Source organism: Haemaphysalis longicornis, unplaced genomic scaffold (assembly GCF_048455015.1).
Source record: "Haemaphysalis longicornis isolate Haplotype H1 unplaced genomic scaffold, Haemaphysalis longicornis Haplotype H1 scaffold_4, whole genome shotgun sequence".
In the NCBI taxonomy this organism is placed as follows: domain Eukaryota; kingdom Metazoa; phylum Arthropoda; class Arachnida; order Ixodida; family Ixodidae; genus Haemaphysalis; species Haemaphysalis longicornis.
Window position 1 is genome coordinate 111,324,341 of NW_027526361.1, and position 72,089 is coordinate 111,396,429.

The following is a 72,089-nucleotide window of genomic DNA, read 5'->3' on the forward strand; positions in this document are numbered from 1 at the left end:
ACTAATACCATGTTTATGTTGATGTTAGAAAGATTGCGACTATTAAAAAAAATTTAACAAATATCGAAGGCAAAAATAAGCAGCTAGGGGTTACAACAAAAAAAACTTGCCTACGAGAGCAACAACCGCATGCCAGAGGAATCAACGAAAGTACAGTTAATTTAACATCCCCCCCTGCCTTTTCGTATCAACTGACGCCACCACACACATGTTCCCCGGTGGGCATTTCGGACAAAAACAAAACTGTTAGCTTTCTCGGGAATAGTTTTTATCGGGCGCCTATTGCGACAGACATAAGAATACCGCCAGTGAAGATTCGGCTGAAGAACTGGGGGCTAAAAAACTGAGGTTGTGTTTTTAATACCATGCTTGTAAACCTAAAACGTCCATGAGCAGCTTTATTTTTGCTTTCGGAGTGTATGTAATAAGTTCGTAAAATTCGAGGCAACACACAAAAACTTTTCGTTTCAAAATAAAACAATCATTTACTTTTGTCCCAATTAAAACTCATAGTGACCATTTCGATTACATTTGTACTACAAGCTTTATTTTGATACGAAAACCTTAGGTGCCCCCTTTTGCGAAAATCGGCATCGTCGTTCGTTTCTGTTGTCCAGTAAGAAATAGCCGCGCTGCCAGGAATAAATTGCAACGCGCGTTGATCTGATAGGATTCGATCCGGAGACCCCATAGTAGCAGACCGATGCCCTGCCACTTTGCTATGTTGTTTTTCTTTTTCTTTCATGGTATTTGTTTCAAATATACAGAACGATGAATAAACAATGGCCGCGTATCTGCTTCTTTGGTAGCAAAGGCCAATGAAAGACGATAGTCGACTAGCACCCCTGCCAAGTGAATGCCTCGCTTCTCTTACACGCTCACCTGTCATGATGTTCCTTTTCCATCGCCCCCCTCCCAAGGTGAACACTCTGGAGGTCTGCTCAAGTCAATTTAAATTTCCCGCGTTCCACTGCTCCAAGTTGTATGTCTCGATGCCAGCGTTACCGCACGGCGGAGACGCGCGTGAATCGCGGCACCCTACTAGAACGTTTATAGAACCACGTTGCTCTACTCCACGAGCGTTCCATGCGGAACGTAGAACCTATCTAGTGGAACCTTTCGTTGCTGTTGCCGTTTGATTTTTTAAAGGCCGCCAGGTAGCACGGGCGACAGCAGGCGACGTTCTTCGGATGTTGTATTTCATTTGCTATCGCAAAAAACAAGCATACGTGAATGTTTTAATAAAGGAACACGGCAAACATCACTCATGTATGAATTTCCTGCCGTATGTCTTGTTCTTGATCAACAATGTTGACAAGTCTCAACATTAACACCGGGCTTAGACGTTTAATTTGGATGTGGTTATATAAGACTATTGCGTAATTTACCTTGGCCCGGTGGCTGAATCGAGTCACAAACAGAAACAGACATACAGACAGGCCAAAAGTTCTGTGTTTAGGTAGCCCAAGAAAGACTATCGTCTTTAAAAGAACTGTTTAGGAATCATGGCTTGTCGTTTTTGTTGTTCGTTCCTGCTGGACACATAACCACTTGGGGGACTAACAAGGAATCGGGAAATGCGACGAGCTAATGGGCCGGTTTCACGAGATTCACAAAATTTAGAGTAGTACGTGCCGCGTGACACCTAAACGTAACGCCATGTGAGTATAGGAAACGAATCTCGTCGAGGTTCTTTGACCCGAAAGACCAAAAAACGAAAGAGAGACGGAAATACGATGTAGCTATCGAGGAGACAAGTACTTTAGCCTTTCAAGCCCGTACGAAGACTTCAATGCCTCGAGGAATTTTTATTGTTTGTTTATGAGGTCCTTGAAGATCGGAAAAAACACAGAAAAAATTTCTTGCTCAAAATAAAAAAACACTCATGGCTGGAGGGATAATGGCAAATACTCACAACTACACCATTCCTCTGAACACACGCGCGTTTCAATGTTATAGATACACACCTGCAGCGTGACCATTAACATGCAGCCATTGTCGCAAAATCGAGTTTAAGTGGTAGTAATTATCGTGTTAGAGACCGTCCTAGGAGGCCGGTGGTAGTTTAAATTGTAATCAGGAATTCTGAAAAAACACATAAAAATACGCCAATGGGTTTGTTTTGGCGCATTAAATTAGATAGAACTTCGAAAAAATATTGCAACCCAGGTATGATTTCAACCATCAACCTTCGGGTTTCCTGTCCCACAGAAAACCCGGAATTTTCCTTCACCTTTCTTGTATTCGCGTGCACGAGCTTTTGCTTGGCTCATGCTTATGTTAGAGGTTGGTATCCAGCACTGCTTTAAAAGCCATGGTGAGGGGAACAGGGATGTTGCCTCACGACAGCACAAGTTTGTTGCTTCTCATTCACTACGAACCATTCTAAAGTGTCCCTAAATGCATTCTGAGATTTTATGTCATGAATCGTTAGAGTACTAACAAAAGTCCCTCCAAAACCAAATCAAAACGTTAAGTATTTGCCTAGTTATCTTCCACTAAAAAGGCCCACCTATGACGCCTGAAGATTCCGCTATTTGTTAGCACCTCAACTCTTTGTGAATACCCGCCGCAGTGGCTCAGTGGCTAAGGCGTTCGTTGCGCTGCTGAGCACGAGGTCACGGGTTCGATTCCCGGCCGCGGCGGCCACTTTTCTGATGGAAGCGAAAAGCAAAAACGCCCTTGTGTACAAGATTTCGGCGCAGGTTAAATATCCTCCGGTGGTCAAAATTAATCCGTAGGCCTCCACTACAGCGCGCCTCATTGCCTGCGTTGCGTGGGCGCGTTAAACCCTACAATGAATCGATGAACTCTTTGTGGATGCTACGGGCTCACCAGTTCGGAGCACGGTCTCCGAGAGGCACGTGTCAATTCCTGTGTTGCTCTTAGATACCCGCAGGCACTGTCTCTACACGGCAGCACGTCCCTTTGTTTACGTGCACACACGCGTAAACCACCTACAGTTGCTTGCATGCGGTCATATTCCTTCCCGCGTCCACAGAGCTCAGGTCAGTACGTTAGTTTAAGAAGGGGGCACCCCAGAGTTTGGGGTTCAAGAAAGGGGAGCTCCAAACAAGACACGGTCGTCCACGGCCATTTTTGAAGATTTCCACCAGGCAAGCGGCACACTTGCGTGTATTGAAGGTGACGTCACTGCGCTGAACTGGCCCCTCCGTGGCCCTTCGAGCTGAGCAGAATTCGCATCGCAGCAGCTATTCCGTCGCCGTTGTCACCAACATTCCGGCCTAGGATCGCGATTGCTACTCTTACTACACCATGATCGCCCTTCGCGCATGTGTAGGTATGTTTTCGTCATTAGTTCAGTTTTGGCGTGCGGCGACACGTTTTTCCTCCTGCGGCGTGTGCTGATGCATGTGCGCACGGAGCACTCCTCGCGGGCACGTGCTTGCGGTCGTCGCACGCGGAGCGCTTCCACACTCAGACAACGCTTCATGCTTTGTTAGCGTCACTCATTTCTTGGGAACGACTCTTTGTGCCTGCAAAATCGGCTAATCTTTTGCGCCCAGGATTCGCGGAGGTGGGAATTAGTTGCCACAAAGACACGCCATGCCCGAAAGTCGCTCGCCGAGATGCGGCGATGCTCGGCTCGTGGCTGCCCGGAACGCCATGACCACCAGTGTCTCCCTCGTGAGTCGGACACCGTGATCGGCGGCAGCATATGATGAAACTCACCAATGCCGACGCGGAATGTGCCAGCGACTCAGGAATTGCAACAGCTGCGTCTAAGCACTTAGGTGTTGAATGGCGGGAGTAGTTAGAGGTAAACAAAAAATGAAGGAAAGATCTTTGTTGCCTGTTCCTGCGGACCTGGCAGTAAGCAGAAGTGTAAGATTCTGTAAATATTGTCGTGGACCCGTACCCTATCAATTCCGCCCGTGAAATTGCAACATCTGAAAAACTCTTTAGGGCCCCTCTAAGATGCCTCCGGCACGAAGATTGCAATCAGAAATACCATCGTTTTACAAATAGTCAATAAAAGTTTGGAATGGCTGGCTGCTAGTTCGTAAAGAAGAGTCGTTGAAGGGTCGCCTAATGTTGATTTCCGAATAACTACACACAAAGAGTGGACATTGGTTCCGGTTATGGCAACTTTTTCGGCCTCCACTTGAAGAAATGACTCGGAAAATACGCACTAATGAAAAGGATGATTTGTGAAAAGTTGAATAACCTTCACTTCAGAAGTTTAGCACAAAATAAATGAAATGTTCCGAAGCCCATGTTACGCACTATGCAGGTACCTGATATGTGCAGAGGATTTATTGCTTCTTCTCGCATCACTGCAACATTATCGCTTGCGATTTTAATAAGTAGTCGAAAGTCGTGACCATAATTTTGATACACCTCCCAGTGGTCTACATCATGCACCTTATGCTTAGATGCATAATTTAACAACACCTTAACCATAATTAATAACATTCAAAATAAAATCACCTTTTTTAGAGAGGAACATGGTGTCCGGCTTTCGAGGAGGCCAAAAGATTCCTAAGTATACGTCAGAATAACTTCTGCATGTAGCAAAAAAAAAAAATGTGAAGCGCGGTTTCAATAATATATGCTGGCTCAAACATATGACTTCGCTATAAAACATTTACGTACGCTGTGCGGGTGGTGTACTTTCGTCGAAAACGAACGACGGAACTATTCACATATATCATGTGGTCGCGTGTACACCGAAATGCTTCCGTCAGGGTTGACACGTTGTAGGTCCAGATGGCTTCCGAAGTGTTCATGAACTGAAATAAAAACGGTGAGAATTTGTTTCGTTTTTTGGTACATGACCGCAACCAGAAAGTAAGCGTTCTGGCGGCTTGTGTTACAGCTATTAGGGGTGGAAGCAATCGAAATGAGAGCGACATGGCAAGAACAATGCCGGAGATATTTTGAATCAGAGTTCTTCGATATATACGAGTTGCGAGACTCCCGGTGACGCTGGATGGCCTGCTACCTTAAAGCTGAGGGCCAAGTTTAATGGCGGGGCACATAGAGGACAGAAAGTGGACTTTGCAAACCTAGTAACACAAATTAATAAATAAAGCTTGCTTTTAAAATTAGAAAACATTAATATCTAAGATTTCAAGACACGGTTCTATCAATAATAACGAACTAACACAAGAAAGAGGACAGGACATGCGTTATCCTGTCCTGTCCTCCTTGCGCTCGTTCATTTTTAGCGCAATAATCATGTCGTAAAGTAAGTACATTTTAGGTAAGTGTTAGTTATGTTTGTATGGTGTTTCGTTTATTGACTTACGCGAACAGCAGCGAGCACACGATTACAATTTCAAGTTTCTGCCGACAGATGACAGGCTAGTCAACGTGTCTCGAGCTTGGCCCTGTTTGCCCAGCGCAGGGGTGCCTAGGCGGAGTTGCGTATGTAGTGGATTTTGAGTAACAGTGTTTTAAATGACATAGTTTGATGTCTTTTCAGTGTTTCACATTGGAACGGGGCTGTCATCAATATAAGGGGATCGTCTAATCCATCTACAATAGCGAATTGTGCCGCGCGAGCTTTCTGCGTCCACTTTTGTATTATATGTGAGGGCATATTTCAAAACAACAATAAGGGCAGCTCACAACACTTCCTTATTTTATAAATTGAGCCATGCTTCATTCCTCGATCTGATTTACGTCGGCGAGAAAAGATGCCGGAATTCGAAAGAGCAGGTTCTATCAAACTTTCAACTGGAAATTAGGTAGCCATGGCAATAGGAAGGGGGATCCGGGTGTAAAACGTGATGTGCAGGATAGACTATGAATTTCCGGTGCGGAAAGGACGGTGGCTGATGGCGGTAAGCAAGCTGCCTAGTGATGCCATCCGAAACCGAAATAAGAACGTGGCGGACTCTGATGATGGATAACGGGAAGCAACGGTATTCAAGTGACAGACATGACCTGCCGCTACAGCAGACGATGCATGACATGCCCAGCTTGCTGGCAAAAGCATTCATGGAAATGTAGGATAGAAGAGACAATGCAGAAAAGCTGACTGCATTTGGCAGCAACTGTATTGTTGGTGCTAACTGTAATTTCAAAGCCATTGCGCCGGCAGTGCGCGTTCGCAACAAAATGCAGTCTTTCTTTAGTACAAAAGGGTAGCAGCTGTCTTCTCATATTTTAGACATACAGCCACGATGAGTGTTTGTTTTTGGCTACAAATCGGAACGTTTATATCGAAGCCTCCATGTTCTTTCTTCCCCGTTTTTTTTTTCCTCTATGGAGGGAATTACTGTGTTCGGGCCAAAAAGTCCTGCTTCACGCTATGAACGAATATCTACTATATATCTCTAGCCAGCCGCCGAGGTAGTGGACCATCTTGACACTGGCCAAGGCCCGCATCGCAACGACTGCTACAGCATTACGCACACTGCCTCTTGTGAAATGACGCCTTCCCACCATCTAGCCAAGAATTCTGGATACCAGACAACATGTAATCTCTTCGTGGACAATACGGTGCTCTACGAAACTTAAGGCGATGGAACCACTCGCAGAGACCTACAAATTTATAAACGGAGGAAGGTTTATTCACCCGTCCTGGTGTTACAGCAACGAAGAAGGAACTCTTTTTAAGGAAACCAAACCGGCATGGTACCTTCTGGCGCACCATAATTCCCTGCAGTTTTTGACTACACCGTAAAAAATCTCAGTTTACGATAAGGCGGCAAGCTGACTGGAAACTTCATGACACCTACCACGTGTCAACGAAACAGTGCGAAAGTAGTAACTCCTCCGAATTGGCGAGGCCAGTAACTCACAAAGGGATGACTGCGGGTCGCCTAAGACTTCAAAGCACCTATTTCTAGACTCCCACTATTATTGGCAAGACAGAAAGCTTAGGTCTTGTGTTTAAAACCACAACGCCTAAATGAACTTTTAGGGGCTAGGCCTTTAAGGAGCTCGGGATGTCGGCGTCTGACATCGTAGTCGTCTCATGTCCCCGTCATCTCATGTCCCCGTAGTATCATGTAGTCATGGTACTATACACCGGGACACTCGTTTTCGAACGCCTCGCACTAGAACGTAACGCGTACTGTAAGAACACACAGGGACACTCCTTTTCTAACGTCTCGCGCTAGAACGTTTCCCCTCCGTGGGAAAAATGCGCACTAAAAAAGCACACCGGGGCACTCGTTTTCCAACGCTTCGCTCTGGAACGCTTCGTGCTTGAAAGACACGAGACCTACAAAAAAGCGGTATACTTCTACCCTTCAGAATTTCATCTCCGTAGGCAAATAGGCCAAGGCGCCAAGAATACACTTATACGCTGCATGATGCGCCTTTCCCCAGTCTTCACGTTACTGGAGATGACCCAAAATTTTTTTGCTTGATGCAAAGCAGTAGTAGTTCTTTTTGAATAAAGAACACATTGGCCTCACTCTAATGAGTTAGAACTGTAATCTTCTATTTGCAAAACAATGAATCGCCTCCTTGATCTCAGGGCGCGAACCAGAAGGAGGTGCCACCCTAAACCCCGGACCCTCAAGTTCTCATCCCCAGTAAGCCAATTCGTCAGGTTGACATACTCAGAAACCTATTCGAACCGAGATAAACCTATTCGCCCCAAGATAACACAGTCGTCGTCTGCTCGTTCTCGTTGCGCGCGGAGGAAGACGCGTGCTGCACACGATAAAACAGCCGATACGCGTACATGTTTGGCAGTGCGCAATGACATGGTTATCTGTGCTTGCGCATTTCCTCTAGAAAGGGGCTGTTGCGGCTTAATGCGCTGGTTTAATTTCACGAAACATTTTCGCTGTGGTCAACGCTTGAGTGTGAAACTTGTTTTGAACATTGCTTTGGCACACTGCACTTTTCTTATTGATGAGTGCAGTCGCCTGCCGTCAAAGGGTGTTTTTTGAAGGTGGCGTGGTGATTATTTAAAGGATGAGAGTTTAGTACACGCAACGGGTAAGAAGCACCAAGGCCTGTGCATACCAGTGCATTTGCCACACCATTGTAAAATTGCGCTGTGTCCTTATAAAAAGAAGAAACAAACAAAAACAATTACACTGCACACGCCCCGTGAGGTATCGTCCATACAATTCCAAACACGCATTTTACACCCGCAAACGCCTGCGTGATCGAACTCTTCCCGTACCTTTTAGAAAATAAATACCATTTTTGGACAGTCCTTGCTTATACTGTGTTGCTAATTCTAAGTATTATTTAAAATACATTTCTGTGGATGCGCAAGAATATTTCGGGGGGTCGTTTCGGTAAAATTCAGCAGCTTTGAGTTTGCGTTTGTCGTGTGGCATTTCGTGTGATACTTCCATATATTTCATTTTCAAATCCCGTCATAAATTACCTTTTCCAGAAATGTATTTCACTCAGCATAACGAAATGCCTAATATGGTCCCGTCTTAACCTCTAAAGGTGGACCTAACTTAAAGAAAGAGGAAAAATCGGGTAATATAATACATGTCATTGCCCACATGTGTAGAGGGTGTGTGCCATGACTCGCTAGATATTTTTATTTTTCCCACAATGCTTGCTTTCAATAGAATTTTCAAAAAGGCGAGGCACAATACCTGGACAATGTCGGACCAAAAGGGGGGCAATCAATTTTGAAAATACTGGTGCCTACTTGTTGAAGTACTGCTTTTTCAGCGCTACGGAGCACGACACCTAGCGTACTTTATTAGCAAGTAATATGATAGCCCTGCGTTTGGCTTTTCGCGTTACATGAGTTCTCTCCTCGCTGCTTTTGGAACGTCTGCAGCCTCCCCCCCCCCCTCAAAAAAAAAAGAACGAAATGCACAGAAAGCTTTTATCCTTGCCTTCTTTAACCAATCCTCAAAAATTAAATGCCAAGACAAAAGCGAGGTTCAGTTTACAATAAAAAGTAGTTACCGGGTACCCGTTGCGCTGTTTCGTAACGAGAAATAAAAAGGAACGTTTTACTTCATCTGCAACCGAGCAACTTCATTTGCCATCTTTAGGGTTCGTAAGCGACGTTACGCAAAATTGCAAACACATCTCGCTGTTCTAGGCACTGGTTAGATTTTAAAAGGAACGTAAATGGTCAACAGTGCCGCCGAATCAGAAAATCTGTGCTCACTGTAAGGTCACAGAATCTTGGTTTACACAGTGTAAACCAGCTTGTCAATTTGCAAGTCTAGCTAAACATGAGATGTTGATTGTACTACGCGCGTTAGCAATTTAATTCGCCCGTTCACTTGCGACGGAATCCGTATAAAAGCGATCCAACAACGTTATTCATCAAACCTGCCTTTAGAGTTGCTAAAATTTCATTTAACTAAAGCTGCGCTCAAAAAACCCTTTAGAACGGTTGCATTTATATCTCTGCGCTGGTTAAAAGTCAGTAATTTTATGTTGCCTCTCGAACACACAAAAAATATCCTACGCTCTTAGAAAGAATGTCGGGGCAGTTAAGTGGTGTTACCTTTTCAGGGCATCCCACAAATGCAAGAATGAGTCATGGTACCAGTGAAAGCGATTGAGAATGCTGTTATAAACGGAATTCCAGAGATCGACGCTTTATGATTTGTTTCTATTTATGTTTTTATTGAAGGCTCAAAGCCATAGTCTGGAAAGATCGAGCTTGCTACGAGCCACGTCGTACAAGATGGTTGTCATTATGGCGGCCGTTCTGAGATTCCTGATGGGTAGCCGCTTTTTTTGCGCAGTAATGTAATCTTCTTGCCGCTTCCATGCTTATACATTGAATGTTGAGGAACCGAACTACAGCATACCAGTCTTGTTTGCGCCTTTGGTACACATACGGCGCGAAAAAGGCACGAAGCGCGCCCACAGTGTGCATTCTTACGGGCCGCTAAGCGGAGCATCCACACTAGCGGCGCGACGCTGTCGCCGCCTGCATGTCAATCTCGCGGCGAGTACCCACCATTTTACCGACGCGGATCAGGATCAGCCTCTTTAGTTTTATGAGTAGATGAGAGTTCAGGGCAGCTCTCCCAACTCATAAGGTGCATACGCGCAGAACAACATGGCCTCGAAGAATATAAAACCTGTCGCGTCGCACAAACCCTCCTAATCAGCAGATGATTTACGGAACACCTTCCGGTGCCCTGAAAGCTCAACAAACCAACAGAACTTGACTCATTCATACGCAAAACCTTTGTTACAATGGCCAAGGAAAGATTAAGTTGGACGTGTACGAACGCTAGCATGCTGCGAACCAAAACTGGGCTCCCAGTTTATTTTTACGCTCGTCCCTGGCCCAACAATAGCGGTTGGTGGCCACCACTCCACCCCGAGCATTATCCTTCTTAGGGATTGTCCGTATCCAGCCGTAGGCGACTGGAAAAGCTGGGGTGCCGCCATATAGCCTCCTCCCTTTGAGACGGAGGCTTGATGAGGAGTGCTTGGCGGCTGGGGCAAGGCAAATCGGGCTGTTTGTGAGTTGCGAGGGTAACGGGTGGTGTTGAGGATTGAATGGTTGATGGAGGTATGGAAGGCAGGCATAGCGGCTTCGATGAAAGCGGGTTTGAGGCGATCCATGGAAACAACAGTGTCAAGGCCGTTAACTCGAATGGTGAACGCCTTGTCGGAGCGTGAAATGACCAGATGTTTACTGTTATACTGCCGTTCGAGTGGCCGGCGGGCACTGTCGACGCTAATGAAACAAACTGGCTGTAAGACAGCCTTGCATGAATAAAAGTAGGTGTAACTGAACACCACCAATGTGTTTTGAGACGTATATGGGTAAATAACCTGGCTAAGTCGTTTACGTCCGATGGATCTGGTCGCGAAAGGTTATCTTGAGGCTTCGGATGGACACGAAATCTGCGGGTAACCGCATTGACTTGCAGTAGACTCAAACTGGAGTCCCCGTTTATTTTTGCGCTCGTGGATGGCCCTGCACTAGCGGCGTGTTGACAGCACCCATCGGTGGTGGCTCAGCACCAGCAGTATCGATTCTTGCGGATTGTCAGTGTGCGGCCATACGCAAATGGACGTGCTGGGGTGCCGCCAGACCTTCAAATAAACTTTTTGGACTTGAAAAAATCTCCTGCAAGTTGGACTGCACAACAATCTATCTGCTTTAATAGAAGCCCAGCAAGCGCCTAAACAACGACCTCTCTTTTATCGTGCAATGGTGTCCCAACTGCCCAAGCCCCCAACACCCTGCGGCAAAACGTACTTCAGGGCACTGGAGAACACCTCCATGTTACCGATAACATGCCGTAACTACTGCCACTGCGCTGTAATACGTGTGGTGACATTACAACACCGGAGGTCCCGTATCTTGTGGATTCCTGTCATGGCCTTACTCGACTAGGCGCAAATCACTGCCCGGTTTGGGTCCACTCTTAGAGGACTAAATACGGCGGCACAGCAGGCATCAGTACACTTCGACCTTAAGTGGGCGTTCGTTGAAGACACGTTAATGTGCGAAGACATCATTTATGCTTCCCGCACCTCCTTTATGTTCTTGAAGCCTTGCGCCATCCTTTTACATAAAGTTCCTTCCTACCACCAAGCATATGCGGGAAATTCGGTGTGACGTCTCTTCCGAAGCACATACATTCATTCTTCAACAAGGGACGACTCGACGCAAGAGCTGGACACCTCACAAAAATACGGTGATGACGAACAGACAAGGTTCATCGACAGCGCAAAGTCATAAAATGCTACGAGCGACTCTTGCGCTGCTCACCCCAAATAAAAACATCACCTCCGCTACCTCATATCTTTACCTACCCGTTTGTGCCGCAAAGGCAATGGTCATTGCTCATGCCACCGCGACTCATTGCGACGAACCATATCTCATAATAATACCAGACTCTCATCACGTATGTCGCCTATATCAAGCAGGACTAGCACCAGTCAAGAATCTTCCCATCCTACAAAGGCTTCCCGATGACACCAAAATAACCGTTCCCTGGTCCCTAGGGAATTCAGGCCTTTGCTGGCACACGCAACCTTCATATCCGGGAATTTCCAGCTTCTAGACAAGACATCGCTTGTGGGACGGAACCCTGATCCAGCAGTACAGCACCTAAAGACCTCATATACAACTCAGCGCTCTCACACTGCACCTACATGAGAAGAACATATCCTCCCCCTACCCTCACCATCAAACTACCAAGCATACATACTGTGAAAACGGCAAACAGAAGCATATTTCAATCAATGAATCCCATCGCGGACTCACTGTCAAACTACCAAGGATACATACTGCGAAAACAGGAAACAGAAACATGTTACAATCCCAGAATCCCATCGCGGACCTCACAGTCTGTCCTCTCACAAGACTTCCCGGACTGCAACTCAGCTCTTACGACGCATCATCTGGAAATTTTGTGACCGCATAACGTCGAACTCTTTAGCTTTGGGAGTCTACGCTGGCCAGCTCACAGCTGAAGCTTGAAGCATGCCTCATGCAACGATTCCTGGATTCGGTGCAGGCCCGCGCCCACTTGGAAATAGGAGACTGACGACATCCCTGTCGTCCCAGTGCTCTCTCGCTCAAGCAAATGCTTAGTCGTCCTTTACTGTTAAAATGAACCTTCTAAGCCTTTTTCTAATTTTTTTCTCCGGTTTAATCGTCCCTGTTCTAGTCTTTTATCTCTACGGTATTTCTTTTATCCCCTTCGCCTACCGAGAATCATGTTGGTGTTGATATTCCGGAAAAATTAATCCGATTGATCGAAAACTGAAGAGCTGTAGCTCCCTATCTCTCGCTGCCTAAAATGAGCGCTTAAAGTGTAATGACTGACATGACTAGTAAAACTTCAAAACCTAAAAGATTTAAATATTCCCACATAATTAATATTTTCATCTAATGAATACACTTTCAGACCTGTGTCTCCCAAACAATTCTTTTGGAAGCAAGTCCTTAGCCGTATTTGGCGGCATCACTTCGTCGTTGAGTTTTTAGTATCTAAGGTTGTTTAGGGAGATTTGTACAAGCAAAGATCGTATACTCTTCTTTTCAAGGCTTCTACCCCAATAAATAGTTATATTACACCTTGCTTCAAGCAGTTCAAGACAGAAGCTCTACGTGGAATTTGTATTGTAGACCAGTATTGAAATAAATTTAGGATGATTAGCTGAAATCGTTTTCTCCACGCCACAACACCTTACATCCCTGACATCGTACGAAGTTTTACATACTGCGGCATTACAAAGTCTGGCTAACGATACGCTTGAAAAAGTTTGGTGTGCCCATTCTGACTTTAAGTATTATTGAGTCAAGATATTTCTCTGCGTTTTCATTCTGTTTCTTGGCCAAAGCAAGTGTGTATTTTACGTTCCCAAGGTAATCCTCCGCACAGGCCAGTTCGAGTTAGGATCGTTATATCAGGATTCTCATTATTCGCCCCAGCATCTGTGCTCACAAAAACAATCAACGAAGTTGTTGCTTTCCTGACTGCACCAGCGGGTTGGGCGATGAAACTAATTGTAAGCTTCCGTTACTGTGACCATGGTGTTTATGAATGCAAAAAAATGAGGGGCACTTAAGGCAACCAATGGGCAAGAATTTGAAATTAGTAAACTAGCTAGAGTCATATTGTCCTTTTGTTGTGTATATGCAGACCTCAAATATGCCGTTCCGCTTTAATGAGACGAACTTAGCAATTGTGTAACAATTTTGTTGCATATCAACATGACTACGCACATATTCCTCGAAGCCCAAATTTTATGTTCCCTAATTTCCGAATTTGACAAGTAACAATCACCACTGCGAGAGCTACACGACCCAGAAATATTTTTCAGAAATACATCTGATAACCCGCAGCGAATTTACTTGAATGACAACTCGCCCTAAAAAATGACACTTTTCTCTAATATTTCAAAAGTACCAAAGAGAAATATACGGGCAGCGAAAATACTATACATGGAACATTTGTTTCTGTACAAGCTGCATGTACAACAATTTTCAAAGAATATTTTCTCGTCAACTCCAAACGCCCAGCAACAGAGAAATGGTTCCTACCTTTTTGATGTTATAAAAATGGTGTCTTCTCGAAGTGCACTGCTGTTTTAGCAAAAAAGCAGAGAAAACTAGAATAGACTTCAAGTGCCAGTACTTCATGTTGGCCATGCCGGAGAGCCGAAACTCCTTAGTTAATCTATTTTACCTCTCTGTTATGCACGAAACCTTCATATTGCAGCGCAAAACATGTTTGTGCAGAAAGCTGATTCCGCTGGCTCTGACGGGCGCGAACAATCCCTTCCAAAGAGGAAGGGCACGCCTGAATGCCTGTGCGCATCCGACGGAAGAACAGCGGTGATTGATCGGGGATGGATTCGCAAAAGAATACAAGCCGATCCTGTCCATATCGTATACTTGTTCTTTAAGGGTAAGAAGCATAAATAAATACCATCTGCATGAAGTTTAATCGGTTTGTTCCATCCCAAGACCCCAGTTAGAGTTATAGCACTTTATATGGCACGTCAGGTTTTGTAAAACGCCGAATCTGCACATTATAGCCTGTTCCTCAATGGCTTGAGAGTATAGGTTGCACAGAAAATTGCCTGGCGGCCATAATTGCACTGCCTGGCGGTGCTTGTATTTCAAAATAACAAAAAAGCGTTCGGATTCCACAAGGTGTCAATACACACCATGTCTGAACAGTCAGAAATGAAAGAACAAAGTTGTTTATTTCATCCAAAAACATCACAAAAACATGTTGATGAGGCATCTAGATCCATAGCCTGTACGGATAGTATTGGATCCATTACAGCAATATTTTCAAAAATCCAATCCTCGGCAAAATGGTTGATTATCGAGCACAAGTAAAAATATTTGGCAGCAAGTTACATTGTTTAGTGTTTTTTACAGTAGTGTTTCTTACATTCAAATTAACGATTCTGGTTTATTGCACTTAACTCGGAAGTAATGTTTTAGGGACGGCAGCATATTTGGTATCGTTTTGATGGAGTTTGGCATCTTATTCCATATTTTTGCTTCCATGAAGGACAATAGGCGCTGACCATATACGTTATGTACTATTGGCAGGTTAAGATTTTTGTGATCGGCGTGCCTTGTATCTCGCTTGGGTGTAATTAGCGTTGACGAGTGGTGCGGATTCTTTGGGGTAAGTATTTTGTCGATAATAACAGCAGTATTAGAGTCCCTGACTCTATCAAATGGCAATATGTTTAATTCGGCGAAAAGCATAGCTGATGCCTGATTGCTCGGCGCTCCGGCCAATATTCTAATGGGCCTTTTTTGTATTACACACAGTGATTTGCAGTAAGACGCGTACCTGAACCCCCATGACCCAATGCAGTAAGTCATATGGCTGTCAAACACGGCTAAGTAAATGAGGCGTAAAATGTGCGGTGAAAAATGCTTGCGTGCCTTTACCAGTGTGAAACAGCGAAATGCTAATTTCTCTGTTAGTTGTTCTATATAAGGGGCCCAGTGGAAAGACGAATCTAAAGTATGCCTAAGTATTTATGGCTTGCAACCTGTTCTATTGTTGTTTCTCCGAGATTTAAGCTGCATAGGCCGGGCTGTACTTTTTGGTTCGATGGGAATACTATAAACTTGGTTTTTTTAGTGTTTAATTCGAGCTTATTAGCTTTAAATCAGCTTAAGGTGTTTCGGAGTCAGCGTACAAAACAGCATTGGAGTGTTTCATTTTAATGAGAGCGCAAGGCCATTAATATAAAGAGAAAAAGAATGGGGCCTAATACAGAGCCTTGAGGCACGCCCATTTTGACCTCTTTGAGTGAAGATTTATTAAAAGCTATTTGGACAATTTATTTCCGGTCGGAGAGATAACTTGGGAAAAAGTTAATAGGTAGACCTCGAAATACGTAGCGTTCTAGTTATTGTAGTAGTATGGTATGGTTCACGGAATTATACGCTTTTCTGACATCCAGAAATATACCAACTACAATGTAATTACCGCTAAGGGCCTGATTTACTTTTTTTGTAACTGCGTTAACAGCGGTACTAGCTGAGTATTTATTCCTGAAACCGTGTTGGTGTTCCGTTAATATACTAAATGTTTCTAGAAAGTTAGACGCTTCGCTATTAGTTTCTCAAATAGATGGTTGATGCAGGACAAAATTGTTGAGACGTTAATTGGCTAGGTAATTAGGATCATCTCCTTTAAAGATGGGCACAACCCTTCCAATTTTGAACTGTGCAGTGTAAGTTCCAGAAAGAAATGCCTGATTAAACATTGCTGCTAACGCTGGCGCAAGGTTTTCAATGTTGTCTTTGATAATTATCATAGGAACTGCTTTGATTTCATCTGCCTTGCCGTGCTTATACCTTCCAATATGGTTATTTCACTAAATTCGAATGAGTTGGGTTGCGGGATAGGTAAGATAGGCTCGTTAACATCACACTTACTGGTAGGGGGTACTTTGGTAGGATAATAAAGAAATCGTTTAGAATTTCCGCGACACCATCCTGACTGCAGTTTAATATCCGGAAATCTGGCAGAGTGTTGTATTTTTGGGACGATTTCGTTACAGAGTTGATTATACCCAGGCTTTCTTTGGAATTACCGTTTGCTTTAAGGACCAGGTTGTAGTACTTTTTTTTTCTTTTGCCCAAGAGGGCAAGTGATAAGTTGCGCACTGATCGATATTGTGCTTGATGGTAAGGGTTGTCTTTCTTTTCTTTCATCTTATTCCGCCAGTGCTCTTTTCGCTTGATAACATTGATAATACTTTCCGTCATCCACGGACCAACGGGAACCGAAAAGTACGTCGCTCGGCGGGAATACGTCTTAAACTTAACGCAGGCTGACAAAAGTAATTTTGAGAATCTATCGTAAGCTATGCTTCCATCTGCTTCACAAACCGACGAGAAGTCTGGCTCTTTTATACTCTGGCTTGTTTTTTTATAATCCCATCGTTTCAATGATTGCGTCTGTTGGTTTTCCATTTTGCGATTGTAAACCGTTGCCAACAAAAATGTGAGATAGGGATCGGTAATATCCTCTGTTATTACTCCTGCCTGCACATAGTTCTCATCATAGTTTGATAGTATGTAGTCAGTTATGGAAGACGTATTTGAAGATACTCTAGTTGGGTTTACTATATGGTTTTGGAAGCCATAGGATGACAGCAACACTTGGTACTCAGTGTTCATGTTATCGGCTGTGTTTAGGTGGAAATCACGGCAAATGATAGCTTTACTGCTATTGTTAGCAAAGTATTGCAAAACGTCCTTCATTTTTGACATAAATGTCTGAACGTGAGAGCCTGATGTCCTGTAGGCTACACCAACAGAAATTTTGTTTTCTAATTCAACCAACAACATTTCATGTTCCCCTAAAAGTGTTTCGGTAAAGCTGAGTTTTTTGTAGCAAATTTGTGTGGATAGTTAGGGAGCAACTCCAGCGTCTCGAGCATCACCTTTTCTGGGAAGTGATACAAACGTGTAGTTTCGGCTGGCATGAAGGTTGCACGTCGGCCAATTGTTTCTTTTCTACACTCTAAGAAAAGGGGTAGAAAAGGGAGACAATCGCGGGTTTTCTCCCTCAGCCCAGAAAGTTTTTCCCTTTGGCATATAAAACGTTGCGCCCTCTGTACGGCCTCTACCAAACACCGAACGCAAGAGAACATATTATCCAGAGCTGTCGTCTGCAACCTGCTGACGGCGCCGACGCCGAGAACGACACCATTCCTTGGTTGCACAGCTCCTTTCTCCAATAGGGCGTAGATAACGGCTTTGTGCACCGCCGCCCCGGCGTTGTTTGCCGTGCCCTTTTAAGGGAGAAGCCGGTTAGAAGCTCAGGCTGTCGGCGTCTCCTGTAGCCGTCGTCTCATGTAATCGTGGTGCCAAAACTCCGCCACACTCATTTTCCGATGCCTCGCGCTAGAACGTAACGCGTAGTAAAGGAAAAGTGAATAATGAATAAAGGCGGTTCAAAATGAACAGCCGTGATTTAAAGATTTCGGGAACGCTCCCTGTCCGCTTCTGCAATCCTCAAGCACAAGCAGAAGCTGTTGTAGACGGACTATCATTTGTGCTGCACTCAAATACACACCGACTCTCGACGCTAAACCTGATCGGGTCGAGTGGTCGGTCGAGGCAAGAAAATGCACACCTACCTGGTGCTGGGGACTCGTTGATCGCGAAGGGCGAGCCCCCAAGGGGGAGGCGCGGGGGTTGCACATCGCTCGCGTTGACCCCTGTCACTACCACAAACTGGGGCACACGGGGCGTGGAAATTGCTTAAATACATTTGAGCGGAAGAGAGTGCACCAGCTCCTCAGCAATCGCGCCATTGCTCTCCCCGCAGCCGCTTTTCCAGCGCCCAATTAGCGCACGCGGTATGTCAAGAGGGAGACTTACGATCTTTGAATACACTTATACACTGCATGCTTCTCCTCTCTGCAGGTTTCACGTTAGGTGAGATGGCGCGGGATTTTTTTACTGTATTTCGGTTACCACGCGCTCACCTGCGCCTGTTACCACTCACCTGCGCCCCGTTTAACGTTACCACCACTTTTATGGACCTGCGCCCAAGGCTAAAAGACGGCGCGATTATTCTAAACTGCCACTTTCTTCATCATTGAGTACACACCGCAGCTGAGTTAGCAACAATACAAGCAGGGTTGCCCGGTTTGGCCATTTGTCGCCAGACTGGCAACTTTCAGAGGCTCGTGGCGACTGACGTTTTAGTGGGGCGACTTGGGTACCTTCTGGCTCCTTTGAGCGCTGGTGTTTATTTATATATTTACGAGCTGTTCTGGCAACTTACAGAAAAGCGGCCGCCGTGGCCGGGAATCGAGCCCGCGACTTCGTGCTCAGCAGCACAACGCCTTAGCCACTGAGCCACCGCGGCGGGTCCCATTGTGTTCATTTAGTCTGAGGGCACCTTCAGTTACTAAAGTTTCCTCCCTATTTCCGAGAAGGGGGCATACCAAAACCATGCTTCGGTAATTTTTATGTTCTATGATAGGCGCCTTGCGGCGAACGTGTATGTTATACTGCGATGCCCCCGTATATTGCTGCCAGTTCAAAATGGTGGACGAATCTTTTTTGGCTAGAAAAAAGTATCACCGGCTTGTTGCGCACACGGTCTCGGTCGCTTGGCGTACAATGTTGATTGATTAGGAGGTTTAACGCTCCGACGCTACACAGGCGATAAGGCGCGCTGTAGTGGAGGGCTCAGGATTAACTTCGACCACCTGGGGACCTTTACCTGCGCCGAAGTCTCCAAAACATGGACGTTTACGTTTTCACCTCCACAAGAAAAGCGGCCGCCAGGGCTGGGAATCGGACCAGCTTCCCTGTGCTCAGCAGCAGAACGCCGTAGCCACTGAGCCCCCGCGGTGGGCTGAGGCACAATGTTGTCAGTATGAGTATGTTTCTGGAAGAAACAAACGCCGGTCGAACACCACGGCATTCGATTTGTTGCGGAACTATGAGCGCTACTTTGTTGGCTTCTTGGACGCTTGTGTTTTTCCACTAGTTGTTGAAGTGAAGTTGCGAGGAGCCCCAATAAACTGTCGTTACTACATTAACCTCCGAACGTTCTTCAGTGCCCAACAGGGTGACTGTAACATGGTTGCTTAGAAAGGTGACAAAAATATAAAGTATTAACGGCCATCGTTTTTATGAAAAATCAAGAGCCAGACTGTTGCCCTGTGGTTATAATTAGTTTGATGGCTGGATGATGTGAAGTTTATGATTTGTGCGGATTTGCTGAAATATTAAAGAAACAAAGGCAGTTTTTTTAAAGAAAAATATTGTGCTTTACGAATAAGATTTGCGATAACATCAGCTGTTCCCTCTCACATTTATTTAGTTTATGGTTTAGTGTTGATTAGCTGAACAAAAACACGGCAAAACGGTGGCCGATTTCGCTAGAGATTTCTTAAATGTGTTTGTGCCTTGTTAGCTCTCACAGAAATCGAAGAACACAAAAAATCGTATCGTAGGATGGCAGATTTCCATATACTTCCTCTTGCAGTTATGACTTGGCCCTTTTCTTATCTCTGAATGTTTCAGACGAAGTTCGCACGAGTATTTATCCCAACCTGTAATGAGGAAAGTTTTCAGAATATATAAATATGGGGATGTACCTGTCCCAGAAACTACTGAACTAAATAAAAGATGCTGGCATTCTTTCCACTCCCAATGTACAGTCATACACAAATGAAATGTGAACACAAAAGTTAGAACCAGAACACTCAAAACTAAAGAATACTATTCGTGCAGCTCGAATAACGTCGCAACATTGGTATACTTGGGAAGGGATAGTTCCCAACTTTGTTACAGTGATTAATTAACGTGTCAATTTGATTTGCATGGAAAGAAATCGCGCTATTAATACTTTCACGCTTGCGTTTCATTTTTCTCTGACTGTTCATGTCATTTGAAGCAAAATTCGCATTTTTAGATTGTTATAGATAAAACAAAATGTTCAAAATCATAACAAGTAGGTGTGTACTGTTTTGGAATAGGTTTATGTGTTCCAGAGAACCAGGTTACCTCACATTACTACAGTTTTTTTCTTATTGATATTTCAAACATTCCTACCACAAAACCTGAACGTCATAAAAAAAACTGAGCGTGTGTTGTGCAAATAAAACACAAAGAGTACTTTTTACGACGAAGCTCTTTATGGCTAAGCCCCCTTTTCTTCGGCTTTCATTCCGTTGAAGCTGTTTTACGTAGTGCCGCTTCAGCGCTCCTCATCGCCACCGCCGACGCCCGTTTCACAAGTTTTGCACCTTCGGCATCATCGATACCACTTTCAGTGCCGTTTTCACCTTTTTAACTCGCCATGGCACGGACGTGTGTCGTTCGGAGGAGGAAAAAAAGCGGGAATTCAAGTAGGGTCTGCGCGAACGAATGATATTGGCGAAGTGCGGAGCCCCCGAAACTGTACCTGGTATGGTATGCCCAAATATATATTCCCACATAAATTCCTATATAAACATTCCCTCTCATCTTTTCTGAGGAGCGCTCAGAGATGGTAATGGCAACTGAAATCCTCAAGTCCAACGAAGACTCGCCGACAGAGCAGCCAAGGTCACCGGCAGCTGCACTAACCATCACTCGCCATTGGCCCAACTCATGGTGAGTAAAGTTTACACTCTCGGTCGCTTGCGGCTTTTTGAACTAAGACGCCACCCACCTTCATTTTAGTTTTTTTTGTCGGCTCAATTAAGTTTACGCCTCCCTCTTGGTTTCTCTTTCACGCGTCGCGTAACCTGTACATTGCTGTTTACCCACTTCTGTTTTTTATTCGTATACCGTGCTCCGTGTGAGGGGGGGGGAGGTTAAAGGGCTTTGTAGTGGCATCAGCATTATTGCCACGGAGGTTGCCATCGCTATAATTGTTTGAAATACCTATTGTCATTACGCATCACGTCGGAGCTCGACCAGAGACTGTTCCACACGATTTGGATGTATCAGGCACCCATTTCGCAGGGCGCCTGTGCCGTCTTTCTCGCTTCCCTTGTGATATGCAAAAGTTTACATACGTTTCTTTCTATTCTATACGTCATCCCCTTTCTGTATTCCTTTCCTTCTCTCTGTCGAACGTTCCCCTGTACACTTCTCTTGCCCCCACCATTCACTCTCCAAAATTTCGGCAAGGGGGATGGTAAGGGGATGGATTAAATAACCCGATTCCCTCTCTTACTACTTACAGAACTGATTGTGCCTTTTTAACGTTGGGTTCGGGTAAAATGGGAGCCGTGCAATCATTTCGCGAAGCAAACGTTCTCTAAACAGTACTTATCTGCGGTAGGCCTCCTAGCGTGTGCGTGTGAGTGTTTCAATTATAAAACACAGTTTTGGGATTAGACAAGCCGCGTCCACTGAACGGCACGTACACCGTTCCCTGCTTGTGGGTGTAATTCGTTTCCTCCCTGACACTCTTAGAATCTGCTGCACGTAAAACCCTCCATTACATTACAATGTTGGAATACTGCCTGGACTCGTCACCAGATAGGTGCGGTCTACCGGAGAAGTTCTCTGAGACCCACAGAACATATTCTCTACCCAGTAATAGATTGGTCCTTCTGGGGCAGTATTCGATTGCATCCTCCCATTTCGGGAGAGGTCATCACTCTGCGGTGAAGATGACGATCATTGTCCTTACTATGATGCGAAGCAACCTAGTATTGGGCAGGCTCACAAGCACCATGTCTCATACATTCGGTTATCTCAGGCACACAAAGCACAACGTTCGCAGCTACATAGATCGAGAAAACCATCTGCTTTACCAGAAGGCAAATAACCAGTTCTCGGTGTTGCGGAGGGCTAAATAATATATCTCCAAGAAAATATCCTCCTGAAATGTTCCGTATATACGGAATTATGGGAAAGCGGAGTACATTCCTAGCATGACACAAAGCCGCCAGAAAAGAAGAAAGATTTTTGAGAAGCACTTGAAAATGAAACAGTGCATGCCTATTGAAAAATTTGACACCGGATTTAATTAAGTCCGTATGATCACTAGAACCGCGAAATCATTGTCCGTATGAATTCCGTATATACGGAGTATACGAAAATCATACGGAGAGTGATTTTGCTTATTATTGAAGATAAAAACACGAAAAGTGTGCCAAACTTTCGTATTGTACGAACTCATATAATTCCCGGGTTTGTGGAAATAATATCTATATCCATTATGCTTGGGGGCGTAACACTCCGTATAAACTCCGTATTCTCATAATTCGGTACATACGTAACTTTTCAGAAGGGTAGGACGATTTCTTTTGGGTAACATATACGCATGGTCACAATAAACATCGCATTTTTAAACGTAGCTACTCGTGCGCGATAAGTGCAAGAAAAGGAGGAATAACTGACGAACAGGATCTCCAATTTTTGCAAAGAATTAAAATATCCCCATATGCATATGCTTAAACGTGTCATATTCCTGGGTTGCAATGTACTTACGTTTTCTTCTATTTTTGTCGAGAAGATAAACTTCGAAGATACCGCAGTCGTAGTTCTTGGTTGCAAAGACCAGCTGCTCCATTTGCCTATACATTAATCCTGAAGAAGAACAAAAAAGCCAAGGGTTTTACAAATATAATCCCAGACAAAATTAAAACCAATTCTTCGAGAGACAGAATTTTGAATCCGGTATTTTTTCGCCCGCTGGTTCAGGGTTAATGGCATGAAAAAAAACGTATCGTGGTTTTGCCTGCCTAGGACTGGGGTACACATCATAAAGCGTTCAACGCTGGATGACGAATAAATTTTTTTCAGATGAAGGCTGAAGCAACGTTCTCTTTGTTTTTCGTCCGTGGCCTCCCTATCGCTCTCTTGTCCACGAGTTTCTTGTCCACGAGCCATGCAGGACGTTCCTGCAGCTACAAATGGCCGGTCTGATTACTAGAAAAACCTGTCAAAAGGGGCGCATATGTGGAGATTTAAGTAAAGAAAATGTTTCAGTGGTGTTTACATCGGCACCATATACTGTCAGTGCTCTTACATGGGTGAAGTATTTGAAGTATACAAATGTAGAAGTGATTGCACAGGTGTCGTGGCATTAATAAATTGAGACGAAAGTCTGTGAGGCGTTTCTATTCCGCTTTTCACTTCTGGGAGCACTGCATGCAATGAATGGCCACAGGGTTGGCGTGAAAGTCACTAATCATTGACCGATATGTGCATAGGTAAACATTTTTTTATGCATAACGGGTGAAAAGAAAGGTCAGGCAGATTGCGTAAACAGGCAATCAAATAGGCCTAATGGTAGAATCGTTAAGAGTGGCAACAAGCAAACTGGGAAATGTTCGCTCTAAAAAAAATTCAAAACCCTTCCACTCAGTGTCAAAGCTGTCGCAAGTGCCTAGCAGTGATTCACCATAATGGGCTGTAGCGCCGTTATCCGCTTACTGCGACCAGACAGTGGAATTCAAGTTTCCCGCCTTTGCAGTGCCCGCGCGCCCCTGCCTGAAACTGCACGAGCGGAAGTTCCATTATTCTTGTGCTTGCTTTTCCTCCCGCACGTACCGGCGTTGCACTGCCTGTTTTTTTCGCTTTTTTCAACCGAACGAGCGTTCCGAACGATAAAAATCAACCGAACGAGCGTTCCCGACTAAATGAACGCTGGCGCTGGTGGTTAATTACGTGTATTTTGCCCCAAATGTACCCACAGTTTTCTTTGCGCGAAACAACGAGGAGATGTATGACAAACGCCAGCGCTTCACGAGTTCAGAACGTTTATGACTATATAAAACTGCTTGGCTTTCGAAGCCTCTGGGTTACACCACGACGACAGCTGCTACGACGGTACGCCGCGTGGCTCTACTTGGGTCCAGCGAGCGAGCTACGACGGCAAGGCGAGCCCCTAAAGTGCTCTTCACTTAAAAAAAAAGATCCTACGAAGTTATGTCCGCAGACACACCGGGTCTCGACGTCTCTACGCCTGAGATATAACGGCGTGGTTTTCCAACTTAGAGCCAAGCACTCGCTCTAAATGTTTTAACATCTCGCTTTTCTCGACAACGGGCTGCGGCTTGCGGACGCGATAAGGTTCAAGACAAATTCGCTGCCCTTTTTTTTGTAAATGACTGCGCCTAGTTTTGTGCTTGAAGTGTCCGTGCAAACTATGAAGTGCTTTTGGAGACCAGAAGGTTGCGAAATTGGTGCGGACGCAAGTATATTTTTCAAAGCTATGAAAGCGTGTTTTTGTTCTTTGTCCCAGCAGAAAATATTGTTTTGCCCCTTCGTAGTACGGTCTCTAAGTGGTTTTGTGAGAGCGGCGTAGGTGATATTGGTGGCCCTTGCTATGGCTAATTTCTCTCCGCCACCAACATCGGTTCCAAACAAACTTCGGGCCCCTGCCTAACATCTCAATATGTTTCTCTGGAACCAAGCAATCACCGAGGATGACAACCTTCCCCACAGCAGCAGTGGATACACCTCCTGCTGGTAGATTGGTGCCCACTGAATGTTAAAGCACGTCGGCCGATTCTTCAGCAGTCTTGCGCCACTCCCTAGAGACACGCCCGCCGCGATGGGTCTACCCTCTCTCTGTCTTCGTCTTTTATGCTCTGTTTTCCCCATAAACATTCACCAACTTGGCCAGTTCGCAGCATGGCGTAGTTAAAGACGATGTTCCGGTAGGACACGATTAATCCCAGGAAAGGCGGTACTCATTTTGTACTTTGTCCCTTGAAGCCTAGGGTCTTGTCCAAGGTCTTGAGGAGGCGCCTTGCTTTAGAATCTCCAATTCGGTGCCCTATAAAGGATATGAGGCGCTCTAATTTCACACTTGGTAGGCTTTGTCGTGAGGTTGCCACTTTTGATACTCTCGAGCATTCTTGATTATCTCGACTGTGTTCAAGTATTCTTGCTAGTTGTCAGTGACAACGATGGCATCATCGAGGTAGTGGTGGATGTCTTTAGCTCCCCTAATACTGCTTTCATTAAGGGCCAGACGCATGTGCGGAGAGAGAAGTGTTTGCGCAAGCCTTTGTTGCGTCTCCAAAACCGGTCCTGTAGACTTTATGCGTTCTCCTGACCGGCCACCACACGACAGGCCAACAGAGGGGAAAAACGCGTGCAGATGCGTGTCGTTCTCCGCGTATATCAGGCCCTTAGATGCGCAAAGATGGTTTGCACTGGCTTTATACCAAAAGGTGTATATCGGAAATTGTACAGCCGGAACAAGCTCGAAAAGGCGGTCTTTCAGCGGCTGTAATCAGTCATGGGAACCTTTTGTGAAGTCTAACTTGGAGAAGAATTAATTTTTCCCAGCGAGGCGTTATACACAGACTGGGACTTCTCAATGATGCCCATCTCCAACTTGTCTTGAACTTCTTTTTAGATCGTATTATGAAGTGTGGGAGGAGCGCCTCCGCAGCCGTCGCCGCAGGCTCTCTCCCCTTACACTCCCCGTCAGCTGAACATTCCACCGGTCTTCAAGACGTTGGGTAGCCGTCACCCGAGAGATGGCACGAGGGGCGCATGTCGCTGGTGCACGGTGGAATGCGGAAGCAGGCACGGAAGCTCTATTGTTTCGGACTCAGCATCAGTAGTGCCGGGGACGGGTTGTTCGATCGAGTGGCCGTTCTAGTGGCATCCGGCAAATTTCGCCTGAGCGATGTAAGTAAAAAGTTGTTTCACAGAACCACAGTGTGTCTCACTTTTTGGCATGCTGTAGAGAGCAAGCCCACAAGTGCGTACGGAAGCGGATACTGCGAAACCTGTGGATGCTTGTCAGACGTTCAGTTTAACAGGTACTCTGCAAGGTCTGGTTTCGCGGGAACGTCCGATAATATCATGCTATATGCCTAAATAATTTCCTGCACGTGAGCCCTTTCTTCCTCATGTAGGCTAGATGCGTACTTGATCTCTCCAAAGAATTCGTCTGATGAAACAGCAGTGTAGAAAGTATGTCGGTCGTTGGTTCGTCGTCGAGATCGTGCGTTGTATCCGTGAGGTCACCAATTGTAGCAGCAACTGATGCTTGCGGCGGTGATGAAGGCTACCGTTTCTCGTACTAATTTAACATGTTACATGTGGACGACCTTATGTCGACAGCAACCCGTTCATACAGTCTCGTTATTAAGGGCGTGCTCCGCAAAAGCGCAACTTCGATTGTCCCCTACGGCGTTCTCTTTGACACAGGTCGCAGGTTATTAACCAAGATTGGTATGTCTCCATGTAGGTCAGGCTACTAAAGTTATCACAGAATGCGGTCGGTCGTCCTTTGTACACCTTGTTGCCTCTCCATGAAGCTCTGATGTGAAAGTCGAAGGATCGGTTCCGAAAGTTTCTTCGGAGCAACAGCTTGTTTCAACTCCCGGCGCGTTGCAAGCTTGTACTTGCGGTAGAAGACGTCATTTGATTTGAGAAAGCAATATTTCTGCCCTTTCCTAACCTGCGGACAAAATCTCGGAGACTTCGGTGTCCTTGTTGCTCCTGGGCCAGCTCTTGTCATGTGATGTTTGCGCAGTTCATTTCAGGTACCTTTCATGGTGAAACCTCCGCCTGACTTGACTTGACAGTGACGAGCAAACACTAACACATCTGCGTCCACCCGTGAGGCGTTTGTAAGTACTCGCTCGGGGAATCGTTGTCTTGGAACTACCACTCGGGATCTGGAATGTTATGTTTCCTCACACATGGAATATGCACGGGCACGAGGTCATAGATCGGATGTGCACGCCACGGCAACCTTGCCGACAATGTACCGGGTTTCAACATAAATGTTGGCCTGTGGTAGCTACTTAACCGTTCCATCAAAGAGCAGTGCCCGGGCATTTTTTTGCTGTTATATAGATTTCAGCAACCAAGTTACATCGGGGCGTAGCGGTATTACTGCCAGTGTACCTCAGAACGGTGACAGTTTGTCCGAGTAGTCGCTGTTCAACTACTGGCATTCCTTTCACTAGGAAAATAGTGTTACTCTGAGTTGCCGCGGGCATACTCTACACTATAACCTTCATGGTTGGCACCACCGAGTTCCGTACGCTACTGTGGTGCTCTCCGAGGCTGTCACAGCACAAGCAGTGACCTGATCTTGGAAATTTGAATGATTCCTTGAGTTTCCGGTTTTATGACCCAGGCGACCACATGTAGTTCATCTTGCTAGATCCTTAGCGGAGTGACGACAGTCTTCATCCAGGTGTCTTGGGCGATTACGCAGAACGCATTTTAGTGGCGGTTTCTCCTGTGTGTCGGGCGCAATTTTCCAAGGTTCGAGAGGTTTCGTGCCTCTAGGAAGCGATCTGTAGCTTCGGCCTTCGCGGTCAGCGTTTCCCATTCTCCCTCTTTTAAAAAACTCACGAGCCAAGGATGGCTGCAGCGGATAAAGCGCTGAATTGTTCTTCGATGGTATGGTCGCGAAGACCGTCAAATGTTTTTTGTACATTTTTCACCTCTATCAGATGGTTAAAGTAACCAGTAAGTCCGGCTGGTCGTTGCTTTCCAAATTAACATAATCAGCCCTCACTTTCCTGAACTTCGTCTGATTCTCAAGGGCTGTAAACCGGAAACACAAAAGCAACGCCCTTTCTAATTTCCCGAAATCTAGGAAGCCTTCTGCAATCATGCGGCCTATGATGGTAAGCGCCTCCCCAGCACATGGTTACAGCAAGGGCCCATTTGTCTTGCGGCTATTGCTGCCCTATTGCTAAGCGTTCAAACCGTTGCATGTGCGCGTGCAAGTTGCCACGCTTCTCGTCAAAAAGATGAAGCGATTTTTGTGGGTTGATCGCTAGCGTTGTAGAAAACAGTTTCATCTTCACGCGCCAATTTTGTTGGTTGGTACGGCCCTCTTGGAGTCGGATCTTGAACAGTAGTGGTTTTCTTCCTTTTCTTCAGAATCTTTAGCTCGTTGCGCGCTTCCGTTTCTCTTTCAGCGGCTTCTCGGCTGTCTACTCTTTCGGCGACCCTAGCGGCGCGTTGCCCCGCAGGTTTGCTCTCGACCCTCGCCCTAAATTCTTCACCTGAGACCCCAGCTATGTTACCATCGCCATTAACTTTGGGATATTCATGATTTTTAGGCTAACGTCACAGGCGCACTCGAGGCTTACTAACTCCTTTCAGCGGATTTTAAGAATCGTGGCAGGCTCGTCACAATTGTAAGGAATGGTCCAAAGATTGGCATGCGAGTCATGATTCGCTGATAAATATTGCACGCGCAAAGATTTCTTTATGCACAAAGGGCGAGAAGAAAGGGCGGAAACAGGTAAGCAAACGAGGCTAAAGCTAGAAGCCTTAAGAGTGTGAAAAGGCTAATAGGGAAATGTTTGCAATAAAGAGAAACGAAACGTCCTATGGAGTTCTGTCCACAGTCCCACAGCGTTTCATCGTCACAACTCGAGCGGGGACGCCTGAGAGATCACCGCGTGGATGGCTCGATGAATGGCTCTACGCCACGCCGGGTCCAGGTAAGGGACATTGGGCAGACATCGGAGAACGTACCTACGGGCAACGGCTCGATGGCGTAGCAGCGTATGTGAGCCGAGGGTCCCACCTAAAGATTAACACAGGCCCACTGTCTCTCACCCAGCGCGTCACCAGCTCCATGCACGAGACAGCCATGAGTTGTCGGCATCAGAGGCGGACGAATCTCAGGAATAGCAGCGGTTGACATCAGGGTTTTTACCGAACACAAATCCAGGCGTCCACTGATCGGCCGCCCGACTCGATTTCCTGCGTGCTCTAGCTGCAACTGTGATGTTGTGGTTGTTGTTGTTGTTGTGCCTTTAGGTATGGCAAATACCCAATCAGGTGATCGGCCAATCAACAGAGGATGGTTAAAATGAATGGAATTCTTATCTAATCACGAGACGTTTAGGAAAGATAATTTAGACCTGTTGGAAAAATGTTTGAGAAAAAAGGGAAAAAAAATTCTGAAAAATTAAAGCGAGGGTGACCAATCGCAATCATAAAGAGAAACGTTTTGAATTTTCAATGTAGCGCAGGAGGGCAGAGCATACATCCCGGAAGCAGAACCCCGTTTCGGATGCCCCGAACGATAGAATAGCCGGCACTGTTAGGGATATCACCAAACTGTACAGCGGCACCTCCAGGGACTGACGTCTCAGTCGGGAAAAATGTCGGCATGTCAAAAGGTAATGTTCTACAGACTCGTCTTCGTTGCAATACCTGCACAGAGCTGTTGGTGCCAGACGAGACCTGTGCAAATACCTAATTAACTTGGGTACTCGACAATGTAAGGCTGTAATAACCACCTCTAAGTTGCGTGAAGGGCACCATTCAGGTTTCCATGAGAATTTAAGATGATTAAAATCCCTTAATGATAATAAAACCGATTCTTGCTGTACTTGGAGTTTCAGCATCCTATATTACCTAGCTGCTGTTATTAAAGGTGTCGGCTCTACGACGTCTACTACAGAAAGTGCTATCCTTGCTAGAGAGTCGGCAGTCTCGTTGAATGTGATACCTGCATGACCAGAAACCCAAAGAAGGTGAATTTCAGTGAAGTGAGGTGGCAGGAGTGACCGAAACGTCCGCAGAAGGGAAGTGTCTTTAGGGGAAGAAAGGGCTAGGCATACAAAAAAAGAATCGGAAATTATCATTGGAGATGTAATTAATACATCCAGCTTTCGTAGCGCCAGGACAACTGCCAGGAATTCCGCAAAGAATATGGGGATAAAATCACGCAGACGAACCGAAAAGGTCCAGGTAAGGGAAAAGGAAAATATTCCGATACCGGATTTTTCTTCTCGTTGAGAGGCATCTGTATATATTATAGCATCTGGCTGCATGGAGGCCAAATAATCTTCGAGAAGACGATTGAGCAGCCGGGCTGGTAAAAGTTTAGCATTTTTGGGGAAAATGTTCCGGAAATTGATAGAAAGAGGTGAACTCCTGTCAGTATGTGGAATAATCTGATTTATTGCTACACCCAATGGAGAAAGGAAGCTCTGTTCCAAAGTGCTTTGTGGACATAAGGACCTGGGCCATTGGTGCACCATAAACGCACTTGGTTCTGCAATAAAGATAAACTGCTCCCTGTTCACCTCAGAGCTATAAGCTCTCAGAAAAGTTTCAACAGTCAGAATACGGAACCTATTAAGCAGAGGAGGAACGCGCGCTTCCAAGTAAACTACTGCATTTGCTGCATTCTTAGGCAACCCTTAACAGCAGCGAAGAGCCTGGTGCTCCAGAATAACCAGACGATGAAGCTTATACGCGGCGCACCCAGAGAATAACACGCACCCAAAGTCTAAAATGGGGCTAACGTACATTCTGTATATCATAAGAAGGGTCTCTCTGCGCATGCCCTTCTTTCTATGACTGACACTTCTCAACATCCCAACAGCACGTGCACCTTTGGCCTCAATGAGGGCTATATGGGGGGTCCAGTCAAGTTCACTGGTGTAAATAATCCCGAGGTACTTTAAAGAAGGAACCTGAGGAATTATGCACTGTCGGTAACTGAGAGTAATGTTAACAGGACCTGAGGTTGGAAAAACTAATAAGGAACATTTGTTCACATTCATAGAGAGACAAATACTGTCCAACCAGGAGGCAATAATGTTCAGATAAGACTGCAATAATTTGTAAAGAGATTGAATGTCAGGTGCTGATGCAAAAAAACGCAATATCGTCGGCATATACATATGTAGAAACAACAGAAACCACCGGAATAGCGCTTACAAGGATGTTAAAAAGAACAGGGGAGAGGACCGCCCCTTGCGGTACGCCCCTAGACTGTGGCCTCTGTGAGGAGGTAGCATTAAATTTTACACAACTGAACTCCCTGTCTCTCAGAAATTCACAAATCCAAGTTATGATATACCTTGGGAAGTTTAAGACTTGTAACCGGGACAACAACACAGGGCATTCGACGCTATCAAAAGCTTTTGCTACATCTAGGGTTACTAGGGCTGAAAACTGGTTAGTTCGACGGGCTAGTTTAATCCAGCTTTCAAGGTCCATATACGCACTCCAAATCGAACACCCAGGGCGGAAGCCAATTTGTCTTGGGCTAAAGATCCTAGAACTGGACACCAATTGCATTATGCGCTGCTGAAAAATCTGCTCGATTAATTTAACCACGTTAGATGTCAACGCAATAGGCCTGACGTTTTCAATCAAGAGGCCCTGACCAGCATTCTTAAGTACAGGAAGTATTTTGGCGCTCCGGTAGTCTTCTTCCTCGTTCACCGGCCCCTCATTACAGAGCACAGCACGCTTGTCGTCTGTCTCTGTCGCTAGGAGGCGTTGCCTTGACTCGTGAAGCCAGAGACCCAAGCGGGCCTGGAAGTAAATCAGAGGACGGTAGGCAGATAGGCCCTAGGGGCCCACAGCAAAACTATAAATGAAGCAGGTACAAGGGGATATGGGCTGGTCGTCTTTCGAGGCGAGGGAGGCGCAGAGCAAAATAAAGTTTGAGGAGCGACTTCGCGACATGGAGGATGAAAAATGGGCCGCGAGGGTGTTTAAGTACCTGTATATGTATATGAGTATGGACATGCGGTGGAGACGGAGTACCAGACAGCTGACCAAGCGGTACGGAAAGTCGGTTGGGGAAAGCGGGGTTTACACAACAGTTAAAAAGCAGGTAAAGGCAGCAGAGACGACGAAGTGGGCACAGAGAATGGAAGCGAAAAAAAACCTGGAGACTTATAGGGCAGAGAAACGGGAAATTAAGAAGGAGGGATTCTATGGCAATACGAGAGGCAGTGCGTTGCTCTTCGAGGCACGGGCAGTGTGCCTGAGAACCCGGGCATACACGGGTAGCTACAGGCAGCAGGATGAAACGTGTGCATGCTGCGACAGTGATCGGGAAACTATAAACCATATTGTCAGGAGCTGCACAGAGATACGGCCACCGTGGGGTGAGGGGGAAACGATGCTGGCGAAGGCTTTGGGATTTAGGGCGAGGCGGAACCTCAACGTCAAGGCCATAGAGGTGACGAAGAGGCGACTGGAGTGGTGGTGGAGAAAAAGTAGGGAAGGGATGGGTACGCAGGCGGAGTAATCATACGAATGAGAATTTAGAACAGCGAGGGGAGAAAAAAGGGGGTGGGCGCCCGGCGATGAGTTTAAAACAGAAAAGAGGGGGAGATAGAAGGAAGGAAGCAAATCTATAGGTTAGCTGGGGGTAGGGCAAGTAAGCGTAATAAAACAGGCAAGTCGGTTGCTGACAACCGACGCCCTGATTCAAAGGGAAAGCCACTAATCATCATCATCATCATCATCATCATCATGTCGAGCCACCATACCCTGCAGCATATATGCGTTTCTTAGTGAGTACAGCCAGCCCTCATCTGAGCGAGCGAGAGAGAGAGAGAAAGAATACGTTTATTGAGCGTCTAAAATAGGTCTTGTCGCCGGCTGGGAGTGGTTCCTTATTCACTGGCGCCGATATGACGGTATGGCCACCTGCTCTCGGTCGACCAGCGGTAGCTGGGTCGCCAGTGAGGAGTGGACATAAAAATCTCCCATTGCTCTCTAAAAGTGGGGTGGGGTAATGGGGGAGGGGTGGATTTTCTGAGCTAAAGTCGCACTCCCTAATTATGTGGCAAAGGGTTACTAGTTTATTACAAAATTTGCATTTGGCCGATTATTGTTCCGGGAACATGAGGTGTAGTCTTGCTGGGTGGGGGAAGAATATAGATTGAATGAGCTGAAAGACTGTCCTATCTGAGCTAGCTGGAAGCGTATATCACAGCAGAAACCTACCTAAATCTCACGAAATCACTGCAACTGAAACAAAAAAAAGCGAAACCGAATCCAAAATGAACCACCCAGCTGGATTGAAAAAAATAAATTACACATAGGGTCAAAACTCAGAGTAACGAAACCCGGTTTTAGGAATTTCCCGATGTAATTAACAGATTCGGATGCTCTCGATAGTGCCAATACGGCTCAATGCTTTTATGAACTCGAACTAACAAAAAAAAAGCATCGCCCTTCCCGATTTACGAAGCATTTAAAGTTCCGCGAGCCCTCAACACGACCAAGAAGGAAAAATTCCGTCCAATTTATGAGAGCTTCGTCGGCTCAATGAGGTGGCAGCAGAAATGAGCTTCAACGACTATCTCAGCACCGCCGCAGACGCAGATGCCGACACGAAGGATATTTGAACGATTAAGAAATCGTACAGTTCGTTTCTGGCGACAAAAGGTGCTATAAAATGCTGACAATCCAGAAACTACTGAACCTCACGGGCCCGTTTCAGGCCAGGTGATGAACGCTACTGAATTTCCCAGGCACTTTGATGGGGCTCCCGAAAGAATTGCGGACGCTTTAAACGCACTTGCAGGCTACGAAAATTCTGTCGGCCAAATGCTGACGAAGCGCACGCAGGAGAATATCACAGTCCTTTTAAAGGCGATAGTCTTTCTTGGGCTACGTAAACCCAGACATTTCGGTGACTGTATGTCTGTCTTCTGTCTGTCTGTCTGTGACTCGATTCAGCCACCCGACCAAAGTGAAACGAAGTATGCGCAATATTCTTATATACTCACAGCCAAGCCTAAACGTGTAGGTCCGGTTTATATGTTCATACTTGTACACATTGTTGAACAAGAACAAGACATTACGCAAATATAAGACAGAAAATAATACAAAAGGGACATTTACAGTGTTCCTTTATAAAAAAATTCACGGATGTTTCATTTTTGCGAAATGAAATACTACATCGTCTTATGAAAAAAATTAATCCTGTCGCCTGCAACTATAGTTGTCGCCTGCCCGCGCAACTATAGCTTCTGGCGGAATTTTACGAAATCAAGCGGCCACAGTTACGAAAGGTTCCACTGGATGGGTTCTACGTTCTGCTTGAAACGCACGTGGACTAGGGCCACGTGGTTCTATAAACTTTGAAGTAGGGCGCCTCGATTCACGCGCGTCTCCGCTGTACGGCAGCGCTGGCGTCGAAGCACCCGGTCTGGAGCAAGAGAACGCGGTAAATGTAAACCACGATTAACTTTACTGTGTAAACTGACTTGAGCAAACCTTTAGCGTGTTTTCCTTAGCAGGAGCGCGACGCAAGAGGAACAACACGAGAGGTGAGCGGGGAAGCAAGGGAGGCATTTACTTGGCAAATGTCGACAAAGACTATCGTCTTTTGTCGACATTTGCAACGAAAGGAGCATATACACGGCCAATTTCTTTGCCAGGAAATAAATTCGTTTCCCCCAGCACCACTAGCGTTGTATTGTTATTATTTTCACCGTGATCGTTTATCGCATCGCTAAGTTATCGGCAGGCGTGTGCTGCGGCCGCCGCAATTACAATGTCATCGTAGCTGTTGGGATGAACCTCCATTTTTAGGCATCGAATTTGTGAAATTAACTGCTTGCAAACTGTAAGTCTCAATTTAACGAAATATTTCGCACATCCGGGTGACTTTGATTGATTGGGTTTTAACTCTATGTTTACCGTAGGTAGCTCAGCTATAACTTTGCTAAATTATATGAGAAGCCAAAACCGACCTAAAGCGGCCAAAATAAGCTAAATTGGAAAATGTGAACAAAACCCTCCCAACACGGAAACAACAACGGTGTCAAACGATATTCACCAAAAGTAGCCGAAACCGACACAAAAGACACAAATGCACGATAATGTACAAAAACTGTGGTTGATTCCTCTGCCATAGAAATTGGTAAAACACAAACGCGAAATGTGCAGCGAAATGTGCAACGAAAGTAGCATGATTTGCGGGTAGGCGGCTGTATTACGGGTGGGCATGGCGAGCGACGTCCTGCTGGCGGGTCGCTTCGGCAAAGGTGCGACCACTTCAGTCCTGCTTCGTGGCATGCGCAGCAGACGGTTGCGTTGCGACAAGGTCCGCTTGTCGAACGTGAGAGGCAGAGCTCGTAGCTTGGACCGTGAACGCCCGATCGCATTCCGTTTCCCTCTGGCGTTTCTCTTAGCACAAACACAGTTACGTTCGCGGTATTGATTGGCGGACGTCGTTGCCTCTTTGCGCCGCCATCGCGCTGAGCAGCGACGCAGCTTGCGCTGCCCGACCTGCGCGCCAACTGTCGGCGCTCGTTAGCGTCATGATGCACTACTTCGCTTCACCTCTCCTAGACAATAGCACCATCCGCGTCAATAAAGTTTTCCTGCCGTTTCTCCTGTGTTTGTTGTAGAGGCGTCATTTCCGTGATATATATGACGTCGGTAAAGTCTTGGTGTATACGTGCTTAAAACATTTTCGTATTAGAAGCAAAAACCGATAGAGACCTGAAACACGCCGAATTACCTCAAGTCCCCTTTCCACAATTTCGCAAATCCCACAATCCCCTGAAACTATAGGCCAATCTCGCTAGTGTCTTCCTTTTCCGAAGTCTTCGAAAAAGTCATTTATCGTTACCTTCTAGCAGGAATGCGTCCACTAATCCACTCTAACCAACATCGCATCTTTCTGACACCGACGGGTGTCAGAAAGATAGAAAGCAGTTTGTAGCCGGCGAAAGGTATTCACTTTGCCCCGATCGAGGTGGAGCCATAAAGAAGAAAATTTTCGGCCAAAAGACATAAATGCCCACTTTGCGAAAAGGAGTCGTTTTCTTTTTGCACTCGTCCGGTCAACAAAAGGGTTGCTGCCGCAAAGATTAAGTTAAAGAATCCCACGAGGTAATTACGTAAGCTCATGTGCATTGAAAGTGAAAGATTGGTGATGCTGATTAACATATCGCTTTGTGGTATATCTTATTTACAGGGCTTTTTTTCGCTTTCATTATTTCTCCTTTGGCGCAAATTGCTTCCACCGCCTTTTTTTCTTCTACACCGTGTATGCATATCTTTCTTCGCTTTCTTTTTCTTCGTTTTACGGCGCGAATTACGGCAGCAAGGAGACCGCCACAAGCGTCGGCATTCGTTGAATCTGTGTTCTTCGCGCGTGGTGGGCAACTTCTTCACTCGTGTGCACCACGTCCAAATGTCACGACGCAAAATTTAGTGTATTTTGGGAAGCGAATACATTGTACAACAAAACCTCCAATTTCTGCCCAAACCACAAGTCTGCATGTGCCACGAAGAAAGAAACAACGACAGCTTTTGTCTTACGCTGGCAACGTGCGGGGCTCTAGAGTGAGTATCCGTTAATGCTGAACAGGTTGCACTCCTTCAAATTGATCTGGCTAAAGTGTTTGACAGTGTTAGCCATCCTCTGCTTTTTGCTGTTCCTTAAGCAGCTGTGCTTGCGGAAGCTTTGTATAAAGTTACATATCTCTGTTATAGCAGCTGTACGGTCAGATTGATCATAAATCGCGAACTCCCTAAACCCATTTCCATTAGATCCTCTGTACAGTAAGGTTGCCCATTATCACCTCTGTTATTCGGTTTGTACCTTGAGCCCCTGTGCATTAGCATTCTCCAAAGCAGTATTTTTCTTGGTTTCTGCATGGAAAACTATGTAAACAGAGCTTTACACAATGCAGATGACCTTGCCTTTTTTTTGTACCGATAAGAAAGGTGTTTTTGAGGCTGCTGATCCAGCAGCTTTGCGATGTAAGTGAGGCTGAGGTGAACCTTGAAAAATCCACAGCATTTTTGAAGGGCTGCTGGGGTACGCAACCGCGATAATTTGGAGCTATAACATGGGATCCTGAAACAATACATTACTTTCCGGTTCCTCTACATCAAATTTGAAACAATGGACCTTATTGGTCTGCTGCGCTTACCCTTGTGAAGCGTACAAAAGAGTTATGGAGGGGGCGGGAGCTGTCTATATTTGTGGGAGCAGAACTGTGTAATGTGTTCCTCGTTTCCATACTTGCTTATTTTATGCAAGTCCCTAGCTGAGCACGAAATAAGGTTCAAGCATTTCATGGAGCGTTGGGTACCTTCGTATGGCGGTGCAAGTGGGAGCCCATCTACCGCGAACCCCTTGCTCTACCGTTATGGTCAGGTTGTGTTGGATGGGTGCATTTATTTGTACATGAGCTCATCTCGCGGTTCCTATTTTTTATAATGGCTGATCCTCCGCTTTCAATGGTTTTCATTCATCATAAATTGAGTGCTGGTTTGCCTTTTTGTTGGCCCTTACACACCCCGACAATCCAAAGCCGCCTTGGAGCTTTCGAAAATAGGTTGCTCAAACTTTCCAGTTTCTTACTGCGCATATTTTTCTTGAGTACCTGTACGGTATCTCCGGTAGGAAATCCACTGGTGTTTTATTTCAAAGTTGATTTCCTGTGCCCATTTATCATCAACCATGTTTAATAATTTTAGACAATAGTCTGTCGAAGCGAGTCAATGGAATGTGTATTGAGGCGGCTACAAAAACGCATATAGTTTTCCTGTTAAAACATGGCTCAATAGTTTAGGTGTATATCTGCTCAGGTCTATTAACGGTCCTTTGTGTAAGCAACACGAGGAATTGATTACTGGTTTGTTTTGTTTGGAAATGCTGTGTTTCTTGGGATGTCCTGCAGCGGACTGTTAAAAAGGACATAGACATCACCCCTACAGGATGCGTTTCTTCCTAGTGATCAAAAGCTGCTCCGTTCCCTGCGACATGTTTGTGTTCATCGGACTGTTCATCCTATGGAAATGAGTGATTAACTGCAATGTGGAGGAACCTTGGTGAACTGAGTCAAATGTTCGCGAACAATGTGCGTTTGTGTGTAGTGCCTATGCGGCAAAATCACAGCTGCAGGACTGGCTGCATCTTCTTGAGGCGTGTCTTTGTCTGCCTGAGGTTTAAATATGTGTCAGTAAACGTACTGCCATTGTAAAGTGGGTGTGATTTTAATGCTTTTCGGAGTAGACTTTTATGCAATAAAAAAAGTACTACCGAGGAGTGAGCTGCTTTTGTGCAGACCCGGTTTAAACTCCCTCCTAATTACAAATTTGTTTTTTCCAGTCATTGGTCTAGCGTTTTTACACTACGCAAACTCTTATGTGCTCTATCCCCTGCGTCGTTCGCTTTGCGCATGCGCAATCCGCAAAGTTGGTTTTGCGTTTAGCAGACGTAATAGTTGTTCTCGCGGTGAGCGAAACTGACGTGCCAGTGCAGATCGCCCAAACGAAACTTCTGTATGCCGGCCTACGGAGCTGGGTGTGAGTGTGAGTATGCGGTTGGTGCGTTCGATTCACGGTGGAATGCGACAATTTCCTCCTGTGGATGAACTGTACTTACTATTTCCGGTATTAGTTACCACTAGCGACTCTGAAACCCAGTGTCCTCAGCTATAGGCTTTCTCGGCTTGCATTATAATGAAGTGACTTGCTGTTTGACCTCGCCAATTGCGAGGAGCGTGTGCCATCTGACGAGCATGAGGAAAAGATCGTATGTTTTCTTGCGTTTTGGCCCTACTGCGCAACAATTTACTCCATCACGTTGCGTTTGTTCGAAACGGATTGCTGGATTGTTTTCCAGTCTGAAAAACAATTCAGGGCAAACCAACGAAGCGCTGCAATGAAGCTCTACTCGCTCTGCCGACGTAACGCTCAGCAAAAATATAACGTCCTTTAGCCCACGTAGATGTAGAAAATGCTATACTATAACTCCCCATTATGCGACTTCTGGGTGTAGCTGGGGGGGGGCAGTTAATGCAGTCGAAATGCTTGATCGGTGAAATAGGCCGGGTTAGAAAGTGCCCGGTGCGCAAAAACGTGGGCCGCGGCGTGAGCCACTTTGTTTTCCTGCAAGGAAGCCTGTTCGGTGGTCTGGATGATGTAAATTGCAGGAAGGCAATAGAAGAGATTCTATGGTTGTGCCTACTTCCACCTGTGGCCTTACACCTATTCGGGAGTGTGCATCGAACCTACTGCGCCACTACTTCTGCTAGGGCAAGGATTTATGCTTTTCAGTTTCCCGGTTCTTTTCATGTAACGCCATTTTCATCACCCCCCAGGATAATCATTTTTTAGACTAAGCGCTCTATACACGCACAGACTGATTAATTTTAACGATATCACAAGCACATCATAAACGTTCTAATAAACATCTTTGTTCACTGAATGTCGAAATAATAGTTCTTGGCGCTGTTTACCCATCGGTGCCCTAGCGACAAAAACAATTCAGATACTGCGACTACTACGAATGAAGCCATGGCTTTAAGTGTTGCTGTTAATATTTTGGACTCAGTGGATTATTGATTTCTAATGAGGGCTTGAACTTCAGGAACAAATAAATAATTTTGCATTATAACAATCTAAACACGAAGGCATGGCTTCGTTTCGGGTACGACATCAGTTTTCCATTCCAGTTGACAGAAATCTTTCTAAATCAGCAGCAAGAAATATGCATCGGTATTTTGCATTACCTCTAAGATATATATATATATATATATATATATATATATATATATATATATATATATATATATATATATATATATATATATATATATATATATATATATATATACATATATATATATATATATATATATATATATATATATATATATATATATATATATATATATATATATATATATTGTTACATCTTTAATGCGAAATAAATAAAATTTTGGCCCTTTTCGTACCCTGAACTGGCGTCCGTATATAATTGACTGTTGTTTAGTATAGTAATCTGCTTGTAACTTGAAAAAAAAGAAGTTCGTAGTTTCAACCAGCCGGGTGTCGTATGCTGAAGTTATGGGCTGTCTACGCCCAGCGGCTTATACGTGGGTGTACAATGGACCAGCGTAGAGAAACATTACCTTCCTTGGCAACGAACATCACATCCGGTTTTCGGGCAGGCCAAAAATATCCCACGTAGATTTCAGAAGTACTGCACAATGCGAAAACAACAAAAAATCACCGCGGCACTGATAACATGACTGCTTTACAAAAATGACATCCCGTAAAAATGCTACTTACATGTGGTAGCCTACCGTGTAATTCCGTTGAAATCGGACTTCAGTATTGTTTATAAATAACTTCTGATCAGTTTTACACATCCATGGTGTTTTTAGGGTGGACACGTTGTACGTCCAAATAAGTTCGGATGTGTTCATAAACTGAAAAAAAAGACGTGTGGTTTTTTTCTCTTTCCAGTAGGACGCAGCAAATGTAAAATGACCGCTGAGAGTTCTGATGGGGTTCCTACTAGTGACGAAAGCAATCAGTTTATGTGCATAACTGCAAACGAAAAGAGCGTACGAAATTTTCAGTATTATCGGTTAATATCTTACTTTTTCGCAGTAGTAAAAAGCTTTCAATAAAGCAAAGTTACTATTCACTACTTCTACGCTGATGGTTAATGCCGCACGCCAAGAATGCTACACTATTTCCATGTCCTTTTTTTATAGTATGTTATCGCACAAAGGGGCAACGAAAGCACCATGCATAGGGTTCCCCCCTTAATACCGCACTGCAATTTTCCGTACAAAAAACCTGGATTAAGTAGGAAGAATCTGTAATAATGGGGACGGTTTTCACATTCGGCCCCTCTTCTGTCGCACGTAGCCAAAGCTCTGACGCATGCTGATGGATTCATCGAAACACACTCCGGGAGTACGTTGACTGAATATACACGTTATCATGGAAGAATCGGAAAGTGGGCAATCTGTGTAGGCTCTTGTAAAACCTACTACAGTAGCCTATCATTTTTTTGACTCCGAAAATTCGAAGAAGAGAGAGAGAGAGAAACAGACTCTTTTTTCGGCCCTTTTAAGACGAATGCACCGCGCGGGACTGTCCGGTGTCTTCATCCCATCAGACGGCGGTCAGAAACCCGTGGCCCCTGGCGGCGTCATCTACCAGTTGGATGACAGCAGCTTGTATCTCGGGAAGACAGCTGAGCAATGCGGCCTCCCACTGCTCCCTACTTTGTATATGTATTACTTGTTCAAAGGCCTGTGGTTTATTGGGGCATTGCCAGACCATATGTTGTTGTGTGGCTGCTGCAATGTTGCACCACTTGCATCTGTCCGCGTACCTATCCGGATAGTGCGGTGACACAGGGCGGGCTGAGGGAATGTATTTGATTGCAACTTGCGCCAAGCAACTGTTTTCCATTTGTTTAGCGGCATGTGGGCAGCAGGAAATTTCCGTCGGCTCTGCCTGTAGTGGGGAGTAATCGCTCGGTATGTTGCCATTCTCTCCTCCCCCCCGTAACAGACGGCACGTTGTCGAATTCGAAGTCAACCTGGTTCGTATATCCTCGGGCTGCTTCATGTGCCATCTCGTTCCTTGCGAGAGAGACCAGTGAGCTTGCGTCCATACCAGGCGGATGAGTCTTGAAACTGGGTTCGCGTTGTTCGTAAGGATTTTGGATGCTGTGGTGGAGATCCTACCGCGTTCATAGTTCCGCAGGGCGGTCTTGGAGTCCGAGATGATGGTACTAGCTGCGTGCCCGTAAACGCAAGAGCTATGGCCACCTCTCCCCCCGCTTCTGGGTTGGACGTAGGTATTGAGCAAGATGAGATTGCACTTCCCTGCTGGTCTACCACCACGGCCACTACCGCACGTTGGCCAGGGTCGTCCGCCGTGTCGACGTAGCATACCTTTGTGTTTGAACTGTACTACTTGTGGACCACCTTCGCACGGGCAATGCATCGGTCTTGATGGTACTCCACACGCATGTTTCTAGGCAGCGGGGCTACACTTATCTCGTAGGTCCGCTGTAATCACGTCTTTGGTTCCATTCTGGTCCACGTGAGGTTTGTGCATCGACTCCAGAATGCCCGCTCAGTGGGGTACCAGCCAGTCTGTTGTATTGGGGAATGATTATGCTTCTAGTAGTTCATCCAACGTGTTGTGAATGCCCATCTCCAGTAATTTTCGGTGGAGGCAGCCATCGGAATGAGCACAGCCACCTTTGTTGCTTTGCGATTAATTCGATCTATTTTCTTTTTCTGCGCTGTCTTGAGTTTCAAGTACGGAATAACCTAAGTTATTTTGGCGATGATAAAGGCTGAAACTAACCGAAGGAGATGATGTTCCTTGAGACCATGGTCTGTATTGGCTAACCGGGTGATGAGTCTGCCAGTTTGTACAACTGCGTTGTGCAGGGCCTGTATGGTAACCATGTTGGTTCCTTTCTCATTTATTATAAGTCCTAGAATTTGTATGCATTCAGTTCATAAATCCTGCTGCAGGGCAGAGCAATACCCGAACATTCTAACTTGCTAGATATTGCACACTTCCCCGAGGAACCGCCAGTTGCCCCACAGGAGTAAGGTATATGAACAACGGATATTTCGTGCAAAATCAAGCCATAGGTTCAATTTATCGTATTAAATACTCCACGGCAGAGCCGCGGTGTGACTCCAGGACAACGCCATTTTGAATCTTAAGCACCAGACTAGCTTCGGTTTCGATGGAGATTGGCTTGTATCCCGGTGGGGTAACCAACTTTGATTTTTCGTGACATTTCCAAAGATTGCTGCAGTGAACAGCAATCTTTTCTATAGATCCAAGCACACTTTCTCATACGGAGGAATTCGAGGCAATGAACCATTGGTGACTTCTTCAGTCGTATTTAAAATAAATAAAGTTCGTTTTTTGCGACTCGCGTATTTTTTGGAGTGCTCTTTTATTCGGACTATTTTTCGTTCCCCTCCACGTCTGAAAAATCGCTCGGCTATTGTTGGTTGTTTTGCGTGTCCAATAAGGCGTTCATTATTTTCATGGTGGCTTTGCATGATGAACATCAAGCTGAGCAATGCTCAGCATTGTTCACCTCCCACTTTGCATAAATTAAAAACCCTGTAAGGCTGACTTGAAAACTGTGGTAGTTCGAACTGGTCAATACAAATGCACTGTCTTACGACGTGATACGCAAGAGGTTGTAAAAAAATGAAACGTGGACGAGTGAAAACCTCAACACAATTTCAGAAAGAAAGGAAATGAAGTTATGTATTCTCATAGTGTGATGGACCTGTAAAATCAGCGAAGACGAAGTGCCAAAGAAATAACTCGTCCTGTTCACGTGCGGCCAGAATCAGGCAATTTAAATCCCGCTGTACTGTCCATTGTTGAACGCCAAAGGGGCGTCTGAGTTCTCAGTGTTTCTTTCGAATTTGCTGACATCGCTCTGTAACACAACTACTCATATTAGCACTTGTTGTTAAAACGGCTCCAGCCAATCAAAACCCTAGATGGCGCAGGGTGATATCAACAGGGGATGGCAGAAATGCCCATAAGGGCGAGTAGATACGAAGCGTGAAAAAGCGTTTTGCGTTAAACTTGATTAACTTGTTCTGCCAACGTATCCTGAAAAAGAAATGATTCTTTGATACTGTATTCATTGCCTTTTTAGCAAATTACGCCCCCCCCCCGTCCATCTTAATTTCGCTACCCCAATCAAGAAAACTTAGTTGTTGACGGTGCCGGTATAGCTAGTTTCGAGCAAAAATTAAGCGAAGTATTCGCACACAAGCGTTCGAGTCTGCGCAGATCGCATGTCGGATGAAGACAGGGTTTGAGGAGTTGTATACGTGTCTTTTTTTTACAAAAAAAAATGTTGCGGGGGGATCACTTAGAGGGGCGATGACTGCACCTGAACGCAGTCTCATGCGGCGCCATCGTAATAATGAAAACCTCAATCGCTTAGCTGATATCAGAGTGACAGGGATAGAACAAGTTTAATAGAAACGGCGATATTATCCGAGCCGTCAAACTGGCTTGGCACGCAAAATGATAGAGCAAACGGAACAAAATATATTATAAGAATGAAAAAATGTCGGATGACGCATGCGAAAGTTTACTCACATATAAAAAGTTTATTACAGAAATCTGTCCCGGTTCTGTGCTCTGACGAAACAAAAGAGACTTTGTTGCACGTGCAGCCTGACTGGGACCCGAACAAGGGCACAAGACATCCCTCAACTCAAATCGCAGTAGTGTTTATTTTTGGGGCTAGGGAAACGATTACTAAAGAGCGACAACGCAATGGTTGACCATTTTGAATGATTTTTTAGTAAAATGGTGCTGTAAATGTGATGAAATTAAAAGTGATTAGTGGGGGGGTGTATTCAGCCCCTCAAAAACATTAAAATTGGGGAAATGGGGATGGCAGGGTAAGAATGTAAAGAATGAATGGACACTTATAGCTTTCCCACACACTTAGGGGCCCTTAGGTTTGCACGTGGATTTATATGTGGTTTAAAAAGCCAATGTATCCCAGGTAATGCGAAAAGACGTTTACTTGTAATTAAGGGTTGATCAGCTAAAAACATCGAGGGATGAAGTGGAATAATGTGGGTGTAGAGTTCCCGAAAGTGTTTTTTCCTTGCCTTCTGCAAATGCCCACACTCAACTAAGACATGCGTGACTGACAGGCGATGTCCGCACCTGTCGCACCGTGGCGGTGGTGTTCCATGTTGAAGGTGCGAGTGAGTAGCGTGTGTATGGCCTATTCGTTATCTGCATATGTATACTTCTGTTTTTCGGTTCTGTTTCTCTGTGTAACAGCTGCCTAATTGGGGTTTTGTAGTGTGGAGTTTGTTGTCTGTCTGTGTGTCCCAGTGTTGATGCCAGCGTAGCCGGATTGCCTTTCGAATGAATGGTTTCCAGTCACGATAAGGAAGCTGCTGAAGGTCAACGCCACAGAAAACTGCTGCCACAGCAGCGCTCTGGTCTGCTAGAAATTCCACTGTGTCCAGGCACCCCAAACACGACTATGACCTTTTTTAAAGCGTAGGCTGCCATTATCTCTTTAACTAACCTGTTCAGCACAATGTTTCCTACTTGGTTTCCCAGAACACAATGCTGCCACAACACTCAAGGTGTCGGTGTATATAATGGATTGTTGTGTCTTTGTTCGTATAATGTATTCTAGCGTCATTGATATAGCATTTGTCTCGGCCGCAAATATTCTTGTGTTTCTGTTTAGTGTCCTTATGGTGGCAAAGTTCGGACCATGCGCAGCACATGCCACAGCAGTAGCAGCATTGGAGGCATCCGTGTAAAGAGTAGCGCATGGGAATTTTTGTTGCAAGTAAAGATAGTGTTGTCAAATGAGTTCCTTGGGTGAATGTCTTTTGTACATTTCCTTGAACGACATGTCAAAGGTGACACGGCGCAGATGCAAAGGCGGCATGAGTTCGGCGAAGGCAGTTTTATAGGATTCAGATACGATTACCCCAAGTTCCTCCGCCTCCACCCTCCCTCGGATAAAGGCAGAGGAAGCGACGGACGACTCAGAAGCATCCTATCGGAGGTTGTGTTTTCAATAACAGCATTGAATCAATTACTTTTTAAGGATGCCGCCCTTACGCAGTACAAAAGTGTCATGTATGTACGCTGGTGCTCCGCGAACCACTGATCAGTTTCGACACAGAGGCTTTCATTAGGACTCACCCGGAAAGCCCCGGGCGCCAGGCGGAGCTCCAGCTGCAGCACTCCTTCCAGCATTTTTAGAGCCGTTTTTGAGGCAGGCCTATGCGCTACACTTCGGTAGTTCATACGGGGACCTCACGCGTCTGTTAAAAACACATAAAAGGCATGTTGTATCTGAACCATATGACTGGCGGGAAAGGACTTTTAAGATATTCATAGTGTTCATGCATTTCATTTAAAGTTGTTTAATGTGTAGGATGAAGGTAAGCTTATCATATAAAACTATTCCAAGAAATTTGTGTTTTCTTTTTACAGGTATGTCAGCTCCCTTAAGTTGTATGGTCGGTTGCAGATGGATCCCACGCTTCCTGGGAAAGAGAACACAAGTGCCTCCCTGCAGATTTACGTTAAAACCATTTTTTCTGCCCACTTGGCTAGTCTGTTCACAGCAACTAGGATGTGCCGTTCACAGATAGAGTAGTTGCATTACCTGTAGCTGATGTGAACATCGTCTACGTAGATGGAATAAAAAATGGTGAGTGGCAGTGCTCTCCCCAACGTATTCATTTTTGCAATGAATAGTGTGCAGCTAAGCGCTCCACCTTGGGGCACGCCATTTTCTTGTGTATATGTCCTTGATAACGCTCCACCAACTCGTACCCGTGATGTTCTATCTGACAAGGTGATTTCCAGTGTGTTTAACATATTTCCAAAAATGCCGAAGGAGTTCAGGTCATGCAGGATGCCATAGCGCCAAGCGGTGTCATAGGCCTTTTCAATGTCAAAGAATACAGATATACAGGGTTGTTTATGGGTAAAAGCACCTTTAACATAAGATTCAACAGCTATAGGATTGCTATTCGTTGACCTGCCCAGCCGAAAGCGTACCTCGAAGCTTTGGAGGACACCATGATATTCTAAAAATTGGATTAGGCCGCCTATTCAACATTTTTTCAAATAACTTGCTGAAGCAGCTTGTCGAAGCAATGGGGCGATAGCTTGTCGCAGAAGAGGCATATCTTTTCCCTCTTTCAATATTGCTAACCGAATGGCCTGTTTCCAAGCATGAGGAAAGTACCTAGCACACCATATCTTGTTGTACAAGAAGAAAAGAGTATTCAGGGTGTCTACTTGTAGGTGCTGAATCATTGTGTATGTTATTTTGTCGGCGCCTGGCGCTAAAGAACGGCATGTGCTCAGGGCTAGAATAAGTTCCTGCTGGTGTGCTTAGAGTTCAAGTTGGTGTGCTTAGAGTTGGTGTGCTTAGAGTTCAAGTGGGTTGTTTGAGTTTTGTGTAGGGTTTCATAAATACCAACTAGGTTTTTAATTAATCCCCTGCCGTTCCACTGCGTAACTATTTGTGCAACCATAAATGTTTAAAGAAGATTTTGGCTGGTGTAGACGAAGATTAAGGCTGGATGTATCTCCTACAACAATCAGGTATGATTTGGGCGCATGATACGAAGGACTGCTGGCTTTTTGCCCCACCCCGCCGTGGAGCGCAGTTCTTCCGCGGCCTTTGGTGCTGGCCAAGATGGTACATTTCATCGTCTGATTGATGTGACAATGACGAGATGGAGTCCTTGCGGCCTCCACCACGAAATATGTTTGAACTGCATGAAAGAATCCCTCCCCCACCCAGTAGTTGAAGGACCCGCCACATCTACATCTATGGCTGTCTGAGGTCTGGCAGCCGGAAGAAGAGGACCAACAGCAGAGCCATCACTCCTGGCATTCCTGGTCGACGCAAAACTTGCGGGTGCACATGTGTTGTGTCGGCTGGTTGGGCTTCCTTCGGCGCACCTTAAGGGGCTGGAACGGACCCAAGTCTGCTTCGCAGTTCTGGATAGAAGCAGTGACAAGACGCCGCTCCGCCCCCCGGCGAGCTGGGTCGGCACACTTCACAGAAGCGAAGGCACTGAGCCTTTTACGCGCTTCTCGATAAGCGATGTTCCCATTGACTTTGAGGTTGATGACTTTCTGCTCGTACTTCAGTGTTTCACACGTCCTTGAGTACGCTGGGTGCGGGCCACTCCAGTTCGATTATTTAATCAAAGTGCTGTTGCAATTCTGTGTTGAGTGGTCGTGCGCTCAGCACTTCGCACACGTTATCCGCTACGGCAGTTGTTAGTGCTGTGCCCAAAACGTTAGCACTTAAAGCACCGACGTGGGTTGGGGACATATGGTGGGACGGCACATCGAAAAAAGCCCGCATTCACAAATTTAGGTAAGGTACTGTGGTCAAAGGTCACGACTGCATGTATGTTTTGATTTCCTTATTTTCTGGACGCATAGTGATCCTCTTTACTGAAAGGCACCCTGATCGCGCATGCCCTCGAGCATGGCAGAACCCGTTGCATTGCAAATATTAGAAGCGGATATGACACCTTCAGATGTATTTAGCGTTCGGTGGGGAGTGACTTTTTTTCTGGTCGCCAAGAAGGGCTTGTTCAAGGAGCTTTTTTCATTGTGCCCAGTTGTTCACTTCTACAAGGATTCCTCCAGAGGTCCATTTCTTTGCTTTTTAGTGTTTTCCTGTAGCACTTTCAATGCACTTAGCCATTAGGAAAACGGATGTAGATGCCACTGGCTCTATATTGTCTTCGGATGCAATGATCAAGAACCGGGGGAAGTTGTCAGGGATTTGGAACGATAGGACAGGTACTAGAGGTAAGTTCGCTTCGGTGCAGCTCTTTTTGCGGGGCCGATCTTTGGGTTGTGAAAATTTTGAAAAAACCACACAGCATGGAAAAAAGCAGGTTTACCCTGCTTTTTCGCTCAGTTTACCCTAATACCGGGATAGATCCCGGAGCTCCCTGCCTAACAAACAGACAAGGAGCCCATCCGCTGGAGCTTGATCATGGCTCCGACGGCCACCGTTTGTGGTTTCTACCCTTCACCTTAAAAATCCTAGCCACGGTAGGACACAGCTTGAGTAGAGGGCTCGGGGTCCACCGTGTCGCCAATACCGTTACCAAGATTACTCAAGGGGCCACGGTCGTGTTCTGAACTCAAATCCTGCACCAGGCAGCCTGCACAAAGATAACACGAGTTTTTGCCCGTGCAGGAAGTACTTTGAACACACGCATGTAACGGAATGGCTGTCTTCTCATGTCTCACATGTGAACAAAAAGGTAAAGATGGCTGCTGCATTTTGTAGAGGTGGTGTCCTGTGTTGGCCACATTCAAGCGTAGTGCATGCAGAATGGGTTCCTAGTACTTGCTTAGCCCTGGCGTCATCCTGAAGGTGCACTTGTGTGCACTTGTGGTCAATCAGGGGAAGAGGTACGTATTGCTGATAGACATCTGCGCTTTCCACGCGCTTGGCGATGCGAGTATTGCCGCATCCTTTGTCGTGAATGGGATCGGTAGAGCTTGTGTGCAGAGACTGTAGGCAGTTGAGGCAACTTGGTGACCTGCGTCATTACCCGCAGCTCTGCGGCGTGCAGGGAACTACTCCAGTACCAGCCTGTGCACCCTTTGTATTGCTTGAAGGGGAAAATTATTGATTTCGCAAGCCAGCTGTTCTTTTGGTACCGATGTTGAGCTCTCGAGGGCTGACCTGGAGTATGTAACGACAGCCCAATGATTGACTGGCTACTTTAGAACACACAAAAAAGCAGTGCGAAGTTTAGGTAGCTCAGCAACTGTCGCAGATGACGGAGAGCGACAAAGATATCAAGATCCCTATCGCCGACTATGTGGCCGTCACTCAGCCATCAGTGTAGACATGAGTGTGGCCTGTGTATTTGTTAACATGTTCCAAGGAAAATAACTTGGAAGTCGCGCCGGTATGTCCGCGTTATGCTTAAATCCAGGTACAGCGCTGACAATTTTCATTGAAGGAAACAGCCATGAAGCTTGAGGAGAACAGGCTGATGGCTGATACTGTGAAGGCAGGCCATGCTGTACTGCGGCTCACACACTTTCTTGAAGAAAATCCGATTATTGATGCCCTTCAGTTTGGGTTTCGGGCAAGGCACTCAACAACTGTCCACCTTCTCCGTCAGAAATGTAAGTTAGGCAGTCCTTTCTTCAACGGCAGCACTGCGTCTCCGTATTTCTTTACTTGTCGAAGGCTTGTGACACCACATGAAAACCTGGTGTAACGCTAGATCTGCAGGGATATGGTGTAAAAGGCAGAATAATTGGGATGCTGAAAAGCTACCTCTCCAATCGCTCTTTTCGAGTGATGTTTGGAACAGTATTATCGGATGTGTACACTCAGAAAAATGGCATACCTCAAGGTGGTGTTGTCAGTGTTACCGTTGTGCGTAATCAAGCTAAACTCAGTCGCACCGGTAATACAGAAATCTTTTATGTATTCGCTTTATGCGGATGATATTCAGATCAGATTTTCCTCGTGCAACTTAGAAGCCTGCGAAAGGCAGCTGCAAATAGGCATAAACCGTCTACTGCACTATGTTGAGCAAAATGGATATAACTTTCGTGCAGAAAAGAACAGTCTGTGTGACCGAGGAATTGTGTTACATCCTAAGCTGCGCATTAAGCGGCCCAAATCCCTGTTCGAATGGAGCCCAAATTTCTTGGTTTTTAATTTGAGCAAAAGTTAACATTTAAAAGCCACGTAATTATCTAAAACCAAAAGGTCTGAATTCAAATAATGATTTAAAACATTTATCCTATAGAACCTGGGGCCCAGATCACACCTATCTTTTGCGTCTGTACAACAGTCTAATTCGTTCCCAAAGGATTATGGCTGTTTTATCTATGGATATTGTCGCTAATCTGTTCTCAGAGCTCTCGACCCTATTCACCACTCGGGCTTAAGAATAAGCACAGGAGCATTCCGAACATCTCCGGTATAAAGCCTGTATGCAGAAACCAATCAATGGCCGCCTAAAAAACGAAGGGTACCCCTTTGAAACATGTACATAATGAGAATTCTCTCCTGCACCACTCACTCTTGTCCACAGCTATTTTTGAAATCTCGCTTTGAAACTCTCTTTACCAACAAACCTCGGACTATTCGAACCACGCTTTTCAGGTACCGCATTCTAATGAAGCCCTTGACATTTATGTTGATAATACCATGCTGGTCACCCACAGAGCCGGTTATACTCCACGGGAATACCGCAAGCCAAAATGTGCCTTTTCTATGCTGAAGTACGATACGATATAACACTCCAGAGGAACAACTGTAGCAAGAGTTCTTAGATCTCCAGTTCAGGTATGCCGGATATGCTAACTACTTTACAGATGGTTCTAAAGGAGAAAGGCAGGTGGGAGCAGCTGCAAATGGACCTTATTACAAAGAATGCCAATGGCTCATACCTGACGCTAGTATCTTCACTACCGAACTGCATACCATACAGCTCGTTCTAAACAAAGTATGCAGTAGAAGTACACTGCAGTCAATCATCTTCTCTGACTCTCTCAGCGCAGTAGCAGCCCTTTGTTCAGGAAACAAAACCAAAAATCCGCTTGTTCAACAAGCACTCAGCCAACTAATGGACTGCAGCAACAATCACTTAGACGGGAGTTTCGGTTGGGTACCGACTCATGCCGGAATTGACGGCAATGAAAAGGCAGATGCCCTCACAGCCCAAAGAAAAGAGCTTGAGGTGACGGAAACTCGTTTACCCTACCAGGATTACAGACGGAGACTAAAATTATCAATATCGAATAAGTGGCCGTCCAAATGGACAGAACTAAATCAAAACAAGCTCCACCTTGTGAAGCCACACCTCAAAGAGTGGCAGAGCTGCAGACATAAAGATTTGTAGACATGGTGTTATGCCGCCTAAGAATTGGGCACACGCGCTTGACCCATAACTTCCTGTTGCTGGAAAAGGGCCTCCATAATGTGAGAAACCTGGGAAACGCCTTACAGTAATAAACATACTTGCAGAGTGTCCTAGTTAAGACAACAAGCGTCGTGAATTTTTTCCCCACTTTGATCAATTTCACACTCCATTGCACCCTGTTTTACTACTAGGTGATGAACCCCTGGTTCCCTTGGATAAAGGTTTTTAAATTTTTGAGTGCAATCAAGCTTTCACAGAAACTTTGATTTTACCATGTTACGTCTTTTTTGCAGGAGCAGTTTTTAAATTTCTCAGTGCAGTCAAGCTTGTACAGAAACCTTGATTTTTTCCATTTGACATCATTTTTACGTGAGCTTTTTACCGTAGTGTGTTTAAGTTTAATGTATTACCTTGTGTCTGGCGAATTGCAGCGAAATTTGGGTGCGGCGCCGACAAATTCGAATGATTTCATTCATACTAATATTAATCAAAATGCGTCTTCAGCAGCCTTTGGGCCTTCAACAGCCAATAGACAATCGCCGATTTTAGGAAAGGTTTCTCGGTTGTCGAGCATATCCACGCTAGAAACCAAGTACGAGAACTTTTCAGAGCATAATAAAGCGTTGTACATGACATTTACAGATTACGCAAAAGCATTTCTATCAGTTCCCACTTAAGCACTAATTAGGGCGTTACGTGATCACGAATTCGACAAGCCATACATAGCGCTCTTCAAATCTATATACGCCGGATGCACAGGAACTATACGGCTCATCAACTTGTAAGTTTCCATACAAAATGGTGTCTGCCAAGGGGATACAAGCTCCTCAATTATTGGAAGCCTGTCTGGAGGGTGTGCTTAAAAGCTCAAGCGGAGGAAAACCGGGGTACGAATAAATCGGGAATATCTGAGCGACTGATAATGTTTGCAGACGACATTGCCTTGTTCAGTCGAAGGAGTCGAAAATTGCGGAGCATGCTTTGCCAATTGTGCTCGGAAAGTTTGGTTTCAGGATTAAAAATAAACACGAAATATCAAAGCTTTTGTTCAATAAGCATGCCAGGGAATGCGACTTCAAATGAGGTAACGAAATCTGGGAAGCCTCACGATAATGTGCAATGTACAAACCATACAACTTTACGATAAGGCGATAAAGTAAAACGCAAGTCGGGCTTTATTGCTTGCTTAGAGAGCCGTGAATACAAGTATAGTGCTCGCAGTAGGTGCAATTGCTTATTGGTAGACAGTTTAAGTGTTTTTGCGAAAGACAGACACAGGCACAAGTAATTGTAAACTAAATGTATACGGTGCATTTGGATGAGACCATTGTTTTTCAAATGCAAGTACCAGCGCATCCAAAAGATACATGCGGGGCAAGGAGAAATCTACCTCACCTACTTACAAATAAGAGAGAAGGCTCTTTATTAGAAAAGAAGGCCGAGATGTTTGCCGGAATTGCGACACCGACATGCTACTCGGCGGGGGAAGGCGGAGGGGGAAAGAAAAGGCCCCATAGATTTCAGGGCAAAAGAAAGAGGAAGAGAAGAAATAAAAGAAGACAGAAAAATAACAAGAAAATGACTCTCAGTTTGTGAGTACTGAGATTACAAAGTCTGTCTTGTAAACTCTAAATCACTGCAGTGACGCCAATCTCGTCCAGATAGTCGAACAACGCATCCAGTACTTTGCGTTGAGCTGGTGGAGATAGCCGTGGACCAAGAAGTACTTTCAAGGCCATTGGTCCTGGGCTGAGGCGCTCTAGTTTCTGCGCAAGACTGCATCTTGCGTGTATGTATGCCGAGCATTCCAGCAGCAAATGCTTCACGGTTTCCGGCGACCCGCAGTTGTCGCAGTAAGGGTTTGTGGTGACACCAAGTCGAAAAATGTATGCCTTCGTCAGCGCTGCGTTGAGACGAAGTCGGTGATATAATGTCTCTAATCGGCGGGGAAGTACCTCTGGCAGCCTCATCCTAAGCTCAGGGTCTATGTAGCGTAAAAAGGCATGGTGATGATCTGGAAGGGACCAGAGGTGGTTCCGTTCCATTAAAACAGGCGCCTTCGCCATAGTTGTGGCATCACGCTTAGTGAAAAAAATCTTCCTCACATTGCGCATTTCCAGGCCCCTGCGAGCAGCTTCGTCCGCTTTCTCATATTCTAAAACACAGTGACCGGGAAGCCACTGAAACGTTATACGGTGTCCACCGTCGTTGGCAAGATGGTGCAGGTATGTGATGTTGCGAGAGGCATGTTCATGTAGGGTGAAGCAGTCGCTGCGTTACAGGTTTTGGAGAGCCGCCTTCGAGTCTGTGAAAACAGTCCATTGCTTTGGCTGCTGGCGTAAAATGTAGCGTATAGCTTCCTTGATGGCGTGAAGCTCGGCGGTCATCGATGATGCCGCACACTCGAGGCGATAGGAGAAGGTCTGGCCAGTAGAGGGAATAAATATTCCAAAGGAACTGAGCTCAGGTGTGCAGGAGCCACCTGTGAAGATGTGGTTTGCGTCAGAGTGCAGCCAGGTGATATTGTGAAGTGTTAATTGTAGGAGTATGCTTTGAGGCAGGCTCTTTTTTGGAGTCGATTCCGGGAATGCTGCATCTGATATGTAGGGGCGAAAGGGTCCAGGCTGGAAAATTAGACGGCATTGCTTTTGGTGCCTGGGAGGGAACAAAAAGATTTAATGTCCTGAGAGTTTGCCCGAAACTCGAATTACCATCTTCAACCATGCGTGTTAGTATACGGCTCTTGGCGTGCAGCCGATGTCGCAGATGTATTCGCACTGTCTCCTGGAGTCGAATCACGTCCAGAGGCAGACAGCCAGATTTAGCGATCGTACCTAGGCACGACGACCCTTTCGGGAGGCCGAGGCAGATACGCAGGCAGTTGTTTCTGGCCGCATCTTGCTGCTTTCTGCTTGTGGGCGAGAGTTTCTGGAGGACAGGGAGGCTGTAACGCAATAGACCGTCGACATAGGCTTTGGAAAGCAGTACCATAGAGCGACAGTCACTGCCCCAGCGACTGCCGGCGAGATACACCAAGATTTTTGAGATGGCGATAATTTTTTACAAATAACAGATATTTCAGCGTACGAATGGCAACGGCGCATTCTGGTATTAGTATCGTAATCGGCTGCTCTGTTCAGACTATACAGAAGGTAACTTGTGCTGCCCTGTTGCACTTAATATTGCTAAACCTTCTACCAAGAGTCCGCACATCATCAGAAAATTTTTCACCGGACAGCGCGCAGGGAGGGGCTTGAAGCAGGCTGTGCCGTTACGGCACCATATCGAGATCTCGTGAAGTATTATTTACGCTGTATTTCAATCTTCGCAACGAAAGTGAAAGCCAGCGAGAACAGTCATTCGGGGCGGACGGTGATGGTGGGTATACTGGCGGACACCTGCGTATTATGTGTGCTTCGTGAAATTTCCCTATAAACCACTAAAATTGGATGTGAACAATTAGAGAAGCGTCAACTTCAGTTATGCATTTCTAAGCAAACAAAGCGTAGTAAACCATCGAAGAAAAGGCAAAAGAACTAAGAAAAGCGCAATATTGCACGTAAAGTAAAAAGATATTCAGTGCTTACATGTCCTTTTTTGTGCAGAATGCACGCGTATAAATCGCTGGTTATCTTTGTCAAATATAGGAGCACTGATGAAATCACATCCTCCTATTATTATATTGCTTCCAATAATTAACCCTAGCATATATAGAACCAAAGAAGTCAACCTCTCATAACGTTGTAGGATAGGCAAGAAAGCTGACTATAAGCCTTCATTGTTGTTTTCATCCTCTTCATTCACGCCGGGACAAGCAGCACCAGTTTTTGCACCTATTTATAAAGTGGCCGCAGACACGTTCGCTGTGAAATGCATGTCTAGTGCCATGTCTAGTGTCATAGAATCTCTTTGTGTGTCATGCTAAATTATTCGGTATAATGGCACTTAAAAAACCCACCCATGTGTCATACCATTCCACGACGCGTAAAGCGACAAAAGCGAGCTTATATCTACAGACTCTGCATACTCTACCTCCACGCAATTGACTCATTCGATGAGCAAGGATTACTCTTCTTAGCAATCCGAATTTTGCGTTCAAAGTAGTCGTTATACAATTCAGTTTTTTTCCTTTCTTCTAAAATGGGCAAGCCTACCCTTGCTAAACTTCATCCTGCCTACTGACCGAATTCTCAAGCGATTATCTAAACCTAACAATCGGTAGGCCCTTGTAAAATATTTATACTGCACACTTAGTAAATCCATGCTGACCATACTGGAACATCTTAGCCTAAAACCCGTAACTTTGTCTTTCAACAGCATAGAATAGAATACGGGCGGGAAAATTTCTTACATAAAATAGTTTCCTGTTGAATCAGAATCCAACTAAAATTGTAGAGAATATTTTCATCAAGATTCCAAAATATAACCCAGGAATTATGTAGTACCTACCCTTTTGACGTTATACGTAAGGCGTCTTTGTGAACTGCATCGCTCTTTTACTAGAAAACTACACAGAACAAGAAGACATCCTGGAAGCCAATACCACATGTTACTCCCGTAAAGGCGCGGAAGATGTCTAGTTTATAAATTTCACCGGTCCCTTGTGGGGCACACCTCTGGCACTAAGTAGAAACGAGTATATTTATTCTTTTGCCTGATTCCACTGGCTGCCCCGGCGAGAACAATGGTTTAAAGAAGAGAATGTGCTGACAGCATGCATCCAAGTATGTGAGCGTGCAACACAAAAGGAGCGATGGTGGTGGAAGAATTTGCGAAAGAATAACACTTGTTTTTATTTCGTTTTTTGTTGCTTAAGACCACAATACCGAAACAGTACCTTGAACAAGAAGCTCCATCGACAACGCTTAAAAATGTTTTGTTCCACGCCCTAACTTTGATGGGGATTACTGAAATAGTAAAAAACCTTTTGACAAAACACTGAAAACCATTCGAGAAATGTAGATTAAGAATTGCTTGTGTCTAAGATTGGGAATATATGTTGCTGTGTGGGTTGTCATAGAAGGCTGCGGCTTCGAACCCGGGTGCGTCCACAGTTTTGCTGATGAAGGCTTTATACAAAGGTTTAATGAAGGGGTTGGCACGTAGGCCGAGATGCAGATAGGCTTAGCGACCCATATGTTTATTGGGACGGTTCCTGCTACTGCTGCAAGCTGAGCCAATCTATCCGATGCCATTGGCCACAACTAGGCTGAACAGCGCCTTGTACTGCTACGTGACGCCCCAGCAGCGGCTTAGCCAACACAGAAGGATAGCCTCAGCACCACTTCTCACACATGCATTGGGGACATTCGACAGCATCACATTCAATAACCATAAGTCTTGCTTGTAGATTCGCGTACCAAACCGTCAAAAAAATCGACGAGCTCATTCTGACCTTGCTTAACCTAAGGTCATTGAAATGCAATACCGCTGACGTCAACCACGACACCACAACGATACTAAAATTAAAGTTTGTGTGCTTTAATAACCACAGCTTTGCCATTCAAGTATTGCGCCCGAATGCAATGTTCCCGGAATTTTTAGCAGCCAAGCTGTCGAGCAAATCGTTAAAGTTTGGTATCCGCTGGTAACAAAAAACCAGAAAATGCCGAGCGCATGCCAGGGCCTGCCTCGCGGTGATAGCCCGCGAGTTTAAAAAAAAACCGCTAATGCCGAGCGCTCTTGTGTACGAGCTTCCCGGCAGCGTAATTCAAACGCTTCGTTGTACATAGCACCCACGTGCCATGTTGGTCAGTTGCTATCGAGAACGGTAATTCACGTGGTCATTGGCTGCGCCTCAAACCAAAAGCGACCTAAAACATACCAAATCACCATTATTAGCCAAAACAATGCGTACATTTCAGTTCAGAAAAAAAATATATTTCGAAAAAAAATTAGGCAATGAAAAAAAAACTAAGAAATACACCTGCTGGCGCTCCACCCCAAGCTGTCAGTGCCAGTGCTCAGTACTCTAAATCGAGGCCACACAGCCCGAACGATGGGTTCGTATAACCAGGCCCTCAAAAGAATAGCGCGCGTAGTGACATCACACATGTCACGTGGGTAATGTGTGCGGCGAATCGTTTGGATACACACCTCCCGGCGACCGACGAGCGTGCCCGGCGCACGTTTGTCAAGGCAAGCATAACAACTTAAGGAGATTGTACAAGATTGCGGCGATCGTCCAGCAGTTAAAAAAAAATGCCGCGCCCTTGAGCAGTGGGAGTGCGCGTTGCAGAGCTGCCAGCTCGAAGACCAGAGGCCCTGATCTCTCGGGCGAAGATGGCAGCCGCGGCACGCGGCCTACCGGAATGGGATGGCCGCCCACAGCTCCTAACTCTTTTTCTCCCCTACCCCGTCCCTGCTTTTCAATAAACGTTTTCTCTCTCTCTCTCTCTCTCTCTCTCTCTCTCTCTCTCTCTCTCTCTCTCTCGTGTGTGAGTGCCTCGCGTGGACCGCTTAGCGTCCCCGGCGCCAATTTGTTATGCCAAGCATACCCAGTTAGGGAGATTGGCAAAGATTGGCCCAAATAAAAAACTCAAGCGTCCGCCGTAATTGCGGCAACACTTTCTCGGAACGAGAAAGACAGGTCATAGCTCACGCCCCTGGAAGGTTAAGTGCAATGATTATCACTTCCAAAAAAATTCAGGAAGCTCACACTTATAGCAACAATGATGGATTCAAGGTCGTTGCTATATAGAAGAAGAAGCAAATCGGCTCCAATCGTGCACTTAAAAAGTCGTAATGGACGTGAAGGTTGCGTACAGCCTTTTTACCTTCAAGGTTTACGCGTTAGTTTCAGCTTCATTTTTTTTTGTTAGAACTCAGGTTAGATAACTATTTTCGGGGTGTTACTTCCACGTTATGCATACTAAATATTTTATAGGCGGGCAAATCCTGAACAAAAAATAAAATGCCCTCACCTGTTTTTTTTCCTCAGGAATAGAAAAATACTGATGTGATCGCCATACGAACAAGCCGCTTCCGATTCCGAAGTATACCATTTCCTATTAAACAGTCCGGGAGTAAAGGCTCCAATTAACATCACGATAAAATGCGCATGAAAAATCAGTATGGTACGAGTCAATATACAAAACTTCTGAAACACACGACAAGAAAAAAAAAAGGGGCAACAAGATGAACGAAACGAGACAATTATTATTACTTCAACTGTTCTCTTTGTCTAGCTCACGACTAACACTGGGAAGCTTTGGCGAAGCCGCACAAACTGCGAAGGACATTTATTTTAATGCGTAACATGCTTTGCCGCGTACCTACAACCTGGACTGAATAACGCCCTGAATTTCGACAATACTTCAGATTTCGCAAAATTTCCACCTTTAATCCTTATAATTGCATAAATAGAGATAATTGATAAACAGAACATAATTTTCCAAAACAAAAATAGCAAAAATATACAAAATAGCGAAATTGGCTAACCGTATAACACCCGGCATTTCCACAATAATGCAGATATCGCAGAAGTCCCACCTGTATTCGCTATAATACCGTAAATATCTATAATTGGTCGAACAGAACTTCAAAAAAAAAACAGTAAATAAAAAGAATAGAAAAAATAGCAAAAATTGCGAACCGTGTAACGCCGTGCATTTCCGGGATAATACATATTTCAGGGACGTTGCACCTATAATCGTTAAACTAGCGTAAATGGAGATAATTGGTGGAACCGAATTTTGAAAACCCGACATATAGGAAAAATATAAATATTAGCGAAAATATTGAAGTCTGTAATACCCTGCATTTCCAGAACCATGCGGCTTTTGCACTAGTTCCATCATTAACCGTTATATCAGCGTAAATGAAGATAATGGCTGGAACAGAATTTTGAAAAACAAAAAATATAAAAAACACCACGTGGCGAACCACCTAACGCCCTGCATTTCCACAAAAATGAAGGTGTGACGCCCTGCATTACCACAAAAATTCTGCTTTCGTGACAGTTCCGTATTTAGTAGTCATAATAGCGTACACGGATATAATTGGTCATACAGAACATTGGAAAACCAAAAAAATAAAAATAACGGAAATGATGAACCGTGCAGCGATCTTCAATTACCCAAAAATGCAGAATTGGAGGAAGTAACACCTGCAATCGTTATATTAGAACAAATGGAGACAATGTGGTCAAACAGAATTTAGAAAAGGGAAAAATGTGGCTGCAAAGAACTCACATTTTAAACAAGTAAAATAAGAATGCCACGCATTAGTAGGAAATTGTCTGAATTTCTAGAGTTTTTTTATCTTCCCTGGCTACACACTTGGAACAAGAGAGCTCTTGGCCATTGTCATAGCAGCGTAAAAATACTCAAATGCCGCCAACCAACCTGCTTCCCAAAGCGAAGCTTTACGTCACAATTTACTTGTCAGCTTAGCTGTCTTTGACATCTGGCAGGCTCAGAAATCAACCATTCCAACAAATGTGTGCGGGTGTGTGTGTGTGTTGGTATGTGTATGCGCGCACGCGTGCGTGCGTACGTTCGTGCGTGAACCGCAGGGCAAATCGATTCAGGGCCCATATAAAGTCAGGGTTCTAAAGTTGGGTTGCGCCGGCAGTGCACTGCATACTTACGATCAGCAATTCACGCCTACGCGGGCATTTTCAACATCACAAAACCGATTGCAACGAGGTAGGCTAACCTCGTATATTCCTATACATCTTCAGTGGCATATCACAAAGAAGTAGTGGCTACATCTGCAGGGATAGGGAGTAACAAAACTTTGCTTTGCATGACGCAAAAAAAAATTGCGTTGCTCTACAAAGCATGCTGTAACCGAAACAATAAAATAAGCGGCCATTTCAGAGCTGGAGAAGCGTCGCACCGGTATTGCAATTTAAGATCGTTTTCAAGAACTCGTTTGCACCACCTGCCCGCCTTGCTCAAAAACTTCTCTCGTTTAAACATCTGCTTTGGCAGGAATGCGAAATAACAAAGCCACCCAACGGCAGCTTCTCTTGAGTTCTACCGCTGTGCATTGTTTATTGTGTGCTATTGGCTGAAACCAAGGGGGCAAAAATCGAAGACTAAGTAACACGTAGGAATGGGCGCTTCTTTTTTATCGCTCTCGTTGTTGCCACAAAAAAAACTATTATAACAAGCAATGCCTGCAGCATGTGGGCAGTGTATTGTGTGCATGCCAAAAACAAAGACGAGCATAAAAGGAAAGACAAAGAGTCGTAAAGACAAAGTGGAAGTAATGAAAGAGAGATATATAGCGCAAGATGGTAAAAATACGTGTTGAAGTACAGTACTGTCCAGTACAGACTTCCGACTAGAAAAGGGAGCGGTTGAAGAAAACAGGAAAGTATTAGAAAATAATAGTTTTTTTTTTTCTTTTTTCAACCAGGGCAGCATTGGAAAAAAATGGAAGCAGAGCTTTTCCGGGAGAAGTCGCTCTGATACGACCAATCTTCAGAGAAGAAAACGCTTTCTGAAATCAATGATTTAAAGTGAAATCGTGCGCAGAATTTGAGAGCGGAAGCTTTATTGGGACATCTGTGAGGCAGCATGAAAAAATTACATTCTTTTCAGTGCAAAGAGAAAAATATCGCCGGGCACTTAAGTCCCTTAAGGTTTTGAAGGCGAAAGCCATCTACTATCGAAGACGTCTCCACTGCTGCATCGTCTTTGCGGTGCCGTCACGCTTACGTGTCAATGCGGCACGAATCTGGATAATTCTTGTTCCGTCCAGGCGTGGTACAGTGTTAGTGCTGAAGTTACCACACTTGCAAGCGGCTTTTGGCGACCCCAGTTCAAATACCATTCGAACCCAATTAGGATTCTGTATATATTTTATGTACCTATTTTTTTTACAGATGCCGTAATTTGGTTCTATTCGTGTAGCCTCCAGAAACTACGGTCACATTTCGCGCTTGATGAGACGGAATCGTCTCTTTTCAATTTTTCATATTTTTTCTTACAAAAACGTGAAAAGAACCTGTTTTTCTCGCGCCACTCAAAATTTTATTAGAACGTAAATTTCTACTTCTTTAATCGTCTGTGTACCTATATGCCGCTGAAACTTGGGGGGGGGGGCGGAGAGGGGGGGGGGGCAGTAAGGGAATATCTGTAAGCGCTCGCTGCTTGTGACATGGTCGATTGAAATGGTCGCCTCCAGCCATGCGCCGCAGCGGTTGTCTGGTTGCGAGAATTTTAACAGCGAGTATTGCAGGGCGATTATACCAAAAAGCTTCACAACCCCCAATACCTGCCCAACCAGCCTAGCCTGCTCAGTTTGCACTCAGGTAAGGAATACACGTTTTTGTAATTAAATGGTGCTGATTTTAATCAAATTTCTTGCTCTTCGGGCGCCCACATTGGATCTGAGACCGTGTATACCATTGCGTTAAACCTCCTCTGCTACGACCATTTTTCTGATAGAGACACCTAAGTACTCGTTACGATGTAGTGAATGCAAAAGAATTACTTAAGAAGATATAGAGGCTCCTGACTCCTCCAAAACCGCGTATACTGTTAATGACACATACGAAAAGATCCGCGCTGCTACGTCAGGGAATACACGGATCCGTGCAGAAAGCAGAGCGAAACTATGACAGCCGATCACAATGGCAGCAGCACATCTTCACGCATGTTCTGTGCCGGATTCACTTAGCGATGAAATAAATAGTCACCAGGGTTCCAAGGCGCTTCCGGCGGAAGCAGTATTCTCAGCAATATCGTTGAAATGATTTCGGCCAACAGCGCGCATGTTAACATTACAACGAGAAAAAGTAAGCCGCACAAATTTACCACAAAACCTGAAAATGCCGTGCACAGAAAAACATCAAAACACTACTAGTAGCGCGAATATCCAGGAAGAACGCTGAAACGTCTGTTCAACTGTGAAGAGCGTTTTTTCGACTCCATTTTTAGCCCAAGGAACGTGTTTTCTCCCCCTGATTAGTTATATATGGGGGCTAAAAATTAGGTAGGCCTTTGTGATCTTGTCAAGAAGGTTTCTTTTTTTTTACATTTTATAGGATTTTCGACTTTTGACGTCGTCTTCTTCTATGCGGTTTTTAACACAGACAGCATGTCTTTATTTTGTTACAAAATCGCGTTATCGTTACGGATAATATAGGCCTTTATGATTTCGGTGGTTCATCGCAATTATAATTCGAATACACTAAATGCCTCATTAAGCGAACAGGCTGCGTCCGGCGTCGGCGTAACCTGAAGATAATGGTAAAAAAGAAAAGGCCGACAGCGAAAACCAATTACAGCAAACAAAACAATTGGAGGCGCGTGGGATTTGAAACAAAATATATACCTATAATATCAAATGCCCGAACGGCCGACTGACTTATCAACACCCAGTTAAAACAGCTAGATTTAGGAAGTTGAAACTTTCGGGGTACTTTTCTCTCATGGCGTACGGGCTCACTTACGAGGGACTTACCTTCAGAAGTTCGGCCACTAACCGAGGAAAAGGAGGTAATTGTGCTTTTTTAAGTTTGCCATTATTTTGCTCGCCTGTTCCGATATCGAAAGTCTTTTTGGTGGTACGTGCAGCCCGAAAGATTCTCTAAAAGGCTATTTTACAGTTTCGCATTACCAACACTAATGGCGCGAATATGCCTTTGGGAGCTCATTGGGTGTTTTTAAACATCCCCCAATAGACGTTCCATGGCTTGGTGTAGCCAATTGGTTTTTTGCTGATACATTTTGCCCATACAAATGCACAAAACCAATTTTAAGGATTCCGCCTGCGACGCTGTTAAAACCGCGGAAAGACCTTTTCGAAATTACACCCACGGCGGTCCAAAATGTCTAACATTTGATGTGAACGCCAAGTCCAACTGCTGGTTTTGGAAACTTCAAATCTGAGGAGCACTTTCATGTTATGGTAAAGGATCTCAGTGTGGCTCAATTAAAAAAAAACACCCCTCTGAGAGTGAAAAGCGCGAACATTGTTCCACAACTTTTTCTTTTTATTGCAGGCCTGTTGAGAAATCGAACAGATTTTGTTGTTATAGGTAACAAAAACAAATGTTTAAAAACTGTTTTCCAAGATTTTTTGACAACAGCCATGCCATAGGAGGAATCAAGAGTTTTGTCAAAGTACCTGTTTTTACGAAATTGTGAATAATTATACGGTACTTTCATAAATCCCATTCGTTTTTGCTTGTAAATGCTGCCCATAAAAGTTTACAAAAGCCAATTTCATGATTCTGTCCCAGCAAGCGTATAGAGCTGACCAGCAGGGTTTTTTAAATGAAACCCCTCGTGTGCGACGTGGTGCAAGCCTTCAGTTGTGTCACTTTCTTGTTCCCTGGGACAACAATAATGACCCATCTTTAGGGACAAAATTCTTCTGCGTTTTTTTGCTGGATTCAGGACTAGACAAAACTTTGTAATTCTTCCATTGTGCGTATGGCTACGTCTGTACGCGTTTGCGTCGTCATGTACGCTTTGAGTCCTTTTTCTTGTTAGGCGCTCTGCGCTTCCTGGGCTCTATTCGCTCTTTTTTTTCCCCTTTTACTTAAATTTATTTCGAGTTTATTTCTTGAATTTCATTGCGTGCCATGTTTATTTACCTTTTTTTGTCTCTCCATTCGTGCTTTCCCGATCTCTCACATTCACTTCACTGCATTGTAATCACCCCCATATGGCGTAGCAAGCACTGCCGCTAACAGAGCTGACCTCTACAGCCCCCACTAAAGAGTTCTCTCTCTCTCTCCCTATCGAAGTGTAATTAATTGACATTTCCACCATAGCATAGCGCTCACCATCCACGTTGAATTGCTTCTAGGACACGCCTCCAGGGGGAGCCCATGGTATTTATTATAAAACTGTGACTGATGGGTATCTTTAACACCTATCAGATAATATTTCCCATGAATAAGTAGTATTCTGATCACATGATCACAGTGGGTACACGTTTTGTTTTGTCACGCTGTTCAGTCTGCGGTTGTCAACGCAATACCGAAGCGTGTTTTCTTTTTTTTACTAGTGATACGGGGGACGCCCGCGCGCTTTTAGACGATTGAATAACATCATCATCGAGAGTTCGACTCTTCATGACGTGCCTTCCCTTTGGCGCTTCCCTGTAAAGTTGCTGACGCACTGGCCTGAGAGATCCTCCGTGAAGACGCGACGCTTTACGATGGGTGTCTGACGCAGTTTAGACGACGTGGCAAAGAAGCCGGAAAATTCTTGCACAAGCAACTTTAAGGCCTTATTTTCAGCGGTCGAGAGTACGGGGTTAATCTCATCGGGTGTGCATAGAGTCGCTGCCCGTGAATCATACCGCGTCGTGCCTTGAGTGCTCACGTGGGTTACGTCAGTGATCCCTTCAATAAACCCTATAGTTGTGCCTTCTGCGAGGTGGCGATGCTCGTTGCAAAAATTAGTGAGCCCGACAGGCTTACACCCGTATTGTAGCCTCCCAAGTCCTCGTACTGTGCAGAAACTTTCTCCATGAGAAACTGGATGTTTCCTTCGGCAATAGCTGAGCAATCCTGGAATGCATCGCTTTTAACGTTCACGAGCACGCTCGCGCGAGCTGGTAGAGTGACATCGTCGTCAACGATGCGCAAAGCCTTGTCACACTCGTCTTCCACATGACTGGCAATAGCTCCTTTTGTAGAAAATCTAATTTTACGTTTGTATAAGTCGATAACCGCTCTTTCGTCCTCAGCAAGTTCCTGCGTAGAATTAGATCTCTTGAACACTGCGGAAGCAAGCACTATGAATGAATTGACATAGGTGAAACCGTGAATCTTGATTCGGGCAGTGTTCAAGTGATCAACTGGGCTCTAGCTGTGTGAATTTGCAGGCCATTCCACGAGGTCGGAACTTTTTTTAAAGCAGCGGGGACATTTGACTTACAACAGAATCGCCTGCGCCAGTGTCGGCCGAGGTAGTCATTAGAGTGCGAAGACGGGCTAGTTGGTTCATACTTGTGGCAAAAAAAACTGAGAGAGAAAGAGAGAGAGAACAACTTTATCTTACAACTGGGATTTAGGAGAGAGAGAGAGAGAAAAACAACGTTTTTTATTGTCCGGCAAAAAGACGCGGCCTGAAGGTCACGCTGGACGGCCACCCGGCGCTCGCTACCTACTCGCACCCAGCCTCCGAGGAGAACGTGCTGTCGGCCGCTGGCGCTCGAGAGCCTCCAGCGCTTGCTGGACGGCCTCGCGCTGGGCGTCGTAGTCCACACTCGCCACCGCACTCGCTAGGCGCGGCGGCAACGCGTCTGTGACACCGTCCTCTACTTTGCATTTCCACAGCATGTGCGCCATGGTGGCTCGGTCCTCGCCACACACCGCACACACGTCACTGGCGTACACCTCTGGGCACACATGTTTCGCCACCACCGGTGTCCACACCGCTCGCGTCTGTAGCTGCCGCAGCGTCACCTCCTCCTGTCTCGTGAGCTTACGGTGGGGCGGCGGGTACGTCCGCCTGCCCTCCCGGTACCAGTCCAACACGTCCTTGTACGAGGCGATCGGCACCACTTCGTCGTCGTCCTCCGCAGGTCGGGGGCTCGGGCTCGCGCCGCGGCTGGTGAGCGCGCGCGCCGCCCGGTCCGCCGCCTCGTTGCGGTTCTCGCCCGTGCTCACCGGGCCCATGTGTGCCGGAAACCATTTCACCGTCACCGGCACCGCTCTGTGTCCTAGGGCCCCGCACACCCTCGCCGCGCACGGGGACACGTTGTCCGTCGCAAAGTTCACGATCGCACTCCGCGAGTCGCTTATCACCGTCGTACACCTCGGGTTCGTCAGCGCCAGCGCAATGGCCAGCTCCTCCGCATGCTCCGGGCTACGCGCCCGCACGCTGCACGCCGTGCACAGCTCCCCGGAGGTCGCTGCGACCACGGCCGCCGCGTACGTGCCCGGGCGGTCCGAGTACCTCGCCACGTCGACGTAGAAGGCTCCGTTGTCCGACGCGTGCGTGGCCGTGAGAGCTTTCGCCCTCGCCAGTCGACGCTCTCGGTCCACCTCGGGATGCATGTGTCTCGGGATCGGCGGCACCTGCAACGAGCGGAGCAGCCCGCACGGCAACGGCGACCGGCCCACACTCCCTTGCAGCCCCCCGCGGTATCCCACTCTTTCCAGTATCGAACGCCCCGTCCTCGTTCGCGCTAACCTAGCCAGCTGCGCCGTTCGCTGCGCCTCGGCTATCTCATCTAGCGTGTTATGCACCCCCAGCTCCAGGAGTCGCTCTGTGCTCGTGTGCGTGTACAGCCCTAGTGCCGCCTTGTATGCTTTGCGTATAATCGCGTCCACCTTCTGCCGCTCCACCGCCTTCCAGTCGTGAAAAGCCGCGACGTAGGCCACGTGGCTGACCGCAAACGACTGCACCAGCTTCAAGAGACTGGCTTCTTTCATCCCCGCGTGCCGCGTCGACACCTTCCTGATGAGCCGAATGGCCGTAGACACCTTCGCGTCCAGCTTCGCAATTGTCAGGCCGTTGTGCCTCAGCGCATCGATGTGCAGCCCCAGCACCCGTAGCGTCTTCACGTGCGGGATGGCCGTCCCGTCCCTCGTTCTCAGGTTGATATCCGGCTCGGTCGTGTCACTCCGACTCTTCCCGCGCGGCGGTACGATCAGGAGCTCCGACTTCGCCGGCGAACACACCAGCCCCGTTCCCCGCAGCTGGTCTTCGATCTCGTCGATCGCCCGCTGCAGTGCCGCCTCGATCTCGCCGTCGCTGCCGCCGGTCACCCAGAGTGTTATGTCGTCGGCGTATATAGTGTGCTTGACGTTCGGGAGACTCCGCAGTCGCTCGGCCACCCCTATCATTACCATGTTAAACAGCACCGGCGAGATCACGGCGCCCTGCGGCGTGCCCACGCTCCCCAGCGTCTTGTTCGGTAGCTCCATGTCGCCGGCCACGATCGTCGTCGTACGGTCCGTCAGAAAGTCTTTGACGTAAGCGAACGTGCGTTCTCCCATGTTCAGCCGGGACACTTGCTCGAGTATCGCCGAGTGGTGGACTTTGTCGAACGCGCTCTGCAGGTCCAGGCCCAGCAAAGCGCGGTTGTCCATGGAACGGGTTGGTTGGTCCATCACCTCGTGCTTGATCAGCAGCATCGCGTCTTGCGTGCTCAGGTTGGCCCTGAAGCCCAGCATCGTGTCCGGGTACAGCCCTTCCTCCTCCAGGTACGTCTGCCAGCGGTTGAGTAACACGTGCTCGAGCACCTTTCCCACGCAGGACGTCAGCGAGATCGGCCGCAGGTTCTCGATGTGTGGTGGCTTGCCCGGCTTCGGGATCAGCCCCGTCCGCGCGTCTTTCCAGCTCTTGGGCAGCTTGCCGGCGCGCCAGCACCCGTTGTAGTACCCCGTCAGCGCCGTCACCACCGCGTCGCTGAGGTTGCGCAGCGCCTTGTTCGACACCTTGTCCGGCCCCGACGCCGACTTGCCGTTGATCGTTTGAAGCACCGCGCGGACCTCCCACTCCTCGATGTCTGCGTCGAGCCGGGCGTTGGCTGCGCCCGCGTAGCTCGGGAGGGGGTCTGGCGGGGTGGACGGAAGGTACTTGTTGTCCAGGCGCCGGCGGACCTCCGCCTCGCCAGGCTCTCGCTTTGCCTTGTGCAAGGTGCGCGTCAGGATGTGGTGGTGCGTCCCCTTGGTCTTGCCCTCGTCCAGCAAGTGGCGCAGCAGCTGCCAGGTGCGGCTCTTGTGTATTTGACCGTCCGCCTCCTGGCAGACCGCGTGCCACTGCTGTCTGCAGAGCAGTGCGCTGTGCTTTTCGATCTCCCGGTTGAGCTGGGCTACCCGCTTGCGGAGCTTGCGGTTGTGGCGCTGCCGCTTCCACCTGTCTCTCAGCGAGTTCCGCGCCTCCAGCAGGTGCGCCAGCCGGCTGTCGACCTGCGGGGTCTCGTCGTCCACCTCCATCTCCGTCGTGGCCGCCTGCGCCGCCGCGTTGAGGGCTCGCGTCCATTCGTCGATGTCGTCGATTCGCTCCGGCACCCCACCCAGGGCCTCTCTGTACGCACTCCAGTCCGTCAAACACTGCTTCCGGGGCGTCGGCGCCCTGCCGCGCAAAGGTACCACGATCTCCAGGACACAGTGATCGCTGCCCAGCGTCTCGCCCGTGTTTCGCCACCGCACTCCGGCCTTCTTGCAGAACGCCAGGTCCGGGTTCGTGTCGCGCTGCACGGACGTGCCGTTTCTCGTGTACTCCGACGGGTCGTTCAACAGCTGGTACCCCGCGTACGTGGTCTCCTCGAACAGGCTGCGCCCCTTCGCCGTCGTCTTCGGGTACCCCCACGCCGTGTGCGGAGCGTTAAAGTCCCCGCACACCAGCGCGGCGCTGTCCCCGGCCAGCTGACCCACCTTGTGCATCATAGTCCGAAACTTCTGCTGGTACTGCTTTGGGTTACCGTAAACATTGATCACAAACACGCTTTCTTCTTCTTCCGTCCCATGGCGACCTCAATCGCCCGGTGCTCGATGGCGCTGTTACTCAGTAGCCCGTGCTCCACGTACGTGAGCCCTTTCTTCACAAGGGTGCACACTCCCTGCCCGGAACCCTTCCCGAACGTTCTCGCGCTGGGCGGACTAGCGTACGAGCGATACCCCGGCATGCTCGGGGGAGCCTCGCTGTGCGTCTCTTGCAGCAGAATCACGTCCGGCCGCCGGCCGGCTTGACCAATGTACTGTTGTAACGACGCCTTCTTGCCGCGCAAGCCGTTCGCGTTCCAATGCCACACAACGAGCTCATGTCTCACTGCTGCTCGGGCCATGATGGGCGTTGGTTAGGGTACTGGTATTGGGTTCCTGCGCTCAGTCTCGCTATGGCCTCCTGCATTTGCACCAGTGTCTCCTGGATCGCCTGGAACATCTGCTCCAACTTGGTCAGGCGGACGACGATGTCGGCCGTCGTCGCCTCCAGTGCCGCTAGCCTCCTGTTCGTAGACTCTTCAAACTTGTCGAAACGCTCCTCCAGCCGCTGGATGCGCCTGTCTATCGCCCTCATCTCGATCGCCCGCCTCTTGGCTCGGGGCTCAGAACCCTCGGTCGTGGTTTCCTCTCTCGCCGCCTCTTCGGCCGGCACCTCGGTCTGTACCTCCATGGCTTGCGCCTGCACCTGCGCCTGCGCTTGCGCCTGCTCCTGGCGTTGGTTGGCAAGAAGCAGGTCCAGCTTCCTATTCATCTCCAGCATGCGCATGTCTTGCTCGGCGATACGCTTCTTCAGGCGCTCGTTCTCGTTGCGAAGCTTGAGCATCTCGGGGCTGGGTTGCGGTTGACTCACCGTGTGCTGCGGAACGGCCTTTCGCTCTGGCGCTTGTGGTCCGACCACGTCGGCCCACGCCACGCGCTCTCTCGACTTTGACTCTCTCTTTCGGCTCGTGCTGCGGCTCGCGCTGCGCCGCCGGCTGCCGGAGCGCCGCCGGCTCCCGCTGCGCTGACATAAGCGCCCGCGCTCGCTCGCCACCTGTGCTATCACGTGGTCGCGTAATCGGGGCTGCTGCGCCTCCACGTGCCTGCGCTCCCACCGGCGGCGCGTCACCACGTACGGAACTTTGTACCGATTTTTGCACCCCGCCGCGCCGGTGGGATGCGCTCCGTTACACAGCTTGCATCGAGGTTTGCATTCTCTCTCGTGACCCGGGCCCGGGACCGCCAGGGCCCGTCCGGTTAGAGTTTCCTTAACCACCGCGTCCGAGCTCTCAAAGGCCCCTTCCAAGTGGTGATGCGTGGGGCAGGAGCGAAACGGGTCGTGTGGACACTCACAGAGCGAATGAAAGTGGGTGTCACGTTGGTGGCAATTAGGGCAGTTGGGTGTTGGAAACTTGTGTGGGTGCGTGTGCGTGAGCATGGTTCTGTGGAGGAAGCATTGAGTTTGTAGGATGCGCCACATGATGGCGCCAGCGTGCATTAGCGACGTGTGCGGTGGGGGATAGTGCGTGCAGAGGAGTCGGTAGTACTGGGCGACCTCTGGATATGTTAGAAGTGTATACCGAGAAGCCGTTGTGACACCGTTGTTAGGCGGAAAATAGAGGCCGGCTCGGGAATTGAGTGCTCGAGCTTGATGGTGGGCCACCTCATTACCGTCTATGCAGGTGTGGGATGGGGTCCACATCAGCGACACGGGTTGGGTGGGGGCTTCTTCCGCAAGATTTGCAGTGCTACTTTAGAGATGGTGCCATTGGCAAAGTTGCGAAGTGCTTGCTTGAAATCAGTGAGAATTTTCATGGGGGTGGGGATTTGTGTGAGGGCGAGGGCCACTGCTGATTCCTCTGCTGTCACCTGGGAGTTAGCGAGGATAGATAAGCAATTGGTTGGTGCATTCGCGACTGAGTTAAGCACTACTGAGTGAAGGCTTCCTTGGAGTGGTACTGTGCCGCGTCCACGTACAGCTTGTGCTCCGAGGGTGGGTAGTAGGTGTCGTGGTGTCTTGCTCTAGCTTGTCGCCTTGCCGAATGGACGGGTAGGTCCATGTTTCGAGGAATTGGCCTTATCATGAGAAGTTGACGTAGGTTGTTTAGGATGACCTGAGGTGGGTTGAGGGGTACTCATGAGTTGAGTTCAATCCGTTGAAGGATCTTTCTTCTCGGGAGGGATTGTGGCAGTCTGTTTGTCTGAACTGTTCTGTGGGCCTCGACAAATTCGTCTACTGTTGTATGGGCACCCAGGGCGAGTAGTCTTACAGTCTGGGCGTGAAGGGGGGGAGGACAGTACCAGCGGGGCTCAGTAGGCTTTGCGGAATAGCGCATCCAAGTCGTTTTTTTTTTGGTTTCCGTAGATTCCCGTTTGTTAAGTTATAGCAGAAAAGGTTATTCATCAAGCTTTGTACAAGCCTTATGCGTTTCATTTATGGTATTTTGGGGTGTCTCTTTGTAATTCGTTTTATGAGTTCGATTGTCTGTAGAGTGTGATTTCTAAGAGCATGTTGTGTGAAAGTTCCGCTTCTATTTGCTTGAATCGTAAGGCCTAAGATGCGTAATCTATATGCGGAATGGGGTTGTTATATTTATTAATTGTTATAGAGATGTTGGGTTTGGCGGGGGATTTTGTTCGCGAGGGGTCCTGGATTAAGAGTTCCGATTTGTGCCCCGAGCATGTGAGATCGGCTTCCAGTGTTGTGTGTGTGACTGCCGTGGTTCCTTGTTGGAAGATTTCCTCGATATCGGCGTCACTGCCGGGGGGTACCCATAGTGTAATGTCGTCTGCGTATATCGAAAATCTGAGTTCCAGTATGTTTTTCCAGGCAGCGTGCAGTGGCTATCATTGCCAGATTGAAAAGCAAGGGTTAGAGGAAAGCACCTTGAAGAGCCCTCTCGCTGGCCTTAAGAACGTTGGAGAAATGAGGGGTACTAAACTCAACCTCTGATTGAATGGCTTGTGATGGTTGTTTTGTTTTATAAAGAGTACGACGGCACGTGGCCAACAGATGCCGTAACAAAAAAGAATCATGTGGATATCGCGCCGTGGGTGAAATGGTGTTTCAGCGAAACTGTTATCTGTGTTTGAGCTGATTATTGTTCATTTTGACTATAATATATATTCACATCACTCATGTGCCATGCAGCACTAGTGATGTTTCGGCGCAGTCCAGTACCGCGATGGTTCACTATCGCATTTTTCAGAGATTTTTCCACTTCAGTAATACGACCCAGTATGGTCTCGCCTTTAAAGCAATCCTTTGAGGCGTATTGAATGTGTCCACTCTAAGATATTGAGTGGAATTGATGATGATATTGACTATGCGTGTCATCAACTAAAACTTGCCTGCCATCCATGCTCCGTCAAGAGCACCATGTTGAGGCTA

General features: G+C 46.5%; 2 long non-coding RNA genes across 2 annotated transcripts in view; both read right to left on the bottom strand.

Moving 5' to 3' along the window:
• Nucleotides 1-14,178, bottom strand: part of LOC144180489 (uncharacterized) — a 22,237-nt gene extending 8,059 nt beyond the window's left edge. Inside the window, exons 1-3 of the long non-coding RNA XR_013324435.1 lie at nt 13,946-14,178; nt 4,618-4,754; nt 4,453-4,526 (exon numbers count right to left, since the gene is read on the bottom strand). This is a non-coding gene — a long non-coding RNA (uncharacterized LOC144180489). The remainder of the gene's footprint in view (nt 1-4,452; nt 4,527-4,617; nt 4,755-13,945) is intronic.
• A 5,535-nt stretch (nt 14,179-19,713) lies between these two features.
• LOC144180490 (uncharacterized) lies at nt 19,714-55,948 on the bottom strand. The gene is made up of 5 exons (XR_013324436.1): nt 55,798-55,948; nt 40,175-40,314; nt 40,015-40,085; nt 22,847-22,945; nt 19,714-19,968 (listed from the first exon to the last, which is right to left on the bottom strand). It is a non-coding gene; the product is annotated as an uncharacterized LOC144180490 (long non-coding RNA).
• Nucleotides 55,949-72,089: the final 16,141 nt, after the last annotated feature.